General features: G+C 37.9%; 1 protein-coding gene across 3 annotated transcripts; it reads right to left on the bottom strand.

Moving 5' to 3' along the window:
• Positions 1 to 23,154: 23,154 nt before the first annotated feature.
• Positions 23,155 to 66,902, bottom strand: foxo6.S (forkhead box O6 S homeolog). Of its 3 annotated transcripts, none has more exons than XM_018247964.2 (4): positions 66,569 to 66,902; positions 66,293 to 66,409; positions 64,085 to 65,778; positions 23,155 to 26,880 (listed from the first exon to the last, which is right to left on the bottom strand). In XM_018247964.2, the coding sequence occupies exons 3-4, from the start codon at positions 64,394 to 64,396 to the stop codon at positions 25,504 to 25,506; spliced, it is 1,689 nt and encodes a 562-aa protein (XP_018103453.1). In that variant the 5' UTR covers positions 64,397 to 65,778; positions 66,293 to 66,409; positions 66,569 to 66,902; the 3' UTR covers positions 23,155 to 25,503.
• Positions 66,903 to 72,089: the final 5,187 nt, after the last annotated feature.

Here is a 72,089-nt window from a genome sequence, read left to right as displayed (position 1 = left end):
ACACAGCTCGAGAAAAGCTAATGTGCTCCCATCCACTACTTACAAGGGCACTAACAGAAATTACTACCTCAGTGAAAAAAAAAACTCTCAATGCTGAGTTTTATCAAGGAAACACCTTTTTTTGCATTAAAATGTAATATTCCTTTACACATGTTTGTAGGAAGCTACACAGGATTTTATATGGGGTGACATTGATGTGATGAATTTTTGTACAGCTTTATAAATGTGCCACTATGAGTAAATATGATACTGAGTAAATTCTCTGCACCTCCATTTTAAGCTTTCTGTGCTGGTTAATTAGCCCAAGCATTTATACATATAAAAACAGATAAGCATTATCATTGAGTAAACCTACCTAAATAAAATGATACCTATTTATATTTAATTATACACATACAATTGTAGGTTTGTGTATGTGTGTATGTATATACTGTATATATATACATTATGTATATATACATTATATATATATATATCCTGACATACACACACACGTCCATCTGTGTGCTTTTGATGTGTGTGTATGTGTGTGCGCTGGGGGGGTGTACAGAGCGGCCTGTCACTGTTCCACAGACTGCCTCATTAACATGCAAATTAGCTCGCTCCGTCTGACGATCCTTCTTTCAGACAAGCTACACGGATATGCAAATGCTAACGAACCTCTTGAAATGGCAAGTTTGCTTCGTTAGTGAAGGAGCACAGGACAGGCGGGGGCTGAACACGAGGAGTTCAAATTTGACAGAAGAGGCAGCATGGTGTCCCTTATTGGATCACTATAGGTTGCGGAACATTCATTCTGGCCTGGTGACTTTAGATTTAGATTTATGTATTGTTGAGCATGTCGTATAATCTCATTCAATCACCCCTGTTTGTCAGCTAAAAATTACTACTGGCCGCCTGCTATTAATTTAGTTAGGCTTGTGGCTAACAGGTAGATTTCTGTAATATTTAAACTATCACTGAAAATCACCAAATTGTGAGAGATATCCTTGATAGGTAAAGGCACACGGTGAGAAAATGCCAAGGTGCATATTTTATTTAATCACTGTAAAAAAAAACTTATTTTCTCCTGCAGAACAAAATAATTTTCCTATCTATCATCACAATGACATCAGTATTTGTATGACATCAGCATATAAGGTTATTTCATAGGGTGCGCAGCTTCATTCTTCTTCCAATATTTACTCATACTCAGACTACTTTAAGTTTATATACTCTAGAATTAGGACACTTCAGCCTCTCTATATGACACCCTCCAAAAACAAATTTCAATAGACTATAATGTGACAATGAACAGATCATAGACAGATCAGATCAGAGAGAAAATCCAGTCAGCTAATGCTTTCCAATTATATACAGTAAATGTTTCCTATAACTGTTCACTTACTATAACTTTTTATTTCTCTGTATAACCTCTCCTTTAAATTTCTCCTATATCTACATAAAAGCTTCCCCTATAACTACACACATCTCTCCATATAACAATTCCCTATAACTTCCCTTATCACTCACTGTAAACTCTCCCTATAACACCAACGCTCCCTTTAGATCTTCATAACTCTTTCCTACTACCACTCAGTCCAACCTTGCCCCATAACACTACTTATCTCGAAATGATCCCTTCCTTTATACAACTGGATCCTTCCTTACAGCCTCTCCCTATAAGTATAATCCAATATAACTTCCCACTTTTACTTCTTTGCAGCACTGCCTTAAAAATATATGAAACTAAACTATCAGCCTCTTGGACTGTCCCCAGAGAAAGTGATTTCAAGGTTGAGAAGATATCTACACAGAGGAAAGGTGGTCCCATTTTAAGGTAGAATGTCAGCTGGTCAGTGTAAAATGAGATTCTGCAGAGTAGCATTTGAACTGGTAAACAGGGTTCTTCAGATGTGAAGAACTACAAGACATGGTTCCTCCTGAGAACGGGTTAAGACGATGTTATATCTCCTGTTGAATCCTAAACCCTCTGACAGGTTTGCTGTGTTTGAAAAGTTCAGGATCACTGCTCTCACATCTCAGGGAAAAACAAAATGGCATTTTGGGATTGTCTTTTTTTTTATCTGCTGACCCTTCTTTCCCTGGAGTGTGTGTCTCTCTCCGCGGGGAAAAGGTCAATATGTGTCTGACCATCAAACTGCCCTCAGCAAAAAGCCATTAATGCTCCAATCGTTGTAATGAGCAAACTGAGTAGTTTTGAGGTGGTTTCCTTTAATCCTGAATAAAGCTATGCCCCTGCTTTTTATATAATAACCTTATAAAGCATAAAAGACACACCATGTCATTTCCCTTTCTAAACAAATATATTTATGTATGATAACTCTCCCAGGTATATACTCAGCACCCCATTGCTGCAGCTGTTATATCACCCGTACAAAGGGTGATTTTCTTTCACAGAGACGCTCCATCTCCCTTCAGTGACATCTGCTCTCTATAACTTCACTGATCCATGATTCTGTATGTGTCCCTTTTCTTAGTATCTTCTTATATATATTTCTTAGTATATTTGTCAATCAGATCTACCTATATATCTATATGGCCAATTCTCAAATGCATCAAGTATGCTATAATAGTCAGTGTGCATACTGCAGCAGTATATACACTAGGTCCCCAAACTGTATACAGAACATGAACAGATAGTGAAAACTTCATTTGAATTTCTATTAGATCCTCAGCCCTTTGGCTAGAAGTCTTTAATGTTCAAAGAGATGTGGGAGGAGGGGGGGATAGCGAAAGGGAGAAGAACTGAGAATGAGAAGTCAGGAGAGTAATAGGAAAAAACTGAAGAGAAAAAGAAGTAAATGTGGCAAAGAGAGCACAATGAATGAACGGCAAGGAAATATAGCTTACATTGTGAATTAAAGAGTTAGTGCTGGAAGATAAAACAAAATAAGGAATAATAAGGAGGGAGAAGCTGAGTGAGAGGAGAAACTGACTGATATCCCCATCTTTTGCAAATCCACTGTCAGAAGTGGTCGCTAAACAGTTTCCGGGTTCGCAAAAGCTATATTAAATCCGCGCACAATAAAATTTGTACGCGCAAAGGCATAACTTTTCCCATTCTGAATAGTTTTTCCGTTACCGAGTTTTATTATTTATTCCCCTGTATATTTTTATAGAGACCTATATTTTTATAGAGACCTACAGTATGTTGTTTGGGGGGTATAGTTTTCTTTTAAATGTTAGACAACCCTTAGCCTAAGCATGTTATGAGTCTCTTAAAGGAATTGTTCAGTATAAAACAAAAACTGGGTAATATAGTTAGTAAAAATAAAAGCTAGAGTAAGGCTGGAGTGACTGGAGAGTGGCTGGAGTGTGTAACAGAACAGAACACTACTTCCTGCTTTCCAGCTCTCTTGGTTTTCACTGATTGGTTACCAGGCAGTAACCAATCAGTGACTTGAGGGGGGCCATATGGGCCATAACTGTTGCTTTTGAATCTGAGCTGAATGCTGAGGATCAACTGCAAACTCACTGAACAGTTATGTCCCATGTGAACTGAACTGTTCCTTTAAAGGTATATATTGTGTATATATTGAGAGTGTTTCCTTCATCTTGCTGGTCTCCTGATATGTGGTTGCTACCCAGTTCCTGTACAATAAAGCTGGTAGAAAAGTTACTTTTACTCTCTATTATTTATTATTTACAGATAGTAATTCCTAATGTGCATCCACACTTATCCCCATATGTAAAAAGGGCACTAAGTTTGCCCAGGAGCACTAATATTATATATATATAGGCTGTTCGTTTGAATACACTTTCAGCTTTTATTCACAAGAAATCTCATTGTTGCTGGTCTTTATTTTGAAGACCGCTAAAGTATAGTAGCCGAAACGTTGAAATAAATCACAGCCTTTGCTGCTTTTTCACTAAAGTCCTGTAAGTGTGGTTCATGTTTAATATATTGGATTGGGTACCTTTTAACAGGCCCCAGGCAGTTGACTTTATTGATATGTGTGCACCAGCTTGAATTTGTTGTGTGTATATATATATATATATATATATATATATATATATATATATATATATATATATATATATATATATATATATATCTATATGTGGTGCACTCCGGTAAAAATTCAGCCCATGCCTCGGTGCTATCACATATATCATAAATAGTTGTTCCCCATAACTGACGCACTCCAGGATTTCATAATCTAGTCAAACACAGAAAAAATGTATTGCCAACGTGTCTGGGACCATATATATATATATATATATACTGAACTAAACAAATTAACCCAGCACTATCATTATACAACTTTAAGGAACAATTGGATTAAAGAGAACTTATCTGAATTTGGCAAAAAGAGACACTTTTGGTTACATGGTTTGTACAAAGTATGCATAAGCTGATATATATATATATATATCCTCCGATGCCCAGATGATTATATATTTTTTTGTCTACACAATGTACATTTTTCTAGGATTAGTAACCTTTCGCACATCACCAGAATGACTCTATGACTTTGATGTTTTTGATTTTAAACTTTTCATTTTTTATAGATTCTTTTTTTATTATTACTTTTTATATTCAATGTCGGGACTTTTTCTGCACATAAATTGCCTGATTGGGTATACAGTAGTTTAGTTAGATTTTTGGACAGGCTTGATACACTTTATATGTATAATTCACCAATTTATCACCATACGTAACTACAGATAGTAATTGACACTAGCAGGGTGAACACCATGTATTTCAATGATTTGTAAAAAAAAAAAATTTTCCTTAAAAAATGCCTTTTAACTTAGAAATGCACACCATGTATTTATGTTCTTTGGGTAATTTGGGATCCCAATAATGAAGATTCACAGGCTATTTCGGCATAGTGCTGATGGGTTAACAGCAAAGCTAATAGGCATGTTACAGAAGATAATACCTCATTTGTATCTATACAATGAAAATTAGACCTTTGTGAGCACCTGGTCCACTACACCTTTATCTAAGTAAAGATAGATTGTATTTTAGTTATTTAGTTATCGCTATAGAGGGAGTCCTAAGACAGACCTTTGATCTTTACTCAATTGTAGGTATTTGTAACATAAGTAACAATTTAGGTTGTGTATTACAGAGAGTTACAATGAAGACTAATAAGTGTTACAAAATAAATTTTTTTAATTTTATTTTAATCTTGTGGTTCGCCTAATAGGGGGTTTTAACATAAATGTGAATTTTGCTGTATTTATCTGTGCTAAGTAATAATACAATTTTTTATATGTTATTTAACTATTTGACGCATAGTGATGATGATGACGTTAGCCAATTAAGTTCTCTCTTCCACCATCATAGCTATATAATGCATTTTGTGATTGCCTATTGTCACTTTGAGAAAGGCCTCGGAGAGGCCGAAACGTTAGTCGTTTAGTCAATAAAACATTTTGATTTCAATTTAAGTCCTGAGAGTGCGTACCTTCTTTGTGGGATGAATACTTCAATAATTTTGGACACTGCACCCAGGCAATGTTGAACCGTTTGACGAGAGTGCCGGCTCCTCCATTGACTCTCTCTCTCTCTCTCTCTCTCTCTATATATATATATATATCATGGAGGAGAACTCACCAAACAAAAACACAGCATGCCAGAAAAATACTGCACTCAACAGGCTCAATTGATTGTGATCAAAATGTTGGAATTTCTTTTGGTTGACTATTAAAATCAGTTACTCTAACTGATACTGATACTCTAACTGAGCCTGTTGAGTGCGGTATTTTTGTTATTTTATATATATTTGAGTGTGGTATTTTTTGTTATTTTATATATATATATACTTGTATTTATCAGGTTGGATTCATACAGGCCATACCTCATTCAGCAGATTGGTTGTTAGTGACTAGAGTGCAACCAGTACAAAGCTCCTGGCAAGAACAGGATGATGATGATTGCACTTCTATTCACTTTGTGTATTGCCTGTACTAGCATAAGCAACACATTCAGTCTGACAATTAAGCCATTTAAGTGTACAAATGACAGCGCCTTGAACAGTGGAGCTCGTTGCAAGAGCCGCTGCAGTTCTAGGTCATGCAACAGCTTCATTTTCATGTTTAAAACAGGTTATTAATTATTTCTGGTCTTGCAGGGATTCCTTGTAAAGCAAGATCTAATACTGTTAAAAGCAAATGGAAATACACCAAACTACTGTCAATGTTTAATAATTCAGTTTTACACGTAGTCCTTTTTTAAGGTTTTTTTGTTCCCTATTCAATGTGATTATAGATTGATAACGTTTTTTCTTAAATTCTGTTAGAGTACTTTTGGCAATCATTCTACAACCTATGGGCACAATTTATGTAAGTTTTTCATCTGATAATTGCATTTCTTCTACTACGGTTTTACATACATGAATTCTAAGTCATGTGCATGGGATTGCTTGACCCTGAAACACATACAGGTCTGCAAGCATTTGGCTCAAGTGGTACCCACAATCTGATTCTACCCCCTGCCATCATTTCCATTTTCCTCTCTCTTTCCCTCATCCTCAGGTTTCCTCCATCACCCCCTCCCCTCTCTCTCACGCTGCTCTAATTGTGCGTGCAGAATCGGATGTGTATCCGACCAGGCGAAATAACTGTGAGCAGAGACAGCGATTAACATTACCCACTAACCTATCACCTGCCTAGGGACCTAAGGGACTGGCTGATAATCACGGGTGGGGGGGGGCTGACCTTGTTTGACCTCCTTCTCTGAAGATGATGGGCTTGTTAGCTCAGAACTAGTCTGCCTTATTAGCAGTATGACACCATGACACAGACAGGAGAGAGCTATGGGCCATGCAGTCTGTCCATTCCCCTGCTGGGCACCGCAGTCAGGAGGGTTAATGCTGCAGCAGGTGTGCGCAGTCTTTGAAGTGGGACTGTCACTGTGTGTCAGGCTGCACGCTTGGCTGCAGCAGTCTCTGGCTTATTGAAGCCGCTGGCTGTCTATGTGACACAGGGAAGGATGAATCCATGTGATACATGAGGTGTCCCTGCCAGCCTCGCACGGCATGCGACTGGGACAGTCTGTATGTCACAGTGCAGGATGCAGACAGCCAGCTGTGCGGGACACACAGCCAGTGTGCTTAGCACTAAGATTGCACATATTCATGCCAGTATCTTTTTCAGTGTTTGAAAAATGCATATAAAAAAAGGGCTCTGTAAGATACTATATATATATATATATATATATATATAGATACACACACACAGTACACAATTTCACACCCACAGTTAGAGAGCAATGGATAGCAGCTATGCTCAGTCCCCTGGATATGCATTAATATTTCATAGCACTATCAATTATTCCCTCCTCTACCATCATCTGTCTGCAATAAACACTGTCTGAGAGAGAGCACTCACCCATGGCACAATGCCTTTCCCAAACCCCACTGTAAAATGATGCACAGTATCAATAGTCTCACAATGATCACTCTGTTTGCTTGAGGATTTGCTGTAGTTTCTTTACACTATACGGTATGGAGACATGATACCAAGCATATATAAACTGATTTAAAATATTGTCTTGGGCTAGTATTATTATTACAGGTATAAGATGTATTACCTAGAATGCTTGGCTCCTGGAGCTATCTGAATAAAGGGACTTGCTATCATTTGGCATATCATGCCTAAGGCCATGGCCACGCCGGGTGCAGCCACATGGCATGGATTTTGGCACTCGCGTGTTTTATTGTCAAAATCTGCTCTGTGCGCCTGCACCCAGACCAACGCAGGCGAATGCACCGAAAACCACTGTTCTCGGCCTGTCTGTACATCTTTGTTGTGTGGGAGGAAACCCACATAGACATAAGGAAAACATATAGTTAGTTCCATGGCTGAAGCTAATCCAAGTACAGTACCGTAATTTAGCTAGTCAGCCTACCACGGTGCCATTATTCTGGTAATATTAATGGAGAGACAAAAGTTAAACTGCATAATTCATATTGAATCTTCTATTCTGCATTATTCTGAGTATTTGTCAGTAAATCTGATGGATTTATGTATTTAAAGAAAAGGGCCTTTGATAAAAGAGCAAACTCAGCCAGTGCCAGTGTTTAGACTGATAGGGTTAAATCTTCTTATCCCCCCTGAAATAAGTGGAAAAATATCAAAGTTATATCTTAAAAAAGGAAGAAAAAAACCACTTGGAAAAATACAGAGAATTTGGCAGAAAGAGACAGAAGGCAGGAGGGGAGCAGATGCAGAGAGTGGGAGAAAGACGGGAGGGGATTATAAACATCACTTTACATATATATATATATATATATATATGTATTGTATGTAAAATGTATACATCTATCTATTTAACTGTCCTCTGTATTTCTCTGTCCTCAACAGCTATATTATTATTTTTGCTATATGTATTCCTCCTGCCTTTTATATCTGTGGGAAGGTCATGTGAACATCCTTATGCACTTTGCACTTGAGAGATACCACAACAGCCCTTACTGACAGCGAGGACACACGTGCATGCCATTGTTGGCAAACTGAAGGTTGCTTGTGCCCTTCCCAAGGTTATTTCATTTGTTTTTATTTGTTAGCTACTTCCCCTCTATAAGGGCTGTCATACGCAAACTTGAGTGAAGGTGAATGCAGGTTGTGCAGTATAAACCCTACTAGGTATAATTATAGAAATGTATTTCCTAGCATAAAGACAACAATAGGGTTAATACTGTTCTCATATAAAAATAGTGTTACATTTTTTGGCAGATATAAAAGTAGTCATATCAATGTTTTATTTGCCAAAATAAAAGGATTTTCCGGAGCCAGACGGAGACTGTTCTCGCCAATCTGCTGTTCTTTCTCCACAACAAAATTATGGTTTTGTCATATCATAGCCAATTGGCATCTAACCACTTTTCCCCATCTCACTAAACAAATTCACCCCATGCTATTCCCATGGCCTCCTCCCACTACCACCAACTCCACCACCAAATCTCACAGTTTACAACCCCTTAATCGTTTTCTCTTTTTCTTTATCCTGTTTCTTTGCATTTCATTTAATTCACTGGTATTGTAAAAGCCTTATAATTCAAGTGAAGAAATGGGGCAAAGTGCTAAAAATAGACAAAGGAGCCTATTTAAAATATTTTAAAAATGCTACTTATTTTTAAACTTTTTGAATTATAAATGGTTTTTTTTCCAAAACAACACCATTATACTTGCTGTGAATATTGCATCAATTTGGATTTAACAAATGGTCAGAGACTGGTATAAAGTACATGACCCCAGCATTGCATACTACATCATGTGCATCGGTCACTATTTATAGACAGTAATGCATAGGCTTGCTGTTACAATATAAATGCTAAATTTTACAGTGTCATAGCTCGAAAGCCTTCTGAATGGTAGTTTTAAATAAGACCCAGAGTACCTCAGGTCAGTCTACAGGTTTGTCCTTGCTTGACCACCAACACTAAGACCTGATTAGGTACTAGCGTGTAATTTGAGTAGCTGAGTGACTTGAGGTTAGTCAGGGATGGAGGCTTAATTGGATCGATGTAACTAGACATATGAAGACAAATGGCAACTTTTCAAAACATCCATTATCTGCCCCTGTTCCCCAGCTACAAGCAGATGCTTCCTTTGTGATAAGGACTGGTAGTAACATGTTAGAGAAATGAGCTCCCACACTGGATCTCTTCTCTGCACTAAACCACGAGAATCACAGCTGCTGTAGAGTTGCCTGGAATTTTTTTATTTTATTTTGTTAAAAACGAATAAAGTTGCCCCTTTATGTACTGTATATTTAAACAGTATAAGTGTAAGCAGGTTAAGTATAGACAATCTTTTTTATATAGAATGACTGCTTTTTTCCCTTTGGGTAAAAATTGTGGTTTTAACACTATTCTGGAACTTGAAGAGTTACCAATAATTCAGCCATTTTGTCCACCCTGCTGACTCACTAATTGCAGGCCTTTTAACGAGTCAGAAGCTCGTTAGAGGCCAGGAAACAGTGTGAGAGAAATTACCATTCACCTGAGTGCGTGATAATTATTAGGGCTAATGGTTTATCCCTGCCAAACACTGATTAACCCTTTGAGGAATACAAACATGGTTGTATAAGATTTCTATTTGAAAATGGGCTAATCCAATAAATACTTTTCTAATCAGATATTTATTTTCTTTCATATTGACATCTCTTGCCATAGCAGCATAGTTTTTTAGTAATTTCTGCAGTTCACCCTCATACACTATACACAGAAACCTTTTATTTTAATTTTAGGTACCTTGAATTTTCTTTTCTTTTACATTGACTTGTCTTAATATTCTCAGCAATCCATTATATAGCCAAATTTGTTTACTATTCAGTTTTTTTTATCCTTCATTATATCATTACTCTTGCACCTAGAAACTGATTGATCAAAGAAAAAATCCTAGAGGTTTCATGCAATATTCCCAGCCATTCAATCTGTGTAGGAATTTTCGAAAGAATGAACCAACTCCCCTTTCTGATCATTTTGATAAGTCAAACAAAGTTATTCATTTTTTATTATTAAAAACTATGAATTATTATGTTTTGAGAAGATGAGTTTGTCTTTTACAAAAAAAATTCTAAGAGTAGATGTGGCTATGGCAGCAGTTTTTTCATGGATAGTAGTAATGGATGAAAAGTAGTTCATGAAATGGATGGTGCTATCTGGGTGAACTAGGTCCAAGAGAAGTATCTCAGGGGTCATAGTCACTCATAGATCCCAGTAGTAATATCCAAATGTGGATAGGATCTAAGTTACCAATTGTACAGTATTTTCCTAGATGTTGGAGGTGCATAATATATTTAGAGAATGTGGATGGATTAAAAAAATGTTTTTATTCTGCATCAGCTAAGGTTGGATTAAGCCTTTTTCCCCACCTTTGTACAGTGGATAGGTGTTTAATGTCCAGAGTATTTAACTGTGCTTCATATCATAAAATAAATCCCACCATTTAATGGACTCTTCGAGTGGGGAGGGTTTTGACTGGTATTTTTTTAAAAAAGAAATGCAGCCACAATCCAAGCTGTGTCAGTGGTAAAGCAATATTGGTCATTTGTTGTTGCACTATGGTACTGTTACACAAAGCAAAAAGAGGCATTGGTACCACCTGACCCATTTCCTCCTGCACACAAAAAGTTATAGCTTAAGAATTGTAAGCAAAGGCCCACACACAAGTACATAAGATCATGTGAATAATTTCATATAACTCTTATTCCACCCACAGATCTTTTTGCCTTTTTGACCATCATGCAGATCATCACCTCATTTCTCCCACACAACTCATCATTCTTCCAATCTCCACCCTGCTCACTTCTTTCACAGGCCCAATATTTCTTATTCACACATGCTGCAACTATCATTTCTTTCAAACATCATTTCTCCTTCATTTCTCCTACACATCCGGCATCCTGTCACTTCCACTCCTTTTAGCCACTGCACATTCTCTAATAGATCCAAGTGTCTCTCTTTACATTTCCGCTCTCTCTATTCCTCTCTCACATTTCTTCTCCATTATTTATTACACATTTATTTGTGTGTCAAAGGCACTGCTTCTGACATTCTTTCTTCATTCCCTTGCTTTTTATTGTCCCCTCTTTATCTTTCACCTTCTTCATTGTATTAGAAGCCCTGTTTATTTATCCCGTCCAATATCTGAGTGTTCCTTTGTTCTCACATTCTCCCCATCATAATTCTTTCTATCCCAATATCCCTCACAAACACCTTTACAACTTGCAATAACCTTTTTTTACTATCCTGTTATTTCTCATAATATTATTCTTCTTGATTGCATGCATGTCTCTGTTGTGGTCCTTCGGTCTATGTAATCAATAGCCTGTTCATTGTATCTGATCAGTTAATCAATAATTTCATGTTGATGTATGCTAAATAATTAGTTGTCTCTTTAATGGTCCACCAGACCCTCTTTTGTCTTTGCTATGTGTGCTCCTATATTCTCTCTCCATATCTATACAGTGGTTGATTAATAGCATACATTCAGATTCATTACAGACTGCCCTAAGTGAGGTGGGAGGATAACTGATTTAACTAGTTTGTGGCTGTGTGAGTGTTGAAATATACTGGTAAAGCTCAAGGGGTTAACACCTCAGCATCCACAGTCTCACTGATAATGATTTATTCATGAATAAATCCATTAATTCTGAAGAGGCGCAACAGAAAAAAATGGTTTAGGCCAGAGAATAAATAGCATGAAATGTATTTCCAGGACAAAACCAGCTTAATTCTGCTACCACTGTACCCTGGTTTTCCATCTGCTTATCCTGTATCACCTGAGTATTAAACCCTTACCATCTAACAGTGATGTGCCTCATTTCTCATCTATAAAATATACACATGCTATTAAATCGTGACCACACCTTTCCTTTACTTTCCTTAAATTGACACTGCTAATGAAAAACACATTGGGGGTCATTAATCAACACTGGGCAAATTTGCCCATCGGCTGTAACCCATGGCAACCAATAAGATTGCTGCATTCATTGTTCTACTTGCAGCTGGCATTAAAAAGCTAATCACTGATTGGTTGCTATAGGTAACTGCCCATGGGCAAATTTGCCCAGTGTTGATAAATGACCCCCATTCTGCCTTGCAGAATATTTTTTTCAGTGTGTTTTTTTTAACAATTTGAACCAGCTATTGTCATTACTCAAAATATATGTTCTTATGAGTGCATCATAAAACCACCTGCTACCAACTAGACTAACTATGCAAACCTTAGTTTTGTAACTTTGGGTCCCAGATATTATAGGACTATAAGTCCCAGTATTTACAAAAAAAAACCTACCCTCTTGAAAAGGGGACTCCTCAATTGACCCTTCACTTTCAGCCCACCCACTGAATCCCATTGTTACATACAGGGGCGATCCTGGCCCCTCCGCCACCTGAGGCAGCAGCAGTTGCTGCTGCCCCCCCCCCCTCCCCCGGAAATTTGCTCTTAAAAGTACAGGAGCAGCATTTTTGCTGCCCCTGGTACCTAGTGGGGTGCTGCCGCCTGAGACGACAGCCTCAACTTGCCTCATTGCCAAGCACCCCTGGTTACATACCTTAAAGAGGAACTATCGCGAAAATGAAAATTTAATATAAGCTTTAGCACACTGAAATAAGTTTTCTAAATACAATTAATTAAATAACTGCCTACCTGTTTCAGAAATAATCAAGTTACTCTTCACTATTCCTCTCTCAGCACCTGTTTTCTCTTCTTTCTTTCTTCATGCAGGAGTTGGGTGTCAGATATTAATTGACAGTTAGATCCAATATATCTTATAGGGGGGCTCCATTTGCCTAGAAGATGTATTAGAGCTCACTCTAATACAAAATCACCACAAATCATGTCTCTCTACATGCAGAATTTGTGCAAAAGGCAATTATTTGGTTTGTACTGACAGGGTCGGACTGGAGTATTGGGGGCCCACCGGTACTGCCACATGAAGGCCCCTCCAGGCAGTCACCCGGGCCCCCTCCCGGCTTCACTCTAGACGCCTCCCAGCTTCCCTCTGTGCTTCCCACTATGTCATTATATCCACCACTGAGAATTAGGCTGCCTCTACCTACAGAGAAGATGCCCCCCCAAATCTGAATCTCCTACCATGAGAGAAGATCAGCAGCCCTGCTGGGGGTCCTGAATCTGCAGTGTGTCGATGATAGGAAATTCAAATACAAATTTCAATGAGTCAGGTGACAAATTACATCACTGAGCATTGATTGTAATGGATAAAATAACTAAGCACTGTTTATATAGATATAATTTACGGGATATTGATGCCTTTTATTCATATATATATACTATTGCAATGGAGAAGCCGCACTCTCAGGTCTTATGAAAATACAAAATTGTTATTGCAGAATCACTACAATAAAGTAGTTTTTGTAAGACCTAAGAGTGAGCTTTCTCCATTGGAATAGAAGTGAAAGATTTGTGGCTGCAACGTGGAGCATCTAATCGTGAGTGCTGATAATCTCTGGATTGCATATATATATATATATATATATATATATATATATATATATATATATATATATATATATATATATATATGTGTATGGGACCTGTTATCCAGAATGCTCAAGGACCTGGGGCTTTCTGGTTAACGTATCTTTCTGTAATTTGGATCTTCATACCTCAAGTCGACTAGAAAATCATGTAACCATTACATTACAGAGAAAATGGAAATATACAATAACATACAGAAACACACACACATTCAAACCCCCCACATATATTTGTATTATGAGCAATGACACACAAGGACATTATCTATATAACATAATAACGTTCAAGGGACCTCATTGTTCCTTGAATCTGCCTTCTGCTATGGAAGGGCATGTAAGGACAATGACACCAACCAGAAAGGTTTTTTTTTTAAATGAAAGTGTCAGTGGGAAACAACTATTTCTCAAAGCACTTATCACCTCCCATAACCACATATTGCTGTCTATTAGCCATCTCTTCATTGGCTGTTTCACTTGGAAATTTTAAAGGGAAAGTTTCTCTGGGAATTGTTTTTTTCATTGCACTTATCACCTACAAAGGTTCACTGAGGAATAATTGCTGATTGCCACAGACATCAGGAGACAAAAAGGTAAGTAGCAGCAGCCTGCAAAAAAGTGGAGATTATTCAGCACTGCTAGCCCATGCATAGTTCTACCTTTCTTTCTAAAATGATACAATAGAATTCCATTTCTATCTAAAATGTTAAATTATTTCAATGAATTAGCATTGCATTTATTCACATTCAACACTTGTTCATACACCTTAAGCAGGTGTAAGTAAGTTGTTAAGTATAAGGCTCCCGTGTAGATTACAACTCCAGATACTTGTCACTTAACCTACTGCGCAGCACGCAAGGGAGGGATGTAGTGTCCTTACCAGGCGCGTTTCAGGGGCTGCTGCCGCCCCTCCCTCCCGCTCCGCTCTTCTAACTCGTAGTGTCGGATTGGGTCGAGGAGGGACCGCATCGCTAGTGCAGTTAGCACTATTAAGGAAAAACGTCTTCACGGGTCAAAAAACACCCTCAATCCTCAAGGTCCTATTGAGGATAATGCAAAGTCAAAGTAATACATTAAAGGTGTATTTTAAGACCAGTGTATTCAAAAAAGTATATAATTTATTTATCAAACAGAATACTGGCCGGCCAGGAAACACAATGAATAGACAATCAGTAAAATTACATAAAAACAATTATCAAGTTACTCCAGGTGATTAGTCGCTTGTTTAAATTTTAATAATACAATATATATACTACTTGGTTATGATAGGTACTTGCCCCAATTATGAAATAGCAAGGAAGGCTGTGAGTTAAAGTTCTCCAACTTAGAAAAGTTTTTTTGTGTTTAGGGTGTGAGTTATAGTTCTCAAATTTGGTAAATCGATAGAAGATACTTCTTCAGTGCGAGCATTTCATAGTGAAGATTTTCTAGCGTTCGTTTATGCCTAGCGAAAAGTCGCTAGTGATCTTCCGCTTAGGTCAATTTGAATAGGGGAGGTACATTAAAGTTGTATGTAAGCTGATGTTGGTGCAAATGCTTGAAGTGGCCACTTTTTATTACAAATGTCCAAGGAACCGTAATAAAGACAAAAGATATCATATAATGCCCTAGACATAAGCCCACTGTAAAATGTATGTTCCATGGCCCTCAAATGTCTGGGGGAAAATGTTAACCCAAAAAAGTTTACCTTAGGACTTTTGCAGGCAAACTCGCTTAAAAAAAGGAAAAGCTTTTTTTTTACAACAGACAGACAGGATCTGATGTAAGTGACTGATTGAGGAATTGCTAGCTTCATTTTAGCACTTCGCCTGGTCTAAGGTGGTGAAGTCCACTCTGGCGAAAGAGGTAACATTCAGTAAAATCTGCACTTTAGTGAATTTGCGGAGCAACGGCCATTTGCCTGAGCGAAAAGTCACCTGGCAATAGACTGCAATCGAACTATAGCGACGGTGTCTTTCGGTAGCGAATTGTCATCTGCGCCTGTTGTGAATTGGTGATGTCTCTGCTGATTGGATTACTGGGCCCTTTAGTAAATCTGCCCCATAGACTGCTGCTGTGCTTATATATAAATTGCCCAACCTAAAGGATAAACATACATTGCAGTCATTGTGACTACACAGGATTCCAAAGGTAAATGTGGCAGAAACTCAGACAATACAAGAATTAATAGTCTGGGGCTTCCTTACACACAGAAACAGAAACCTGAAGGAGGCAGAGAGAGAAACATAAACAAGAACAAGAATACATATGTCTGCATGTGTCTCTAGATAGAGACAGGAGACAAAAGACTTTAGGGGAACAGTTAAAAAGTGGCATTTGTATAAGCATTTTGAGGCTGGATACATTGCAGGAGGATTCACCTGAGACTACATTTTAAGTTTTTCTATAGTTTCCATACTAAAGAAATTAGATTTCAGATAAGTTGTTAACTATTCTCCTTACATAGCATTATAGTATACATGAGATATACTACATATAATAAAATTAGCCTGGGGTGTCATTGAGTCTGTCTGCTTCTGGGTGAAGAATTTATTGCTGTCTCCCCCTCTCATTACTTTATCACTCATATGCACCCTGATAATGTGTTGCCCCAATTCCTGGAGCATGAATCCTCAGAGCATATGGGCTTCTGTGGAGGAAGAATCTGCACATTACCAGATGGAGCTGTGTGATTAAACGGGAATCAGACCCTGCAAGCTGATCACAGATGGGGGCTATTTTCACTTAATTAATAAACAAAGAAATAATATGCCTTAAAGGACCACATTACTCTCTAAGATCTGAAACACAGTAATTATGAGAAGACAGTCTGTAGTTCTTATTCATAATGTTTCAACAAAGAAAATACAGTTAAGGCTTTAAAAAAAAAAAGGTTTGAAGGGTCCTTAACTTTTTCAATAACAGTGTGAACCATATAGCAATAAGATAATATACGTCCAATTTGGAATTTGCACGTTGGTACATGTTTTCCCTTAATGTGCTGTGAGAATTTGGCAGTACAGGCATTGGACCTGTTATCCAGAATCCTCAGCACCTGAGATTTTCTGGATAATGGATCTTTCTGTAATTTCGTATTAATGAAGCTTCCTGTTCCCCCAGCCGCTCCAATTCAGTCTTGGCTTGTGTTGGTTGGAGGGTCGGCACCTCTCCCAAAGTAATGCAATAAAGATTTACCAAACACTTTCGGCAAGTGTAGCGTGGAGATCCCCTGCAATTTTATTAAAGTCACATGATGTAACGTTTCGGGGGCGTGCCCCTTCGTCTTCTGACGCTACACCTGCCGAAAGTGTTTGGTAAATCTTTCCATAATTTCGCCATGTTATACCTTAAATCTACTAGAAAATCATGTAAACATTAAAATAAATAGGCTGGTTTTGCTTCCAATAAGAATTAATTACATCTTAGTTTGGATCAAGTAGAAGGTAATGTTTTATAATTACAGAGGAAAAACCAAAAAATTTTTTAAAAATCTGGATAAAATGGAGTTTATAGGAGACAAACTTTCCATAATTTGGAGCTTTCTGGATAACGGATTTCAGGATAACGGATCCCATACTTCCCATTTAGTCTTAAGTCTCTTGGCCCTGGAAGATAATACAAACACCTGCTTGTATTTATTCAGTTTTTCCTAATGGCCATAGCCAGAAAAACCATGAATCATAGTTTATCTCAAAAGCCCATTTAGGACATCAGGCTAAATGCTAAGTGAGTTCAGCATTCCTTTTAATTTTTAGCATTATTATATGTGTTTTAAGCTGAAAGTAATATTTATATTTAACTATACTGCTATAGGTATGTAAGGGAAATCTTTCGAGATCAAAAAGTAATTATTTGCTTTTTGTTTTAGTTCTACAAAAATATATAAAAATATAAGCATTTAATCTTGCTTGTAACCTTGCCTGAGCAGCCATTGTCCCTCTAAAAACCATTCTTATCATCACCCACAGACTCCAATTGTGATATAAACCTATAACAATCTGGATGGCAAATTATGACAGCATTAGGAGTGTGGCCAGCAAACTGGAAGCATGAATGGATCTCTCTATAATGTTGGTAGTTCCCTAGTTACATTGGTGAAATTGAAGATGGATATACCATGGTTGGTGTTCCACTGTTAATAACTAACCTACTTGGAGCATAGGCCAAAAGATCAGGTTGTCACCGGCACAGGTTAGAGTGGGTGCAGTTAATTGTCATATATTACCATAGCAATCAGAAGCATAGAAAACGTTCAGAAATACCTGAATCTCATGCAGAATTACTTCCAGTGTTTCATATTATATATATAAATATATATATATATATATATATATATATATATATATATACATATATATATATATATATATATATGTTATATAATTATTTCATTCTCTGTGATTCTGTATTAGTATCAAGGCTAATAGAATGGTGATTGGCCAATGTGTAACAGTCTTTAAATACACTGTGATCACACGGTAAAGAACACATTTCAACTTACAACGCAGAGCATTTACGTGAATAGTTAGCCATCAGGGATCCAGTGCCATCTTAGGGGCAAATTCACTAACCTCTGAAAATCCGCCAGCGACGGCTTCGTTCACAGCAAAACACTTCACAGGCATAGATTCGCCAGGACAACGCTAATTCGCGAAAATCCGAAGTTGCGTCCAGGGTGCTGAACGCTGGCGAAGTTGCACTAGTGTTACTGCGCCAATCGAATCAAAGTTGCGCTAGCGTTGCCTAATTTGCATACGGCGGGAAGTTAAAGTTCAATGGACGTATATGTTGCAGAAAATACATTACACTACACAAGTCCGGGAAACCTTAATAAAATAAAATAAAGTTGTTATATTGCCAGTGTATAGTTGATGTGCCATATGTTAGGAAATGTAAGGTGGAAGCTTATCTCAAAAAACAATTCCGCTATTTTTCAGCCTATCATCCTGTAAAAAGGAAAAGACAGTAGCGTTTTTTGGGACTTAGAAAAATATTCAACTATTTTTTGAGGAAGTCCTATCTACTCTATTGCACTTCGCCTGGTCTGAGGTGGTGATGACAAGTCTGGTGCAAGAGATAACGTTCAGTAAAATCCGCATCTTAGTGAATTTGCGTAGTTACATCCATTCTCTTTTCTTGCTAAGCAAAAAAATAATTGTGCTTTCATATTTGACTTATAGTTTTAGTTCAAAATTTACTTCTCTGTACTACCTAGGGTTGCCACCTTTTCTGGAAAAAAATACCGGCCTTCCTATATATTTATCTTTTTTCTCTATTAATAACATTGGGATCAACAATCATTTTTACCGGCCAGGCTGGTAAAATACCGGCCAGGTGGCAACCCTAGTACTACCTGAGAAACATGGTGATGATACGCCCACTGGACAGTTTGTTGGAGTAACATATTTCTACAGTGCAAGTGTTGTAGATCCCACTCAAAGGAATAAACCGAGTCTTTCATTGCCAAATAAGTTAGTTTTTATTGGCCACCAGTGAGATCACCTGACTATAGCAGTATAGTGTGGGAGCTAAAACATGGAGCTGGCCACAGCTCCTGTATAAACTATGACAAACAAGGGAAAGCTGTGAGCACCACTTTCCCTTGTCTGTTAGAAATTATATTTCTACATGGAAATAATTTACTAGTAGGTGAAGGAAAAGACAGGTATCAATTACAGCCCTTATTAAAGGAAGGAAGGCAGCAAACGTTGTGCATGCTGGTTATAGTGCATTTGTCTATCTGAGTAAAATGGGTCATTCCAAACATGGTTCAGAACAGCATACTTAATTGGAGAGGGGACAAGAAGTGCACAAGAAGTTCAGAAAATTATAGACTACTGAGTTAAAATGATCTCAACTGCTTTAAAATGGCAACCAAAACAAAGAAGGTCAAAAGTTACCTGTCAGTACTGTTACAATTAGAAGACACCTATGTGAAGAGGTTGCAATTTGCAAAGAACACTTTGACTGGCCTAAAGTGAAATGGAGCAACATTTTGTGGACTGATGAAAGCAAGATTGTTGTTTTGGGGTCTAGGGGCTGCAGACAGTTTGTCAGACGACCCCCAAACAAGGCGCAGTACACTGTGAAGACAGTGAGGCATGGTGGCACAAGCATCATGATATGCGGATGTTTCTCACACTATGGTGTTGGGCCTATTTATCTCATACCAGGGATCATGGATCAGTTTCAATACATCAAAATACTTGAATATGTCATGTTCCTTATGCCGAAGAGGAAATGCCCTTGAAATGGGGGTGTCAACAAGAAAAAGACCCCAAACACACCAGTAAATGAGCAACATCTTGGTTCCAGACCAACAAGATTGACGTTATGGAGTGGTCAACCCAATCCCAGGACCTTAATCCAATAGAAAACTTGTGGGGTGACATCAGAAATGCTGTTTTTGAGGCAAAACCAAGAAATGCAGAAGAATTGTGGAATGTAACAGGTGCCAGAAGTTGGTTGACTCCATGTAACACAGATGTGCAGCAGGTCTCAGAAACACTGGTTATACAACTAAATATTAGTTCAGTGATTCAAAGGAAAGCGAAACCTTGAAACATTTTTTAGTTTATACAGTGAATGTGTGAGTTTATAAAGAAGAATTCAGACACTGCTATTTTTGGAACAGCCTAATATTCCCCTTTCTTCACTTTCTGTAAATAAATAACACACATTTCATACATTTTTCTTCATATATTGATTTGGAATAGAATGTGCAGTGTTCCCAATGCATTTGTGTGTTCTTTGGAAATAAAAGCTATTATAAGGATTTTGAGCTTTATTCACTTTTTTAAACACATGGAGCTAATTTGCTGTATAAACAATGGGCACATTTGCACCTGGGCAGTAACCCAAGGCAACCAATCAAATGATTGCTTTCAGTGCTCAACCTGCAGCTGCCTGAACAATGCTAATCACTGGTTGCTATGGGTTACTGCCCATGTGCCAATTTGCCCTCTGTTTATAAATGAGCCCCAATGTTATTATTCTGAACGCAACTGTATAACATTACATTACTAAACATGCATTAAAAAAGAAAATGACTATACAGACATCATATTCATCATAAAGTTAATTCTTGCTTAAAGGCACATTTTTCTCCCCCAAACAGGTAAGAGAATGGGCAGCACCTGCACTTCTTTATCTTCATGAATTTAGCTGTTGCAGAAGCTCAGTGCTCCAGGAGGCTTTCCCTTTCAGTAGTAACACTGCTTTCAAATCAAGGTAGAGCCTCATGCGATAGAGCAAGGAAAGCACAATTTTCCACTTTCAATTCCACACCTTTGATGTAATATTACTGAGGGTGTACGTTGTACAGTTAAACATTATAGCTGGAATTTAACACGAGGTACAGCTGAGAGAAAGCATTAAATGGTTTTTAAAAGGGTGAAATATAAGCTTGAATATAACTGGTCCCTTGCAAAGCTCAAAACATACAAGGATGGGTATACTCCAGATGAGTTATCTAAGTGAATAAAGTGTGATTGTTCTAGTTTTAAAAACATGTTAGAATCCATGTGTACATTGTTTAGATCATATTATGCAGAACCAAATGGTTTGTACTTCTGAAACCTATTAAAGCTGTAGCACAATAAGATATATATATATATATATATATATATATATATATATATATATATATATATATATATTGTATATATCCATTCTCATTACCTGAGTATTCCTCTTTTATATTTTCATGTGCTTTTCTCTTCCTTAGCTTCTTGTCTTTTATGTCCTAGCTAATTATTACTCTCTTAATTTTACAATTCCCTTTGTAGGCATATATAATGTGCACATGCATATTGTGGATATATTACACCCACAGGTAGGCTAGTAGAAATGGAATATTTATGTTTATTCTCAAGTCTGAAGACAACAAACAAAGGAAGGCTTGGAATGAAGAACAATTTAGGTTCAATCATGACTCGGATGGATAAAAGGGAAAGGAATCATATCACTGACTTACCTGCCTTTTGGAGAGTAGTAAATGCACAGCTAATCTTGCTGACTGGATTTAAATCATCAATGTAAAACACTAAAATTGATGGACTTCCCTAGCCTCTATGAGCTGAACCAAAGAAAGGGCAGTCAAAATGGACAGTCTGTGATTCTGAGGTTCTGGGAGTGTTTTATAAATGTTGAGATGATCTGCAGATGGCAAAAACCTAATAACATTTTCAGTGATTTTAATGTGCATATGTTAGGTGGACACCATACATAGCTGTAACTATGGCAGAAGTGTTTAGGGGTTTGTTCCTATACTGTACTAATACAACATTTTTAGCAATGACTGCATTGTGTCACCACAAGGCTTCTCCTCCCAATGCTTCAATGATCCATAAAAGTCTTGGGGAGTATAATGCTGATAACATTACACTTGTGTGCTAGCTAGAGATGATGTGATTTGATGCCTTGCTCAGAACTCGAGGAACCACTGCAGACTGCTGTGCCCTTATAAGCCTTTTCAAAACCTTAACATAAATTAGGTAATGGAGTTCAAAATGTATGTTACATGTATAAAATACTAGAGTTTAGAAGAAGCTGTACCAGTGTGGTCCCTTTTATATGGACTTGTTCCTGAGTAGGTGAAAGTGATCTCCAAAGCTGCAAATAATATCCAAATCCCCAGAAACGTAACTAGAGGGGGGTGGGCCCTGGCGCAGGACGCGCAGCCGGGCCCCCCACCCCCCTCCGTACGCTCGACACTGCAAATCCCTTCTTTGTTCTGCTTGTCTGCTCAGTGTTCTGAAGGTTGATACACGCACTGACTGCCATCATATATTTTTCTGACTCCCATCTATATTCCAGCTCTCACATGCTATATAAAACTTTCTTTATCTTCTCCTGATTTTAATAACTGCAGGGCATATGTCTCTAAACCCTGATCCCTGCCACATACCGACTTGCTTTTGTCCCTTTATTATAGATCCCCTTCCCCTGTTTTTTGTGCCCAAAGTTAAAAAGACAACTTTTTATCAAGTTCAACTTTTCCCTATTGGTTTACTGTGTATTTCTTGAATGTACAGCACTGCATAAACAAGCAGTGCTATATAAATATATATACGATATATACACAGACATTTTATATAAGATATATACAAACATATTAGGGAGCAGAATGCAGTCACCGTATACTGTCTCACTGCCTGGATTCCCCTCTTATAGTTGTGGAGTAGTTTAATATTAATATCAAATGCCACAGTTATAATATTTAAAACAGTTTAATTCCTGAAAATATTCTGTACAGTCAGTATACACAGCTTTATGTTACATCTGAAAATCCACGCACTATGACAACACTTTCAAAAACATTACAATCGCTTTACACCGCAGTGAGGAGGATAACAGGTACAAGAACGTTCTGTGTAGCGACCCTGAGCATCATCACACATTATAGTTATTTTATTAGCAGTGTTTTGATGCTCAGCTTCATTATACAGAGTCAAGAGTTTGTTGTCAATGTATAGATACAGAGCGCATGTTCAGTTACAGAAGGCATTTTTGAAACTTGTTACATACTACATGGCCTTTCCAGGTGCAATAAGGCACAATAGGAGTTAGCCTTGTAGTTTCCAACTCAATAACCATCATCCCCAAAACTGCAATTCCTCCATATTACATCCACAACAAGAAATTATTAAATTGTGTAAAAAAATAACATTTCAAGTCTATTTATTTCATGGATTAGTCATATTTGTTGACTGCACAATGCTGGAGGGTATATGTAATTGTTCTCCCTTCCCCTACACTGCCATAACAGCACAGCCTTCATCATTTTCTATGGAGGTCATTAATAAAAACGAACAGTCCTTTAAAACATGAGGATAAAATGTCATGAGTGCGTAGAACATAAAAGAAAATATACAAATAAAATAAATTCACAATATATCTTCTGTATGTACACAGTTCTGTATATATTAAATTCTGCATATGAAATAAAATCACACACACATGTAAACAGCAACATTTGAAATTTGCAGGGAAAGGGTAACCCACAGAATGATGTAGGTGTAGTGATTAGCGCAGTCTGCCTATGTTATCCAACTGCAGCTTGGTGCAGACACAAAGGGGCCATGGGATACTGAATCACTGTTTACTACATTAGATTGTCAGCTGCACTTATGACTGCAACTTTTAAAAGATTTATCCCAATGGAGAGAAAAGTGACCTAAGAACAGTGTTACATTTAACAGGGTTTGCATTAAACAATAATGCCATAAACAATGTGCCCCCCCACCAAAGTTAATTGATGTTTTAAAATCGTAGGTTTATGTTCACCAATTTTGTTTGAACAAGCTGCATGTTAATTTTCGAATCATATTATAGAAAGTTGTTTGTATATACTCAGTTCAGGTATATAGTACTAGGTGGAACTTTAAAAAAGGTAGGTGCTTACTGGAAATGTTGTGCTTACGTTTTATGATATTCAATTTATTTTTTTGTTAAAAATATTATTTTGCTAAATGAAAGATTTGTATTAAGCCATATAAATCTTACTTTTACTTACCAATATTCTAGATTAAAATTAGCTTATAGTCATCAACTGATGATTTTGGTAAATGCCCTGCAACGTTGACTAGTACATTGTTTCATAGTGAGTGAGGCCACATCTAAAATAACTCTAAATATTACATATGGGAAAATGCATCTATTCTCTTTGTCTGCTCCATTCAATAAGTTGTTTTGCAAATACATAAAAATTGCAGAATACATGGTAAGAAAATATAGAGGCTTTCTTACCAGAGAGAATTAGCTTACATGGACTCATAGTTTACAGACTGTGGATAGGTCTGTACATTTTAGGACTTACTAAGCACTAAGTCTTCTGGGATAACAGGGTATTATTGTTTCTTTAGTTAAGTAATTGATTAATATAAAACTGAAAAATGATTGGGTCTTGTAAAAAAAAGAGAATGATAATGTGTAGGCGTAAGATTCTACATAATGTATTCAAAAAAAGGGTGGTTAAAATTAAGGAGTCTCAGAAAACACAAAATCTAAACAAGAATGGCTGAAAAGTCACTTCAAAAAGCTTCCAACGTTTTTTTTAGAATTTAGAATTTAAATTTCAACCTAAAGGAAGACCTACCATATTTATACTCTATAAAAAAAAGACAATATTTAAAGTGTGGCCTGTTTTACAATATCAAATGATTATCTACTTATGGAGTAAGACAGTAACCTCTTTTTACAATGAAGACTTTTTGATTAGAGCTTCCCTTTTGTGAGACACCATACCAGTTAATGAACATTTGATCCTTTGTGGCAAATGCATTTACATGATTGAATGAGAACTGGGCACTGCCTGATCAAATTAATTGTCAAAAGCAGGCAGCACCAAACCTCTTTATCCCAAAAGAGATAGGTCTAGCATTTGTTCTTATAAAACACTTTTAGAATAAGGACAGGTGTTTGAAAAAAGTAGATATATACAGTAACCTAACAGCTTAGTATGCAGGCTTATCATTGTCCAGGTATCTTACGGAGTTTAGGGAGATATCTCAAAACCAATTACCAGTGCAAAAACGCCCTACACATATATACTGGTTCAAGTTTATCCTTGTACCCAACTCTGATTGGCTGGCTGCGAATTAACCGCCATGTTATACCCACCTTGAGGTGGCAGTGATGAGTCAAAATTAAAATCCATCTCATCATTGTCCATGAAGTCATTAAGAATGATGGATTCTACATCACACTCCAAAGTCCCATTAAACATGTCTAAATCTAGGTCTGTAGGGAATCTGTCTTGGTTGTATAACTGGGGATGGTGGTGATGATGATGATGATGATGGTAAGTTGCTTGGTAGGGCCCTTCCATCAGACTTCCATTTCCAGACTGGCTGCTGAAATAGGTGTGATGCTGGGCAGAAACCAAGCTACAGGATTCAGAGTTGTTCACCATTCCACTTCCACTGATTAAGGCACTGTTGTTAACAGAGCAGTGGTGGTTTAGTGTTGATTGGTGATATAAGATTTGACTCTTCAGTAGGCCAGTAGAATATGGCATTAGTCCAGAGTCACAATTTCCTAACATACCAATGTTCTGTCTGTGACTGCGCTGTGTGCCAAGCACATTTGTCAACCCAGGATCACTTTGCCCTAAACTCTCTTTGTGAACATAGGACATAGCGGAGAGAAAATCCTGGACTGAGGAATTCCTGTAGGTGTTTCCTGGAGGATAAGCAGCTTGCTTGTTTTCCTGGATTGTCTGCATTGGCAACCTTCTCATCATAGCCATGGCTGGCTGACTGTAGATGGAGCCACAATAAGCCCCAGAAGGGGGGCTCAGTGTTGGGCACTTTGTGGAAAAAGAGAATCCAGTACTCCTATGACGAAGAGCAGCACCAGAGCCTACAGGGTAGCTATCCTGAAGCTCATCCAAAAGATGGTCAGCTAAACCATCACCTAGTCCAATTGTGCCAGTCAGCTCTGCCAACCTTGGCATTTCCACTGAGCAGCGATTGCTGGGTGATAGGGCACTGGAGGGGCTTGGGTACATAAGAGGTGAAGAGGGGGTCACATCATCATCTTCCAAGTCATCAGGCTCATCATTAGCTATTATGGGTGAAAGTCCCCCACTCATGTTACCTGTCGCAGGATTGCTCCTGCTGTGGAATTCAGCCCAGACTTCAAAATCATCACTGGTATGGGAAGATGGACTCTCAGACCACTTGGCATGCTGAGACGAGGGACTGCCCTCCACTGTCCGTTCAGGGGCTGACTGCACCTGCTGCTTCTTCTTCCCAGCCTTGCCTTTCATTCTAATGAATTTTCCATTGGCATTGTCCATGGAAGCTGCCCTCCGCCTGGGTGTTTTACCAGTCTTACCACCTTCTGGATTAAGCATCCACCAGGAACTCTTTCCTGTTCCCTCATTTTGCACCCGAATAAAGCGTGTGTGGAGAGAAAGGTTATGTCGAATGGAGTTCTGAAAATAAAAAGAATTAAGCGGGTTAGAAGAATAAACATACAAAGCAAGCATACCCCCCTCTACGTTATAATGCTATTTTCTATACAATGTCTACATCAGTAGTTTAACTTCTCCTAGAAGGTCAAAGACAAAGGAAAATATTATATTATTATATAATAATACTAATATATATTAGTCATCCAACCATGGTTCCAAGAATATATTCCAGCAAATATATTCACCCCAAAGTTATATTTATGAATGCAAATTGTCATTCAGCCTTTAGGCTCAGCCCCCCTGCACTGCTCCAAATTCCCTCAGGAGAGCAAGCCCCACAGTGCAGGAACCACTGGTCTATTTTGATACTTTAAAGACATAGATCAGCTACACAGCAAATGGTTATACCCGTTTGAGCAGCCCGTTGGAACCGTTTCCCTCACTGCCACATAGGGGGGAAAAAATCCTGTCTAATGCTTAAGGAGTAGTTACAGATGGGCCTCCTTACAAATAAATGCTCAAGAATGCCATTGGCCGAAAATGGTGAGCAACTAAAGCTCATGAGAAATAATGGTTGTGTCCCTTACCATGGCTGGGAGCCCCATGGAACATACAGCTGCCCATAAGCAGTGCACAGAATATTAAGGGGCAAATACTGATTTCAGTATCAATTACAAATATCTTTTTAATATATATATATATATTTTTAATATTTAATAAATGCATTTTTGAATACAAAAATATGTATTTTGGAAATTTGCTTAGAATTACATTTCATTTCATTTCTTGCATTATGAGTTCCACTTAATTGATAGAGAGCAACTGTTGTGAAAATTTGCACAACAGCCCTTTGACACAAGAGGAATTACAATAATTTTTGTTACATACAGATGCCCCATAACCATTTTCATACTAACTTCATGAAAAAAAAGTATTATCACGTGAACACCAAAGATCCTTTGTTTCTGGGTTGTCTTTTACTCTATCCTGCAGTGCATGTTTACTGGCAACATACGATGCGGTTAGATCAAAAGGGACCAGCACTGAAAGATAAAATATTACACACAGTTTCATCTTGAGATTAAAAATATAGCCACTTAGTGGCAGAAGAAAGTGACATTGCCACCTGCACATACCTCATATTCATTTTACTAGTCAGACAAAGAGTGCACAGCCTCCATTTGTATCTGTCGGCATATGTATCTCGTTTTCTGTATTAAAGGTCATCATTGTTAAAGTTTTATTTCTATCTGAACATGTGGTGTGATGTTGAATGCAGCAGTATAATTAGAAAAATCACGGTCATATATTATGGTTTCATAGACAATATTATGGCTGTACGAAAGAGTGAAATAAAAATTCTCTACAAATTATCTCCAACAACTAGAACCCCACCAAAACAAATTCTAGCATTTCTGAAGAATTAGAACTAAACAGCCTTATTTTTTTCTATGAGATAGTGTTTCATTCTGTTGGGATTGCTGGGTTGCTACCTTTTTTCTCTGCCTATGGCAAAAACCAAACAAGAGACAGGGCTTGACATCTAAAGGGCAACACAGTGGCATAAAGGGCCAGATTTGTGATGTTCAGGGTTGACAAATGAAGCTAAAAATCACTGGGTGGGTCTAATTTTGTTATGTGCCCCCAGTGACTAACATATGGTTATGCTTATGTTCTATGTTCTACCCAGTGTCAACACTCTCTAAAAAGGTTGGGTTCCCTTCATCAGAGTCCTTTGCTGACATCTTCTTTCATTATTCTAGAAAACCCTGTGGTACAGCTAAAGTCAAATATATTATTAAACTGTCTCTGTGGGCAGGTGTGTTTTTTCAGAGGAAAGAAGTGTCAGCCCAGTGTAGAACATAAGAAATTTAAAGGGAAACTATCATGAAAATTCAATATTCAAAATCTGGCTCCCAACTCCTGCATGAAGAGAAAATAAAGAGTGGGAGAGGAAAGTGTAATTTGATTATTTCAGAACAGTTGAGAATTTTAATTGATTATATTTAGAAAATGTCTTATTTCAATATGGTGAAACGTACACAAGTATGGAACCTGTTATCCAGAATGCTAGGGATGTGGGGTTTTCCGGATAATGGATCTTTCCATAATTTGGATCTTCATATCTTAAGTCTACTAGAAAAACATTTAACCATTAAATAAACCCAGTATGCTGCTTTTGCCACCATAAAGGATTAATTATATCTTAGGGGCAGATTTATCAAGGGTCGAATTCCGAAGTTGAAAATACTTCGAAATTCGACCATCGAATTGAATTACTTCGACTTCGAATATCGAAGGTTTTTTTCATTGAATTTGGCCATTTGCAGTCGAACGATTCAAAGGATTTCAGAGATGGATCGAATGATTTTTCTTCAACTTCAAAAAACTTAGAAAACTGCTCTAGAAGGTCCCCATAGGCTAACATAGCACTTCGGCAAGTTTAATTTGGCAAAGTATTGAAGTCGAAGTTTTTTTAAAGAGACAGTACTTTGATTATCGAATGGTCGAATATTCAAACTATTTTACTTTGAATTGAATTCGAAGTCGTAGTATCCTATGCGATGGTCGAAGTATCCAAAAAATTACTTTGGCTTTCGAACTTTTTAACTTCAAAAATTCCCTCGAATTCACTTCGACCCATGATAAATCTGCCCCTTAGTTTAGATCAAGTATAAGGTACTGTTTTATTATTACAGAAAAATAGGAATTTCCACAAATCAAAGTGTTTTCTACCTATGCTAGGAATCATGCTTGTGACACATTCAACTACAATGATGGGACCTGTATTATAAACACATTATTGACATATAGCTCAGTAGATAATTGGTCCTTTGAGATATCAGTAGAAAACCCCACTTCTATGAGTAATGTTAGGAAGTTGTTTGTAGCAAGGTGTATGGAGACTTGCAATAACAATGCCTCCAGCAAGTGCCTCTTGTTTTTTAGATTCAGAGAACATATCTGATAAAAAAGAAGAAAGAGAACCAACTACTATGCTTATAAGGTGTCAAATCTTAAGCCACTGGTGGCCTTGTGGCCAGTCAGTAGGCTACATAACTCTTTGTAAAACAATTTTAGCTTAAGACTCTTCCACAAAGCAAGTTAGGACTGATGTTTTACAAAGAGGAGGAGAGACAGTCACATGTCTACAGCAACTATAATTTGACGATAGTGTTTTTCTGAGCCTAATAACTTGGGGCAGCTAACCTTAAAATTTACTTTCAGTGGGCTGTTAAAATTAACTTTAGTTTCACGCTGAAGCATTGTAGTATGAGATGGCTAATAATTCAACAACAAAAAATAAAAGTTTATCATAATAAAAATTAATTTTAAGGAAACCTACTACACAATTACACCTAAAAATTGCAGGGTACAAAGAATTTGAAGACACGCAGCAGAAAGTCATTTAATCATACCATTAAAAAATACCTCTAAATAGAAAGATGTTCCATCTTATAATAATGTAAGAAATTAAAATGCAGGACAGGTAGAGCTTGCTATAGCTTTAGCTTTACGTGCATATTATATATATGTATTAATATAGATACACATCTATAGATCTTGACATTTCTATATTCCTGAATATTTTTCTAGTCCAAGAAGTTATTGAAGGAATTAATGAAGTCTTCCATTACAACATCACCTTGCAGGGTATTCCACAGATTCCCTGTGAAGAACTATTTGCATTGCTTTAATTGGAAATTCAATTTCTCATAAGGATGGATTTTTGTTATATTTCTATGTCTATGGAATTTTCTTATGTGCAGAGGCTTAAGCTCCCTCACAGTGGCTGCTAGTTGTTTTTCTAAGAACTAAACAAGCTACACGCAATATCTTGGATCTTGTCCAAACTTCTGAATTAAATATGTATATTATATTTATTCCACCACATAAGGGTACTGAATGCATGTGAACCCTTGGAAGCCAATAAAAATATTTGCAGTGGTGGCAAATACAAATGTCTTAGGTTTAAAGAAAACAACTCTTCTGGTTTTATTCATTTTTATTAAATGCTATAGAAATTTATAGAAAATGTGAGAAATATATTTGGCTATAGTTATAGGCTGGTTCTAATCTTACTTACATTAACATTGGCTACATATAGATGAACGAGAAAAACTCTGGCACTCGAGGCAAGTGAAATGCAGGGTTTCCCCTTGCTTTTATTTCTTGTGCAGACGTGCAACGTTTCGGGGTGACACCCTTTATCAAGCATCTACATATAGATGAGCATACACACACACACACGAAAAACAAAAATATCCAGTGTTTCCTCTTTTTGCACAAAACATCACCTATGCTTGCTTTGGAAGCAGAGGTTATACTGGCAGAGCACTATTTTTTAAGAAACTGTAACGGTTCTTACAGACCAGCATTTTTAGCTGCGCTCCCCTACAGCTGAACACATGAAACCGTAATGCAGGGAAGTGCAGCTAAAAACGCTCGTAAGAGCCCTAAATATCAAAATTGTTTGTCTTAACTGACAAATAATTTTTAATTATAATGTTATTAAGCACAGCAAAGCTTAAATGTACTCTAAAAATAGTTCACCCTGCACAGGTAGTTTTTGTTTTATTTTTTTGCCTGTTGAATTCGCTTGAAGTAGGGAAACCATTCAAAACACATTTAAAAAATGTTTGGCCAAGGTCAACAGTAATGATCGGCATGAGTAGAATGGTTATATGTAAATGCTAAGGAAATGACAGCATAGTACTGTAAATTAGAATAAATATTCCAACATCCCTGGTAAAAAGAATAAAATATATATTAATAACAGATCAGATATCAATATGAAATATACTTTTTTTATTATTTTATGTGAAAAGCATATGCACATTAAACAACCAAGTAGAGTTCACTAGAGACATCACCACCTATTTTAGAATTAAACCTTTCAGAATCTGTTTGTGGAACAGATAAAATGGATGTGGGGTGTTTTTTCCAGCAGCTGGAGAGCCAACGCTTGTCTGTCTATGTTATAAGTTATAAGTTTATGTGGGAGAAAGTTGGGAATCAAGCAATACTATTTATTAGTTCTATTAATTAGCAAAATAATGCAAGTTTTTGTGCAGAATTAAAAGTTCAAATGAGGCTATTGGTGCAGAGATGGTTGGATAGAATAGGCTTAATTAGAAGTTCACCATAAAATAAGTATAATTTAGAATAGATAGTTCCATACAAGTTGCAGCTGTTGCTCATGTAACTTCTGCAAAATAGACAAAGGGGCATGTTTACTAACATTGGAGGTAAATGTCTCCAGAGATCATAGGATATGTTGCCCATATCAAGCAATCAGCTTTTGTTATCTAACAAGTAGGTGACTGTTTAAATCTAATTGCTGATTGGTTACCATGCCCCATAAAATGTACATTAACCAACATTGCATTTTATCTGGAGATATAACATCACTTTCTGGCATTCCTGGTGCTATAACAATCATTATGTTGAAGATGCTTCAAATGGATAAAGCTTTGACTGATTGGAATTTTCATTATAAAAGGTTTAGAATGAACATAATAAATGGATTAAATGTGGAAGATTAAATGAAAAAAGTCATCCACTGCAAAACGTATGAATCGACAAAGATCCTGTATAGGAACAAGACAGATTTATTTTAACAATTGTACATTTAAATACATGGGATAGCAAAGGATGCTGATGATTCCGGCAGCTCAGCATTATAGTATTCACCTGATAAGCAACATGTTAGGAAGAAACAGCGGAAGCATTGTAAATAAGATTATAAAAAAAATTGTGTGGAAAACAAGTAGAAAGTTCAGTATATATTACAACAGCTGTATGTACACTTTTATATGCAATCAAGGTGAAATGCATTTGAACAAGCAGTAGCAGAGTTACTACCTCATCCCTTTTAAAACCATCATGGAATGCTACATGACTGCAGGTTACCTGATTATTGGTCCAACATAAAGTATGTAAATGCTGTTTGCTACTGCTGTCATGATGTGGTTACCTTATGCAGCAGTCTCAGAGGCCATATTAGATCTGACAGAAAGGAATATAAGTGAACGGTAATAAATAAGCCAGGCATGGATTTGTGCTGGATTTCTGTGTTTCGTCGCCCGCAAATAAATTTGCGAAACTGCAGCATTTTCCGGCACAAAATCTGCTGCAACAAAAAAATAATGCATCAAAATTGCCGTGCATCAAAATTATTTTGAAGCCCATTGACTTCAATGCGTTTCTAATTTTTCACCATTTTGCTAATTTTTCTGCGAATTGAAACGCCACAGATTCGCCAATCACTAGTGACCACAGGTATCAGCAATACAATCTCTACAGAGAATGCAGATATTAAGCAGTTTGCATGTATCTGGTTTTCGAATTGAGCAACACATATAAAATATTTATATGCAAAAGTCCCTTCAACACATATAAAATATATATGCAAAAAAGTCCCTGGCAAACATTTTTGACCAAGGCATATTCAAGGCTTTTGCTGATAACCCTAAACTGTAGCCACTTTTTTTACCTACACTGAAAAGTTGCACATGCAAAAAATGAAAATAAATTAAATGAGTTTAAAGGAAAAGCAAACCCAAAAGTTAAAAAAACCCTACCCCCCTACCCTACATAGACCACCCTTCCTCCTCCCCCAGCCTAAGTGTTACCCTGGGCAAATGCCCCTAACTATTTACTTACCCCTTGGTGCAGATTCAGGCATCGGAGTTCAGCCGCTTCCATAATCTTTAGAATGAGAGTGTCGCTTCGGCAATTGTCGTGAGTTTCGCCGCATGCACAGTTATTGTGAAATAAAAAATTGCTCCAGCTGTGCATGCGCCGCTCTGCTGGTCTCATTCCGAAGATTACAAAAGAAAAGAAGATGGCGTCTGTGAACTCCGCTGGACAGAATCTGCATGGAGGGGTACCTAAAGACAGAGCCATTTCCCCTTGGTAACTTTTAGTTTGGGGGGAGGAGGAAGGGGGGGGTCTGTGTAGGGTTTTTTTGTCTGGGTAGGGGTTTTTTAACTTTTGGGTTTGCTTCTCCTTTAAAGGGTAGTTACAAATCAAACTGGGCAGAAATACTATACGCTAGATCAGGGATCCCAAACCTTTTGAACCCGTGAGCAACATTCAGAAGTAAAAGGAGTTGGGGAGCAACACAAGCATGAAAAATGTTCTTGGGGTGCCAAATAGGGGCTGTGATTGGCCATTTAGTAGCCCCTATGTGGATTGTCAACCTACATTGAGGCTCTGTTTGGCAGTACAACTGTTTTTTGTGCAACTAAAACTTGCCTCCAAGCCTGGAATTCAAAAATAAGCACCTGCTTTGAGGCCAACATCCAAGGGGTTGGAGAGCAACATGTTGCTCAAGAGCTACTGGTTGGGGATCACTGCGCTAGATGATCTGCAGGCTAGACATTCCGGATGTGAATCATGCAATGGAATAAAGTTAGGAGGAAGCATAATACAATGCCTGCAATGTCTGTGGTAGAATGAGCCATATTATCCAAAATACCTGCATTTTTCAGCTATGAGTTATTAGCTAAAGGTAGCTATACACAACTTATTTTCTATATTGTAATCTGATCACAGGCCAAATTAGTATTGTCTAATCTGATCTCCCTCATGGCCCAAAGAAGCGTATATCTGAAGAGAAGTAAATGAGTTTGGACCTTTTCCCTTCCGCATGTGGTAATACCAAATGCCTGCATGGAAAAGCATCCATAAACTAAATTTTCTGTAGTTGTGCTGAGCTCTGTATCGCCATTACAGCGTTAGGTTATTTGTTACTAGTCCGACAGGCCGCGCTGGAAGCGGAGGAGTGTTACAGCATGTGGAGGCAACGCGGGGCGAAGCCGAAACCCCAATACCAACCTATGCAGTAACACAGAGACTAGAGGGAAAGAGGGGATTTGATGTGCCTTTTTAAAACTTCTCAAATGTGAGTGAAATTGATGTTTCTTATATACACGTAATAAAAGGTTTTTTTTAACTATTCTCTGCACTCTACATCTCTTAACAGCATGGAGGAAGCACTGAAAATTCCATCCTGACTTTTCTGATGAATGTGATTTAAAGTATAAAACGTTTGTAAGTACCCAACCTTAAACACACGCCATAGTAAGTTTGGGAAGTTGTGAAACTACAGCAACCAACACACTACTACACTTAGATTCCCTTTATGCTGCATTCATACATACTTTGATACTGCAACATTTTCTGTCCAGACAGCCATTCAGTGAGAGTAGAAAATAGCCTCTGTGGACGGCCCATTAAGGCACACATATAACAATGTTTAGGGCTATGTTGAAATATATCTAGCCCTACATTACATGCATTCCCTAAAATGTAGGAGGACAAATCCCTTGATGTAAGGCTGTCATTTTAAAGAGTTACCTCCAATATAATAATTTTTACATGGTTGTATTGAGTCATTTTTCGGTAACATTAGTGCAGATTTCATATAATGATTTATTTTAAATGGTTATTTCCTCTTTTATAACACTTCCATTCGATTTGATTTCAGCGAAATCAGATAAAAGCCAACCACAATAAGATGCTGTCTTGATCATTGACCTTACCCTAAGGGGGTTATTTACTAAACTCTGAATGCAAAAATCATGAAAAATCAGACTTTTTAAAAATCACAAATTTTTCGGGAATTTATTAAACCCTGGGGATGGAAAAGTCAGAATCTGAAAATCCAGCATCTGTGACCTGTCGAGGTTGCATATACAGTAAGTCAATGGGAGAAGTCCCAATTATTTTTTTAATTTATTATGGCAATTTGATCGGAATTTGTAGCAGAAAATATTGAGATAAATTCTAGAACTAACAGTCACAGGATACCAGAAAAGAAAGCCTCTTAGTAGACTAGTGTATACCTATGGCCTTTTTAAAATATCTAGTTACCACTTACAACATGGTTATGTAGAGGGCATGAGTGGATAGTTTTACCAGTAAACACTGTTAAGTGTATAGAATGGAACTTCTACATGCAAGCTTTTATGAGCATTCAAAACTGTTCAAATAAGCTTGCATTAATTTGGCCAGTAAATACTGTAACCACTGAATATTCTTGACTTCTCCTTTCCCACAGATTATCACTCCAGAAATCATCAACAAGGATTCTGCCTAGAATATGATACAATTCCTAGACTGGGTATTTCTACATTATAGAATACTCCAGAAATCCCTACAGCATGAGTTCTGATCAGTACATGGTACAATTACTAGACGTTTGGTATTTAAAAAACCATGTCAAAGCATTTGGAACCTTCATCAAAATAAATAAGCTATAATGTAAACAAAGAAATCCAGACTTTTTATGAGCGACAATTCCGACAGCCTTTCAATTTAAAAAGCAGCCAATTCTACTGTCCACTTTTTACTGTATCAAAGGGGATTGGGTTAACCCTTGCTGCACAGTATGGTAACCAATTTTTGGGTACCTACTAATAGAAGGAGCTAAAGTAAAATGTATCCAGCTGTCATTACAGTTCTTAAATGCACAGGGAAGCAGCTGGCGACATGAAAAGCTTTGTCATGTTGGAGGTACTTTTTCAATCATATTACAGCATGTGCCTGGGTGCTCCATACACAGACTAATATTTTTTATGTTTCTTCCACTGTCATGCTTACACTAGTAGTTAATAAAACTAAGCACTGAGTTTGCCCAGGCTCAGTAACACATAGCAACCAATAAGATGTTTGTTTTTAAACTGGGGTGACTTTGTATTACATAACCCTATTAGTGCACTATAAATACTCTATTTTTAATTCTTTGCACAAGCAGTATCACAAATCTTACCTGTAGAGGTCACTGCATTTGATCCCCCACTAACTCAAAGAAATAATAATGGAGAAGAGATTGAAGAAAAATATGAAGTGCGTTTTATTTTTATTAAGATGTATAAATCATAATACGTGTAGAACATATCAACCTTTAGTACTAGTAACAGCACAAAACAGAAAGTATTTTAATATAACACACTACCCTGCACTGGTGAAAAATGTTAGTAGCCATGGGGTCAGCCATTTAAACTAAAATTGGTTTTTCAGTCACAATTTCACATATCAGATAATAGATAAACTGTGTAGAATATAATGGTTTTTAGTTGTTAGTTAAAACAGGAGGCAAATACCATCCGTGGGTCTCTAACAGACTACTTTAAATAGGACATACAGTATGTTGCTAAGAAATGGTTTATTTGTACATGCAGAATGAACAGAAGCAATCTTGTAAAAAATTAAAAATTCACTTACTGGTTACTGGTTTAACACCTTCCTATCTATATAGGAGAAACACTGTCCTACTTCCAAGCACATTGGTATATCTTTTTCCTGTTGAGCATGGTATGGTTGTGCACACCGCCTTCAAGCTAATTCTGCAACTTGATAATTATCAGTAAATTACACATTTTTAACATTGGGGCAGATTTAAGTAAATGTCAAATGATTTTTCCCTGCATGGCAATGGTTCTTACAAGTCATGTTAACAAATTTGCCCAAGATCAATTACAGTATTTCTACTTGCTCCATTGGTTTTTTGTTTCTTTTTATTTTACCATACATGCTTGCCACATTTGAGCAGGCTTAAACCTAATGACCAAACATTTGTAAGTCCACTCCAGGTTCTCAGTCAAATGAGGTGAAAATAATATGGAACATGTCAGCTCACTAACATTATCACGAGCCATGTCCCCATGATTGTGTATCAAAGCTATTTTTGAATTGAATATGACTGAATAAAAAGGTTTTAATACATGGAAGTTGAGGAAAGAATTCCATCTACAAAATGCAAAGCATGGAAATGCTGAGAGTAATAAATGAAACTAGTTAATTCAGTTGTAGTCAGCAATACTGTAGGTTGAGAATTCTGTTCCACCTCCCAGTCCAAAGTTTTATTTTTATTTTATCATTGGAAAAAATTATAGAACAGAATGGAGAGGAACATTTATTACATGGCACTATTACAAGCACATAAATGTGGCATTAAAAAAAATATATATATTTATATATTTTTTTTAATAATCAGTATTTGCCACTTGATTCCCTGTTGCTCCTGCTCAACCATAAATTGCCCATCAGGATTACAATCTCATAACTGAGAACTCCCTGTTCTGTGAAAGCCACATGCTGCAGGATAATTCAGTGCCGCCCACTCCAAAGATAACCAGCTCTCTGTGCCAATGTCCCAGCGGAAAGAGGTGTCGAGAAGGGTATAAACTTGCCCTAAGAGGACAAGCTACAGCTTGCAGTACAGTAGGCGTTCCAAGCACGCCCCTTATTGGCCAGTCTCCTGAGGTCTTTCTAGAGTGCAAGTTTGAGAGAGAGATAAACAGCTGTCCTATTCCACCCCCAACCTGTTGCTGAACAATTATATGAATGAAAGTATATCTTAGATTTGTTTTCTATTTACTGCAGGTCAGTTGATCCCCAGCACCCACTATAATGTCAAAGATGGCCACGACAAGAAAGAGATGGCTGTAGACATAAATGCTACTTTATGAAAACTGTACTGTAGTCATAAGTTTTGATAATACAGATTATAATTATAGAAAGATAGAGACACAGATCATAATGTCACACCAAAAAAAATGTAAAGAGTGTCTCCATAATTCCTAGACTGCACTGTATAACAATATCTTTCTCCCTCTGAGGCAGATTTGTTTCAACTACCTCCTGATCAACTAGCAGTTACCCAGGTTTAATTGACACCAAAAATATGAACTCAATCGACTTGTGGGTTTTTTTTTTCCATTCTAAATTACTATGTTACTTTGGCTAGATATTTGTAGATCTTATACAGTATGTAGCTGCCATATTTAATTGTTTCCAGTCTGAAAGGCCTTCTTAAATAGCATAGTTTGTAAACATATAAATGATATGTTAAGTGGCAGCTACAAATCTATTTTACATTGATATTAGATTGGTAGGTTACACATAATACAAGTGGAGATTCAGAAAAATATGGCTCTCCATTTCAGAAAAAATATACAGCTGGCATGAAAAACAGAATTTCTGCTAAAGATCCAGGTATTGTCAATGCAGACTTTCTTTACAAGTAAAATTAGAAACTGGTCAAGCACAAATTTTAGTTGCTTAATATTATAGCTACCATAGTTAGAATAAAGGACCTCAGGGCAAGCTGGCATGACCTGTAGTGAAAATGACTGTTCGTCTTGCTGATCAACAGTAGCTAAGACGATCATGTCAGAAGGAAAGACCATTTATGGGTGAAAGTATATACTCACTGGACAAGTTTTGTGGTAACTTACTATAACTCGATTTTTTTCTCACTTTATCATAAGAAAAACTCCCAAACCCGAACCCCCTCTATTAATAATTTGAGACAAAGTCAAGCATCAATTCCAATCATGCAACTTTTTTAAACTGACACTCCAAAAACTCGCCTTTTTCAAGTTGTTGCCCAGAAAACTCAAATAATTTGGATTATTGAACGAAAACCAGTGCATACAGCCCAAAACTTTAGAGAACCATGAAGGCATAGAACTTGTTCCAAAGGTAAAAGGACTGTCTGCCATTGACTTTTACATGCTTTCAACAGGTTTTAGGTTTAAGTTTCTGAGTATAATAAATCTCAAACAGTTTTTCCCCAAACAGTTTACTCCAAATTAATCATCAGTATTATAATTCTTTCTTTGCCTTTACTAGTTATATGAATATCTTATTGTATGCACAGTGTATTCATTTTCTGAATATTAGAATAGTCAGTACTATTATATTCCTTACATTAGCTGAAACATTTTAACTAGGCACTAACACACTAACCTCTAATAGTAACAATATAAATGGTGCTGATGTACTACCTAACTACTGATATCCTAAGCAGAGGACAGAATTTTGGTAGTCACCACAACAATCAGGGCCAGTATGAGAAAAGGGCATAAAGTGGATACAAGTGCAAAGGACACTTTAAACTGTTTTCTATTTGTTAAATAGTATCCCTGTAGTTTTTGAAGATGCTCAGCCTACAGTCATCCAGCTTTAGTTGCACTGGCACAGTTTTGATAAATATACATTTAATAAGCAGCGTGATATTGCTAGAAAACAAACTAACCATGATGAGAGAGAAGCTAATTCTGTGCTGGCAGAGAGAAAAAGTGGGGCCAGCTGGAGATGAGACAAAGCAGAGGGGAGAAATAAAAGAGGGGACACATACAATAACTGAAAGAGAATACCAGTTTAACATAAACCACTAAATAATAATTACATAAAAAGGTATATAAAAAAAGCATTTGCCTTTTCATTGGGAACTGAGACAATCTCTGCAGATGGCATCAAGCAGGCAATTGGAAATACCATAGCAAACGAGAGTACTGCTTCTTTAAAATAAGTGGAAGCAGGGAATTCCCTTTGTAAGAGTTAGTGTGTGTGGAAATGTGTGGGGGGAGTGCACGCGTCGCCGTGGTTACAGGTATCCCAGACGGTTGCTATGACACCCGGCGAAAGGAGGGTTCCCATGGAAACTTGAAGGGTGTTTGTAGGGACAGAGCGAGTAAAGCCATAACACGTACTGGTACGGAGTACAACCAAATAATGCTTCTGCAAACTTATAGGCTCTGCAGCTCTGTATAATAATGATGGGCACTATTAATAAATATGCTAAATTTTTAAATAAGAATAAGGATAAGCATGTATTTTTTATACACACATACACTATACCACTATTTTAATGCCATTGCAAAACATGCTTTAATGAACAAAAAATATTGAAATCAGCTTCCCATTAAAAAAAATAATTAGGGTTTACTTTCTTACATTCCTTTGGTGCATTCCCTATGTATCTGCATGTAACAAATGCAGCTTTGTAACTGTTTCTACCCAATGATATTTTTGCATTATAAAAGACATACTTGCATTGGCATGTGATATACCAATATCATAGATGCCCAACTGTCTGTCTCCTCAGAAGCAAATCAAAATAAATTTGGGTATGTTTCTGTTATTAAAAATATTTTATATTCTACTATACAGGTATGGGACCTGTTATCCAGAATGCTTATGACCTGGGGTTTTCTGGATAACGGATGTTTCCATATTTAGTATCTTCATACCTTGCGTCTATCAGAAAATTAAAGAAACCCAATAGGCTGGTTTTACTTCCAATAAGTGTTAATTATTTCGTATTTTGGATCAAGTACAAAGTTCTGTTTTATTATTACATCGAAAAAGGAAATTTGTAAAAATCTGGATTATTTGGATAAAATGGAGTCTCTGGGAGACGATCTTTCCATAATTCAGAGCTGCTGGATAAAGGGTTTCCGGATAACGGATCCCATATATCTAATGTGCAGCCCTTTGCAGCTCCTAACATTTCATAAGTTGGATAGCAATGATTCATACAATACAATTATGGGATCCAGTATCCGGAAACCTGTTCTGCAGAAAGCTCTGCATTTTACAGGATGACCATCTTCCATAATGTCAATTATCTCTGTAATAAGACAGTACTTTGTACTTGATCCATACTAAGCTATACTGTAATTAATCCTTATTGGAAGCAGAACCAGCCTATTGGGTTTATTTAATTTACATGATTTTCTAATAGATTTAATGTATGAAGATCCAAATTACTGAAACATCCGTTATTCGGAATACCACAGGTCCCAAGCATTTTGGATAACAGGTCACACATCTGTATAAGAATTAAAATAATATAAGAGCAATGTATGACTTACTATAAACTATATAGTGAATAATTAGGGTTGCCACCTTTTTAGTTCCTGAAAACTGGGTGGGGGCAGGGCGAATTACATCTGGGGGCGGCCAATAATGTTGGGGGGTGGGGTTGATGATGTGGCCATGATATCAGCCATTAGCTGATTGCCATGTCATTAACATCAATGTCCTGTCTGGATTTCCTAATTTGGATATCCAGACCGGCACTTTTCACCCAAACAGACCTTCCAAAAACCTGGCTGTCCGGGTAAAATCCAGACAGGTGCAACCCTATGAAAAATGCATCCCCTACTGTAAAACATATATTATAAGTCACATTGGAATTCCACATACTTTATAATCCAATGGAACACCTCTGTGACTTATGATATCCTTATAATTTACAATAGGGGGTACTTTATTCACTATATGAAACTATGCAAATTTTTTGCACCAAAATTATTACTGCCTGCATGTTTCCTAAAGTGGATTAAATCTGGCAGATTCTTTTGGCACCACTGCAAATGACATGACTAATGAATAGTTTATATAAAATACTATTTATTATCATGTCATGAATGCATTATGCATAATGCAAATGTAATTATCGCCAATAAAGTAATATTAGTAATCAATTATATTCAAATTATTTTAATTATTTTCATGTCAATAGCATGTACTGTAAGTAGAGGAGCAGGCACAGAAAACAGGCTGTGACATGGAAGTTGCTTGCAGGGAGGCTGGTCAGACATTGAAATTTCATGGTAAATTGGAAGATTTGGGGAGGAGAGGGACAAATGCTGCTGGGAGCTGTGCATTTAAGTGAAGTAGAGAGAAGGAAGCTGGTTGCACCTTGGTGAAGGTAGGGGAAGGGCAGGAGCACAGGTATTTAATTCTGGGATAAAGCAGAAAATAGGGAGCCTGGTGTGAGGACTTGTGCAGCTTTACCCCAGTAATATTATTTAAAAAAAGCAACATATTATAAAGATATTGTACAATAATGATGGCATTTCTGCATTTATATTGCACAACTTCTCTGCAATATATAATATCTTCCATAAACGGAGGGGAGGGGCATTTTTCTTTCTATAAAGTGATCCTTCTGTGAGACTGGTTGTTAGGGTCTGGCCACACGAGCAGATTTGGGGAGATTAGTCACCCCAGCGACAAATCTCTTCTTCGGGGCGACAATCTCCCCGAACTGCCTTCCCCCTGCCCTCCGCCGGCTAAAATGAAAATCGCCAGCCGGCGGAGGGCAGGTTAAGGCTGTTCGGGGAGATTGTCGCCAGTGCCGGGCCAACCCGGCCAGGCGCCCTAGGCAGCCTGGCCGGGCAAAGCGCCCAATACGTGAAAAGCCACCAGTGCGCATGCGCGAAATGGGCAAAACAAAGATTACACACGTCAGCCAGAACGGGGACTGGACTAGGGGGTAGGGGAGGCACAGAAGGTGCGTGCCTGGCACCCCTCCAGCTTTGCGCCCTAGGCACGTGCCTACTCTGCCTACCCCTAGTTCCGGCCCCGATTGTCCCCACGAAGAAGAGGAGATTTGTTGCTGGGGCGACTAATCTCCCCAAATCTGCTTGTGTGGCCAGACCCTTAATCTAAGTTATCTAAGCAAACATTGATGAAATGTAGCAAAAAAACGAAATGCCTCAGTGCCAGCGTCACTTCTTCTAAATTCTGCTTTCCTCAAGGAGTGAAAAACTCTTCACAGAACATTATGGAATTTGCACTCTTTCTACAAATGATAATCTGTGACACTCTGGGGGATGTTATAGTGACAGTAACTATCACTGGCTGGTGGTGGCTGTTTTACTGCTTATATGAACAAACAATGCACACAGTCCTATTTGCAAAAAAATCTCAGATCTTTGCTTTCATTTTTCAACTACCATTAGACTGTTAAAAATGAATTGCTGGTTGGTTTCTATTGCAACTGCACTTGTGCAATGTAGCACCTGTGTCAATGCATAGGCACTACAATGCAGTGTAGGCTTTATTGTAGGGATGCACTCAATCCACCATTTTGAGATTCGGACAACCGGACCACTGGAAGGGTTACAGAGAAAAAAAATGTTACTTCCTTGTTTTGTGTGGATTTTGTGGATTCGAATTTGGTTAGGCCAGGCCGAATCTGAATCCTGCTGAAAAAAGTTGAATCCTGACCAAACCCTGAACTGAATCCTGGGTAAACCCTGGACTGAATCCTGATTTTGGTGCATCCATACTTTGTTTTTCATATTCGTCAGAAAACTAGCCCCTGATGAAGTATCATTGGATACGAAACGCGTTGGGCCTGTAACTGTTTTATGTGAATAAATTGAATTTCTAACAAGGCAAATACGTGCCCAGAATTTCCTTTCCCAAGTATTGTTTTTGGGTTAAAAAATCCTATAGAGATATTTGAGGACATCGCCAAATCACACCGAAACCGGATTGCCAACCACGTGGGAGAGAACGCCGACATTGATATTTGGAAGAAAAGCCTGACCGCTACCTGAAAGAAAAAACCGCATTCCTGTCAGCGCAAGTATACCAGCTTTGAAGCGGCCGGCCCGAAAGGAACCGCTACCAGCCACAGTCACACTGACACTGAATTGTGAGGTTACTACACTATTCTGAACTCTTACATAACAGGCGCACGAACGACCGGTAATAGATCCGACGAGCCCACCTTTTCTGCGATACGATCCCTTCCTTAAGTGTGAGTAGATCTGATGTACAACAGTAGCCTTGTATACAAAGGATATTACACCATAGAGGCTTTGTCTATTTTGTTCCTATAGGATTTTTCCGTTGTATCTCCAGCGCACCTTCATCACCCTTTTGTTTTTCATATATTATAATTCAAAAACGCTATAAAAATAATGGCAAAAGGCGGATGCCATTATAAGAAATTACAACCAATGGCAATAGTATCTGACTGGCATGCAACAGCCAGACAATATTCAATATATGTACTATGGAAAAACACCACTTATCATCCAATTCCCATACGGTATATAATAATTACAGCTGGGGGGCATTAGTCACCATAACTAGAGACACTATTTATATAAAGTGCAGTCTTTTAGTTTATAGTATGAGTTACTCCATTACAATACAAAACTAAGCAATGATGCAAAAGTACAGAATACCTACACAATGCAGTGAACACACAATACACTATACAATAGTGAGTATCTCAGCAATCATCACAATTTGAATAAGGCAACCTGCTGCCAAAATTATACACTTGTCAAAATAGGCTTGTAATTTGAAACATTAGCCATAGATAGGTGATTGTACAGGGAGACACGGGAGTGAAAGTGGGATGTGGCCCTGTTACACTGTTAATTGCTTGTGACAGCTAATCATAAGAATCGCACAAAATAGCTGTGGGACAGACGTCTGGAGCCAGCTCTACAAAAAACAGGGTGACAAAACACAAGAGACAGATGTGGCTTGGATATTATACAAAATATTATGTTTTAACAGATACTCTTTGTCATTTTACCACACCACCTGCTTATTTTCAGAACCTGAAGTGCACAAGTACAAAATATTCATTAGCTGTGCAATATCATGCAGAATGAGCAAATTTTTCATTGATATGATCCCCTTATCCTAAGTCTCTCAAGCCTTTTATGGTTTCGGTTTGGCCATAAAAATAAAGTCAGCAGTTAAGACAAATATGCACTGGGAGCGTCTGCTCTCCTCATGTGACCTCGAGTTTTTGAAGCCACTGGAAAGAGAAAGGGGATCAATAAAGAGCAGAAAGGAGGGAGGGGGTATTGAGGGAGGCAGGGATGCCCCTTTCTCCTCTCTCACACCTCAAGTATTTTACTTACTATCCTTGACCCCGTATATCCACTCTGTATACCTGTATGTTCCCCCTGTAACTATTATTTGTCTACTTCACTCCTTTTACAGTAGCTATACAGGTACGTTACAAGCATAGGAATCTGCTTCTGTCAAGACACATTTCCACTGATGCATAAGTACATATAGTGGCCCAATGTACTGCTCCTATATGCCACAATATCCGCACACTGACAAGCGCGGCATTGGCTCGTCAGCAGGCATGTGGGCGGATTTCGGCACTAAAACTATATGGGTTTACTTGGTTTCTTTTTCTCTGCTGTTATTTCTCCATCCAGTGTGCTCTGGCCTTTAAATGGATTCTGTCATGATTTTTATGCTGTTGTTTTTATTTCTAAATTACACTGCAAATAATTCACTCTACAATATAAAATGTAATACCTGAACCAACAAGTTCAGATCATTTTGCCTGGACATATGCCTTCAGAAAAAGCCAATGCTGCACTATGGAACAGCTTTCTGGCAGCCTGTTGTTTCTCCTACTCAATGTAATTGAAGGTGTCACAGTGGGACCTGGATTTTACTATTGAGATCTACCAGGCACCTTCCCATTGCTCTGTTGATAGGCTGCGGGGGGGGGGGGGGGGTTTGATATCACTCCAACTTGCAGTAAAAAGTGACTGAAGTTTATCAGACCACAAGTCACATGACTGGGGTGCAGCTGGGAAAATGAAAATATGTCAGATTTCAAATTTAAAAATAAAACAATTTGTTTGCTCTGAGAAATAGATTTCAGTGCAGAATTCTGCTGGAGCAGCACTATTAACTGATGCGTTTTGAAAAAAAAATTCCCATGACGCTATCCCTTTAAGGAGTTGTAAACCTATAAGATTTCTTAAAAAAATAATCTTAAAATTAGACGTTTCAATGATTTTACATTTAGTTGTAAATATAATTGCTACTGAAAGCAGTAGCTCTCTGTCCTGGGCTAGTTTTTTTGCACTGCTGGTTACAGCTATTGAAACAAAGTAGCAAAAGCCAGCATATTACATTGTAAAGAAGAATGAAAGGCATTGTGGCAGGAGACCCAGCTTTTGCTATATTGTTTCAACAGCCACCACCAACAGTGAGTGCAGAGTAAGCAAGGGACAGATACTTTCAAAAGCAATTACTTTTACAAACAACTATACAAGCATTGAACATTTTAAATTACTGTAATTTGGAAGTTGCCTAGAGATGTATATTTCTTCTGTAGCCAACTTTTATTTTTTGGGTTTATAATCCCTTTAAATAAAAAAATATTCGGCATATTTCAATAATCATTTGGTGTTATCTGGCATAAATGCATGGCTGCATATGTAACACCTCCCATAAACTGCACCTATATCTCAGTATAATAATTGCTAAGACCAATGTGTATACATAAACCCTATAGCTTGGTCAGTGATCAAACTGTTAACACCTGATCAGTCTCCATATAGATACTGAACATTTACATAATGTCTCTAGCAGGCAGCCAGTGAGAATGAAAGTGGATAGAATTGAAGTTTTATGGGGTTCATTTGAGGATAGGACCTGACTTCCTGGTGCGGGTAGAGTGAAGCAAGGGAGGGGCTGAGAGAGGGAAAGCAAAAGCTCTGCAATTCTTTTACAACTATGGAGGAAGTAAAGGGTCAGACAGGGACTTGCAGGAGACAGGGAGAGAGAGAATGTGTGTCTATTGTAAAAGCAAAAATGAGAGAAATGATGATAAGTGAAGAGGGCAGAGATATAGCTAGAAATTAATGTGCTTCACAGCAAGAGCTCTTTTAGGAACCCTCATGCCACAAACCGTGGGCGAGGTAATTCATTTTACACACATATAATAAAGCTGTGCATGAGGCAGGGTCTGTCTCATCCCATGAACCCCCAGCAGTGGTCCGCTGGTTTGAGCGTTACAGTAATGAAGATGGGAATAGGGGAAAATGGTTGGTGGTAGTTAAGTATGTAAGAGAGATTAAAGGGGAACTATCACAAAAATTAAAATGTAATATAAGCTTCAGCATACTGAAATAAGAAACTGTAAATACAATCAATTCAATATTCTGCATCGTTTCTGAAATAATCAAGTTTATGTTCACTATCCCTCTCTCAGCATCTCCATTCTGTCTCCATGCAGGAGTTGGGTGTTAGACAGTAATTGACAGATCCAATATATCTTATAAGGGGGCTCCCTTTCATAACAGATGTATTAAAGCTCATCAAATAACTGATTACATTACAAACAAAATCTAACAAAAATAACTTTTGCACAAATTCTGCGTGTAGGATTTCTGGATTTATAGAGTGAGCTCTAATACTTCTTTTAGGCAAAAGGAGCCCCCTATAAGATATATTGGATCTGTCAATGAATATCTGACACCCAACTGCTGCATGAAGAGAAAAAGATGCTGAGAGAGGAATAATGAAGATGAACTTGATTATTTCAGAAACAGTACAACATTTGTAATTGATTGTATTTAGAAAGTTTCTTATTTCAGTATGCTGAAGCTTATATAAAATTTTCATTTTCACTATAGTTCCCCTTTAAACTAAACAAACTGAAGAGCAGAAGAGTTCAGAAGTTTGAGAGACAGTGAGATAGAAAAGATTGTTAGGCACAGGTGGAGAAAGAACCAGAATGCAAAGAGACTGAGCTGGCTGGATGTGCTCACATGTCTTTGTATTTACAGTGTGTAACTCTGCATGTGTATTACAGCATTCACACTAAGGGACCAATTACAGCAATTCCACTTCTCGAGTCTTGCTGACCTCTCTTGTTCTCACCTCCTTCGCATCCTCCGTTCTCATGCTCACTCTCTCTTTAGCTTAAATATTGGCTGAATATTATAGAAGGATACCAACTCTGCAAAAATGCATACACAAATATAAAGAAAGGGGTACAAGGAAAGGAATGGGACCTGTTATCCAAAATGCTTGGGACCTGGGGTTGTCTGGACAATGGATCTCTGTAATTTGGATTTTCATACGTAAGTCTACTAGAAAATCATGTAAACATTAAATAAACCCAACAGGCTGGTTTTGCTTTCAATAAGGATAAATGATATCTTAGTTTGGATCAAGTACAAGGTTCTGTTTTATTAGTACAGAGAAAAAGAAAGTCAATTTTAAAAATCTGGATTATATGATTATAATGGATTCTATGGGAGACAGCCTTTCCATAATTCGGAGCTTTCAGGATAACGGGTTTCTGGATAACAGATCCCATACCAAAGCAGGCCTTGATAAAAGTACATTAATTCTTCATGACGTTGTATGTGTTAACCCTTGAGTGAATCATTTGTTTTAAATGAATCCAACATATGGGAAATCTGACCTCATGATATATAGATATATATATATATATATATATATATATATATATAGATAGATAGATAGATAGATATATATATATATATAGATAGATAGATATATATATATATATTACTAATTAATTTTTTCCTGTAAATGAACTTGCTATTTATGTTTTAGAGCATGCTTGTATTTTTAATATGCGGCACCGCTTCCCCTTACTAGAGAAGGACTCACAAAGGCTGAAGGCAGAGCTATGCTGACAGAGGATATTCGGGGTTAATCAGCAGTGCTACCCAGAGACCTGTCTCCTTGGACACCCCCCTCCTTTGCTAATGATGCAACGTTACAGCATTACTTGCCCAAGGGATCCAAGCATCCACACTGTCACTCTCAGCGGGGGATTGTGTCTCAGTGGGAATCTATAAAGGATTTTCTGTTCACTATCGTACAGTGTGTAGCTCATCCTACTAAAAAAGACTGGATAACTGTGGTCTGATACATGGTTTCTTAAGAACCGCAGCAAAGTACAACCCAGTGCAAATGTTGGGGTTAACCCTTTGTAAGTAAAATAAAACAAATGTGTCCTGTTGGAGGAAAACATACCCATGTACTAGCTGAAATTCCTTTTATTTGCCCTCAGATAAAAGACACTACAGAGCAATTTTTCTTGACATGTTTGCATTTAAACATATGAACGAGAGCTGTTATATTGCTAGCAGCAAAACTAGATTCTGTGCTGGGGCAGAGGGTCTTGTGGGCACAAAGAAATCGTTCTCTGTTACAACAGAAATACAAACTACATTTACTGTAAATGGGCCAATGCAAAATCCTTCATGAAGGGGCTGAGAGAAATGGATGTGTAGAGAAGTTGAGACTGAAAATTGTTCTTGGGGGAGTGGTTTCAAACCATGGTGCAAGGGAGGTCCCCAAAGTTTGCTTTTATGCCTCTAGTCTAGACTATACCCCTGCATATTAGTTATCTCTGCATCAATGTGATCATCAATATCATCAAAATGCAAAGTTCAATCTGCATAGAGGTACAGTTCTATGGCTACCTGTGGAGAAATGTTCAGCTGAGGCAAGCAAGGTATCTGCCACTTGTATGAACAATGCACATGCACAGTGAAGAAATGTTCAAAGTACACCCAATATCTCTGCCCACAAAGAGAGAAGAAAATCAGTATTACTAAATAAAAACTATTTTCTGCTCAAAGCATGTACTTTTTATGCTATAAGAACTGACATAAAAAACACTATGCTTTGATATAAGCATTAACGGTGCATAACAGATTCAGTAACCAGTCCTTTCTTCCAGCGTGGAGACCAAGCAATATATGTATTAGTCCAACAGTTTTGAAAATGAAAGCAGAAAGATCACATAGCCCAAGGAATGCTACAAAAATAACTCCAGCACACATAAGTATGACCACAACAATCTAATGCATGGGCAAGATATCTCATGTGTGCTTATAGAGGATCACTCTCTTAGACTCACCTCTATCTCCTAGACATGCTTGCTGCTGCTATACTCAAGACTTATGTAATGCACCACAAAACCTAACGTACAATATTCCCATGTATTTACAGTATAAAATGCCATATTAAGAACGATGGAATTCAAACCATTTTGATAAGCAATCATATAAAGCTATAAAGGGTAATTTACCCTTAGTGTGATTACAAGCACAATTGCCATGTTTTGTTCCCATAATGCAACCTTTTTTCCCATTCATTGTGCTTGCTAGGGGGAGTTGCATCTAATGAAACTGCATCCGATGTGTCAAACTAAAGCAGTTGCACTGAAAGTTTTCCAAGTCTGCTTACGTCATTTCTAGTGTTTGTTGCGCAAGTGGGGTGTGTGACTGATACTTTACACACAAGTGCAAGGCAGTGGCTGCAAGCACATATGGCAGCGCAAGGAGATCATTTTGATGCAAGTACCTTGCAGTCATAAAACCCCTATAGTCTTTATAGCCTAACTGTGCACATGGGAGATATTTTTCAGCAAGTAAAGTGGAAGAATGTTAACATTTTCTTATAAGAGCTGTAGAAACCACTGTTCCTACAGGTGATAAGGTAGCAGTTTAGAGTGAATCAAGCTCTTAGCCCCAAGAAGGCAATGAAAATGCTCTGTATCCCAGGTTCAAAAGGATACATTATTCTGTACAACTCGGGTTATTTAAGGAATTAAAGTCTGAAAAATACTTAGGTCAATATTATTAGAAGATAAAACCATGCATTTTACATTAATACACTGGCAGAGAATGCAATATGGAGACTTAACACATTAATAGGCAGGAAAGTACTCTGCACCTATGTTGTTTCACTGAACATACTGTACATATTGAAATGAAAATTACCATACAATTACATCACAGTAGGATTATTGAACCCTTTCATACTTTTAGGGCTTTTTTAATATGCCGCAATTTTTTTCAATATAATAAAAACACACTTCTAAATTAAAATATAAAATAGGATCTAATCATACCCAACTGCTACACATTTCTATACAAGATTTTACTCTTACACAATTCAGATTCCATTGCAAACATCAAGATTACTTGTTTAACCTGCTCCACTGTGCAAGAGAACCCTTTCTTACACACCCTCTGCATTTCCATTAATATGTGTGCAGGTCATACCTTTGCTAGTGTGTGGGGGGGATAATATAGCCAGATGGTTTTGGGATTTCTTAGAGAGGAATTTAAGGAATGTGATACTGGTGCTGTACAATGTCTGATGTTCAGTTCCAAAGCAAAAAAAATTCTAAATCATGGTTATTTGCCCATTTTATTATTGTAGCCTAATCTTCAAATACCATACAGGTAGCAAAAAAAAAGTCATATGAAACCATGGATAATTGTTGGTATAAGAATCTGGCATTTTAGAAAGTATCACGTGCCAATGCACTAAGGCTGCCACTGCATTATGTATCACTAGATGAGAGTGAATAAAGAGCAAACGTAGCCCCTCTACACTTCCTGCTCTTCCAATAATCTAGACTATCAATCCAGGCAAGAACAACAACATAAAGGTGGCCCATACTGTGAATGGTCCCTCATATGTAGTAAAATGGGCCAACTAGTTGTATACCTTATTGGTATCCTTTTGTCCAAGACATTTCTTGCTTATAACAATCAACACCAAACTTGTCCTATTTCAATAATCACTACTAAAATTACAGTTACATTTTATTTTCACAGAGCCTTCACATAAAAAGTTGTAAAAAAATACAAATTAAACAACTGGAATTCAAAGTTTTAGCAATTCTACTGCAGTAGAAGAAGAAACATAAAGATAGTCTGTGTAATAATTGCCCCATAAATGTGGAACTCATGGGGGCCACAACAGATCTGGATTTTATGATAGGCTACCCAAAGGAGATTTTCGATTGGTCAACCATATAATGAATGGACTGTGTTTTCAGATATTTCACCATTTGATGACATAAAAAGCATTTCCATTCGAAAAATGGAAAGAGGGATAAAAAGATCTTCTGCGTGTATCGCTGCAAATTTTGACCACTCCCATTTTGTGGCCACACCCCCTAATAACAATGTCCAGTTTACAAAATTTGGCAGTTTATGAACACATTTCTAGGAGTTTTAGGGCCATGTTTTATGTGTTATAAAAGTTTTGCCAATGAAGCTGAAATTTCCTTTTAAGCTCCTAGGCTTCTCCCAAGAGACTTGCTTATCTTATGAAATAGCTACAATGGTATCTTTGCTAATCTTAAATTGTTACAAATTTATTGAAGTGCACCTGTTCTGGGCTCTTTGTCAAAAAACCTTAAGTAAATTTCAGAAACTTTGTATTTTTTCTCAATGCAGGAGATCAAAGAGAAACCCTGGACTGCGGGCTGAGCTGTCAAAATCAGGACTGTCCAGCAGAAAACAGGACAGTTGGGAGGTACGACAAAGGTGGCAAAATTCCACTCATCCACGTTTTGCTGATGTCAAATTAGTACATCTCAGCAGATGTAGAAGGAAGCAAAACTTCAGCAGAATACATTTTTGGTTCAATCATTTTAGATTAAACTGAAGAAGTCAAAATATCCTTTTGTTCATGGATGCATTAGTGGTCAAACTGATATAAAACGCAGCACTGTTCAGTCATATTGCTCAATGTTTCCTCACCTAAACATTTACCTACATAGAGATCAAGACGTCCTGTCTGGTGAAATACCCTGACAACACTGCAAATACTAGAGGGCAATATCACAGGAACATCTACATGTATATGACTGAATTCTTGGTATCTATCAATGTTCTAGTTCAGGGCTGTCCAACTGGAGGCCCAAGCCCCCCCCTTGTGTGCCCCCCACCTACCTGCTGTGTTTGCTTACCATGTGTAAGATTTAAATGGTATCACTACAGAGATAAACTGGCCCCTGCATTGTTAAAACCTCAAATTCAGACTAATCCCCTGTATTGTTCACACCTGTGATTCCCCTGTACTGTTCACACTTGTGACATCTCTATTGCTCACACCTGAAACCCAGACTGAAACTGCCCACATTGTTCACCTGTTCACACTTTATACAAAATGGGGCACCAGCAATGTGTCACTGTATGAAGTACATCTTAGAGTGGTTCTGATGGGTTTCCCTGTCTCTTGCTCTGTTCTGCTTGCCCAATGCTCCCTGTGTGTGACATACTCTGCCTGTTTGTGCCCTGCTCTGCCTGTGTGTTACATACTCTGCCTGTGTGTGCCCTGCTCTGCCTGTGCCCCGCTCTGCCTGTGTGTGCCCTGTTCTGCCTGTGGAAAATACGCCTGGTATTTGTTCTGGGGGTTTGTTAGCATTTGAAAATAAATTATTGTTAGGGGCCCCTAAGGTGTTTAATCATGTGCTGGGAGTGATGTGTTATCCAAGGGAAGAGGAGGCATATGGATTTAATGGTATGTCTTAATATGACAACTTTTTTCACATATGAGTGCTCACTGTCCCTGCAGTGAGCACCAACCATTTGGTTTTTTGGTGTGCTACCACAATTAATGTGCACATGATCTTGTGGTAACATGGGTGTGGTTCAAAGTGGGTGTCATTTAAAAACAGGGAGTGGTCAACACTGGTTTCCATTGTCGGCCCTCCTCCACTGTGTAGGCCAGACAAATTTCGGCCCTCAGTACAACAGAAATTGGACAGCACTGTTCTAGTTTCTACAGTAGGACCTATAGATATTTCTGTTTGGGTTTCCTCCCACCTGCAAAGAAAACTTACATACAGATCCAAGGAAAAGAATAATGCACCATATTCCACAGCGCAGTAAAATAGAAGGGTGCATATATCTGACATACCATGTATATAGGAAATCGAACTAAAGTATACCAAAAATCAATACATTCGTTAAAGAGGTCCCCACTTAAATCTTTTTTAGCTAGTTATTACTTTATGTCCCTCCTAGATTTTATCTAGTTATAACTTTATGTCCCTCCTATAAATTATATGCATTGATATGCATGGGAGCTTGTCCTTTTTTTAAGTTAAAAGCATGACTTTTAAGAAAAAAAATCTGGGCATGGGGGAAACATTTAAAAAAAAAATAGAGTTATAAATACCCAAAGTATAAATTAGCAAATAAAAACGAAATGTTTCTCTTTGAATTCTAGAATATATACATTACTGTATTTGAAGTAAACATGCCAGTAGACAGAAGACACCCGAAGAACCAAATTACTATGCAATTGGTGAGATACCCCAGTATTTCAAAACACTGACATAAAAAATGAAAAATGTACTGTTTCCATGTTTGTCTCTCTTTATGCAGAATGATTGTGCATTGTGCACCCACTACTGTGATTTTCTGTTCCTAAAAGAGTTTCTTTACGGGCTTCGTGTGAAAGTAAAAATTGGCCCACCCCCTAAAAATGTTCTTCATTGGTGGCCAGGGTTCAGGAGAGCAAATACAACTGTAGTTACAGTCCAAGAGACTGGACTATCTACAGGTTCTACAGCACTTGGGCAGTTAAAGCACGGCAAATTGATAAATGTCAGGGTAACTAATAAAGAAGTTACTACATTTTATCTGAACACAAGGGTTCCATAAAAAGCAACAAAAAGCCAGCACAATATCGTTCTTATTCGGTAAAGCATACCTGAGTCTGAAATAACCAGAGGTACTATACACAAATCTATTAGCTAACATGGGAAAAATACTCTTTTAGAGGCACTAAAATAACAAATACATTTTTAATAATTGTTGTCTTATTCAGAGTCCCATATGTCTCAGAGTAAGACGGTCTAACCTGCCTGTTTTACAGGTGAAACCAGAGAAGCTGGATCTGTGTTAACAATTCCACAGCCAAAAGCCAAACCCTGTGACTACTCCATCAGAAGGAGAAAGAGGCGGGGAGCAGAGAGAGCAAATAGAGAAGAGGGACACATGATGGAGCAAAAAATAGGGAGGTGAGCTTTAAGAGGAAAGGATAAAAAAGGGTAGGGAAAGTTTCTCAGAAACCAAAACAGGAAGGTATATATTAGTCAGAGTCATGGGGAGCAAGACCAAGTGCTAGAAGATAAAGCTGTACACACGCACATATATGTAGCACTGACCAGCTGTTACAAAACCAAGAAAAAAACACACAATAAACAATGTTAGACATGTGTAACTGTATTCCTTTTTGGTACTTCTTAAAATTATGATTTAAAATAAAAGGTATAGTGTCTGCTATATTCAGGTGACATGAGAAACATCGGTATACCTGTATATGTTCATCTATACATTGGTTCTTATAAGCTGGACCCATGCACACATAACTGAAATGCTTGTATACTTACTAGCCATAACTAGACAGAAATAGATATGTGGAATGTACCCGGATTCCCCACACCCACTAGTTCATTGCTGCAACAATTATTTCCATCCAATTTTCAATGTGATTTGTTAAAGGGACAATTTGCATTTACATTTCATGCTTTGTCCACTTGATTAAACAGAGATAATGACCTCTGAGGACCATAGGAAATCCGTTGCTATTTTTGCATGTCTTTCATTACAAAGTATTATTACAAAGTCTTGTGGAGGATTATTAGAAGTGAAAAACTTTTCACAATAAAACTCCTACTTCAGCACAAGCCATCAAAGCTGAAACGCCTTAGCACCAAATACTGTTTCTTGTCATTTGGAAAAGCCAAAATGCTATACATATTTACATTAAAATGTCTCTGACACTTTTTAAGAAAACATAATTGCCTTTCTTGCCCTTAATTGTCTGCATTTTCTTTATTAATTTACACTACCTTGTAATTTTAGAACCTGTTGGGTAGACAGTACAGTACTGTACAGTACTGACAGTGGGCAACACATAGAAAAGGGATTGTCCACTTCCCTTGGCAATAAAGCAATGCTGGTGCAGAGAAAATATAGAAGGTTTAGGAAACCACGTACAAATCAGACCAAAAGTAATACAGTTAAAAAGTAGAAAAAATCTTTATTTAAGCAATGATCACAAGCCTTACATGTTTCGTGTCCCTAAGACACTTAGTCATAGGCTAATACAGCAATGCCTTCCATTCATCACACAAAGCTGCCAAGAACCAGTACAATGAGTAGGAAAGGACAGGAAAAGAACTGAAAAAAAGGTTTGAATTAAAATCTTCCTTCGGTGGGAAGAAGAGACCCACAGAAATATGTAGACAATGAGCAAGTTCTTAACCCATAACCATGGATGCACCTGTTTCACATTTCCTCATTCCTTCCTCTCTTTTAAGGACAATTATTATCATTCACACATATTTCGATAATTCACCTAGCTTTCTAGATGCCTCAAATATAACATTTGGGGCCTGCTGTGACCAAGCATACGTCACTTAACAGCAGTTTTCACAGCTCCTGAAATGACAAGAACAAGCATGCCTGTTACCCGCCTGCACATACCTGTTGCTGTCTTGCACATTCACTTATCTTTTTTCAGTTAATTACTACACTTTCTATTTTCTCTCACTTTAAGTATTCGCGCAAAGTATTCTCTGTCTACTCTTCATGCACCAGTTTTCCATGAAAAAACAAAAATCTCCTTGCTGACTCTAGTGGCTAATTACTATGTCATACATCATATGTCATACATCAACAAGGGATTTCCTTTTTATTAATTACTATGGCATGTCATAAAGAAAGTGTATAAGGGAAACTAAATATTTAAAAACGATAAATGCAGATGGACAGATGAAATGTCCAACAATATCTCAGGCAATTGTGATGATTCAAAGAACACAATACTGTACACCTTTGAACTGTCCCTCCTTGAGCAGTATGCCAAAATAAATAGAAGCACATTGCTAATTAAAATATATTTTTCCTTTAAACTATGCCAAAATACAATATGCTCCTGTGAATACAGGGTGATATCCTGACGACATAATGGGTGCTTTGGTAGACAAACCCCCTCTTGCATCATTCTAATATAAAATACAAAAATTGTATTTGTTTCCTAAGCATTATGTTTAAGAATATGGCATCTTTGTACTTGAAAAAATTAGTTAGCAAGAAACTAGAGCCTATATCTGTGTCCCAAAGTCCCACATAACAGTAAACAAAAAAAGAAAGCCGAGCTCTTGCAAACTCATTACTGCATTGTAATCCTCCTAAAGTCTGGAGTCATGGGACAGGACGTCTGATCTTCTAGAGCATAATGCTAGGCAGGCCAGAGCTTACAGGCGGACAGCAGCATATAAAAGGCAGAGCTGTCCCAGTGTAAACCCCAAATTACCTCACACTGTCCTCCTGTGACTCTGACAATGACCATGTTTTTCTGCATTATCAAAATGAATACCCAAGGACTTGTTATCATTACAATGTCTTACATTAATTAACTATATGGAAAATATGAGAATATTACAAATCACCTCAAAGTTCCATGAGCTGTATATGGTTATGAACCTCCTTGGTGAGTTCCAAATCCTTATACTGTATTCACAATAGGGGGGAACATTATTCACTATATATATCAATAAACAAAAAAATAATGACAAAAGAACGCTACAAAAGGACTAGATCAAGGTTTCCAACATTTTCAAACCCAACACATGTCTGAGAGTGAACTTTCATTCAGATTTTTTTAAAAAAAAACTTGCCTATGAGTGAGCTTTCAATCAGAATTATTGAGGGAGACACTCTTTTCAGCACAGTGATGCATTTTTGTATTCCTGGCCCACAGATGAAGGACCACTGACCAGCTATACATAACCTCTGTAACTGCTTTACTAAACTACATTAAATGCATTGATGTGAATTCACAAAAAAAAGTTACTTCCAAACTAGAATCCACGATTTACCCTTATGTATCATTAAAAAAAAAAACACAAACAAATCAGATCAACAAAAACCTAGACTTTTTTGATTGTTGCATGAAAACCGTGACTATTTTGGACTGTCACACAAAAATTAAGATTTTTTTTATTTAAATTTTTTCGTGAAAAGCCAGAAATGTTTGGATTATTGTACGAAATCTAGCACAGACAATACTATCTTTAAATTGCAAATATGACCTCTGCCATTGACTTCTTCTACAGGACATTGACAGGTTGAAGATCGAGTATTTTTTGCAGCCTCGGGGTATAATAAAAATTCGGATTTTATAGTACAAAAACTAGAATTTTTCGAGTCTTTAGGATTCAGACTTTAGTATATAACCCCCTGAATAAGCAATGAACCTAGTGCACCCTGTGGGGCAAATTTACTTACCTCCGAAGTTGCGCCAGCGTTGTCTTCGCCGCACTTCGCCAGGCGAAGATTCACCAGGGCTGTGCAGATTCACAAAGATCCGAAGCTGTGCACAAGTTACCGATCGTTTGCGAAGTTGCGTTAGCGATGTTACGATCATCGGTTCAAAGTTGCGCTAGCAAAGGCTAATTTGCATACAGCACGAAATAGAAGTTTAAATGGACGTGTATGCTGCAGCAAATAAATAACACTACACAAGCCCAGGGAAATTTAATAAAATTATATAGAGGTGTTCTAATGCCCTACACATGTGCCCACAGTATAGTTTAGGTGCCATATGTTAACAAAAGTAGGGGGGAAGGAGGGTACCCTAAAAAAAAATTCGATCTTTTTCAGCCTATCACTCTATGAAAAGTAAAAAACGCCAGTGTTTTTTGGGACTTAGAAAAATTTTCAACTTTTTTTTTTAAAACTCCTATCTACTCAATTGCACTTCGTCTGGTCTGACCTGGCGAAGTTAACTCTTGCGAAAGAGGTAACGCTCACGCTCAGAAAAAAAAAAACTTAGTAAATTTGCATAGTTTCGCCCCTTCACCTTGCTTTAGGCTGTGAAGTTGCGCTAGTCTATCTACTTCACTAGCGAATATTCGCCAGGGACACTTTTAGTAAATTGGCGAAGTGGCAAAATGATGTAACGATGGCGAATTTTCCGCCGGTAATTAACATCACTTACGTATCATGTATAACAAAGTTGGGAGCAATTAGATGCCAAGGGGTTTGAAAGCATCTTGGCCAAAGGCGATAGGGTGACAAAAACTGCTCTTCTTGTTAATTGTTCATAAGTAAGGTCTATGAAACAGAGAGTGCTTGTACTTCTGCTGTAATCTGGTAGAAATGCTTCTATATGTCACTTTCTAGGTTAAGGTCCCCCTGCCAAAAGCGCATGTGCCATGGGCAGAGCGTTTTCAATATATCTCAGTGGACAGCAGGGACAGGCAAATAGAGAGTTATGACTGTCACTGTTTTCCACCTAATTACAGAAGCGGTCAAAATGCCCCAAATGCCATATCCCTAACAGTTGGCTATACAGATGCTAAAAAAAAAAAAAACAGGGACAAAATATGAGGAGACTGTAAAGCACACAGTGCTATACAAGGAACTTGGTTTCAGAATCAAGGCAATGCAGTCAAACACCTCTAAAGCATCTGACTGAAAATATCAATATACAATAAGAATTCACTGTCATCTTGTACTTCCCAAAGAGGCAAGCTCTTGAATTGCACTTTACTTACTGGTTTCTTTCCTTAAGTAACCACCTAAATCTCAAAACTAGCAAGCTCTGTTGTACGATAATGAATATATTACCTGAGCTCAGGGCCGGAACTAGGGGTAGACAGAAGAGGCACGTGCCTAGGGTGCAGCAAACTGGAGGCACCAAGCAGGCCCGGACTGGCAATCTGTGGGTTCTGGCAAATGCCAGAGGGGCTGCTATAAGGTGCCATAGAAAGTCAGTATTTAGTGGGCTGGTAGGGGCTGTTTGGGCCTCTGTGTGGGTTGATTGGGCCTCAGTGTACCTGAAATGCCAGGGCCTATTTTAATTCTCATTCCGGACCTGGCACCAAGCACATATCTCTTTTTTTGCCTACCCTGGTCCAAACCCTATTCCTCTGCCTTTGGTGTGCTTCTGAGCTCACTCCTCCGCCCCACCCATGCACTGTCACAGCACATGTGTCCTGGCATGCGCAGAGAAGGGGGCGAGATGGTGGGCCAAGCTGCCTAGGGCTCTTTAACATCTTCCTTGTATAACAATACTGAAGGCATACTACCTTGTTAGTTCTAGGCAACCAGGCTTGCAGCTTCACTATTTGTATTAGTCACGATAAGGTTGCGGAATTCCTTGCCAGTTGTGATAGCAGATAAATGCGAATGGCATTTTTGGCTTGGATGGTTATCAACAATTATAGTATCCAAGGCTATTGTGATTTTAAGATCTTGTTAGACTAGATATTAGTATTTATAGTGAAATATGTGAGTGCATAAACAGATCTGTATAATGTGTATATTATGTGCACTAGAGTTCATTTGGAGGGGTTGAACATGTCATTCCTACATGTCACTATCTAAGTTGAGGTCCTTCTATCAACAGCATGTGCCACAGGCAGAGTGTTTTCCAATATATCTCAGTGGGCAGCAGGACAGGCAAGAAGGGTGTTATGACTGCCACTGCTTTCCACCTGATTACAATGCCAGAAATGCCAGGCTACAGGGATGCTGAAAAATATCAGGAACAAATTTTGAAACAGCATATACTCCCATAAAAGGATCTTGGTTTCAGAATCAAGGCATTGCAGTCAAACAACTCTAAAACATCTGACTGATTTTTCAATATACAATAAAAACGGACACTGTCAACTTGTACAGACTTTCAATAACTTCCCAAAGAGGGAAGTATTTACTGGTTTCTTTAGTAGCCACCTAAATCTCAAAAACAGCAAGCTTTGTTGTATGATAATGAATATATTACACTGAGGTCATACTACTTTATTAGTTCCAGGGAACCGAGCTTGCTGGTTTACTATTTGTATTACTCACAGTGAGGTTGTAAAATGTCCTGACGGTTGTCATGGATGATTCAGTAAATGCCTTTAAGAGTGGGTTGGACAATTAACAAACATAATATCCAAGGCTATTGAGATCTTTGGATCTACAGTTCTTGGTATATTGGAATAAAGAATGGTATTTAAATATTGATATATCTGTGTGTGTATAGACAGATCAGTATGTAACTGTGTGTGCTATTTAACTATGTATTTCGATATATTTTGAAAAGTCCTACCCCAAAATGTATTATTTCAAAATAATTGCATAATTTGTGCACTATGAAATTCAATCATTTGGATTGATATCAATATCCACTTATAAACATATTGTATATTTCAGTTTCATCTAACACATGGAAACAATGCTGTTTTTTTTTTTCCTTTATAAAATTACTACAGGTATGGGTTCCGTTATCTGGAAACTCATTATCCAGAAAGCTCCAAATTTTGGGAAGGCTGTTTCCACAGACTCCATTTTATCCAAACAATCCTCATTTAAAAAAATGACTCCCTTTTTCTATGTAATAATAAAACAGTACTTGATCCAAACTAAGATATTATTAATCCTTATTGACGGCAAAACAAACCTATTTGGTTTATTTAATGTTTAATTGATTTTCTAGCTGGCTTAAGGTATGAAGATTTAAATTATTTAAATATGCGTTAAGCATTCTGGATAACAGGTCCCATACCTGTATAAGTATATAACATGGGATACTGCACTGTACATTCATGAGAATACAAACGTATACATATTTATACATATAGGGATACTGAGTATATAAAAATATACTATGAATGTTATTTAGAGACATGAGCAAATATAGTTCCTATTCTGTAAGCCACAGCAATCAATCAGCAATTTGCTTTTACTGGTTTGCTGCAGTTAGAATAATAAAAGCAAGCCTCACTGGTTGCTATGGGTTACTGGAAAGGGTCATACTTTGCCCACGTTACTACATAACCCTTTAGACTTTTAGTGATCGTGATTATGTTAAATATCATTATACTAGTAACCATATATATATATCTCTATATAATGTATATTATAATCTCTGTAGACCAGGTTCCTCTACCAAAGGAAGCTTTAGTTAAAGGTCACTGTGCTTTCCTCCAAAAGTGTATATTTATACAGTTCATTCTTACTTAAAAAGCCAATGCCTTATATAATGCATATATTTAGGGATGTTTGTGCACTCTAACATAATGGCAGATCATGACACTCAGCAATCGTATTGCAAAAAGAGAATACTAATTTCAATACACCTGTTTGGCAGATAAGGGTTGTTCCTATTACATATTTCTGTTATTAACATGTTAACAACATGTAAATATTAACAAATAAATCTAAGAATTGATGTTTTGGGGAGCACTGAGGTTTCACACGATAACACAAAAGGTAAATTCCAAGTCACATATTTCCCCTCTGTCTGTCACCCTACAGGGGGGGTGAACAGACTATGTTATTGGCTGGGTGTGAGGGGGGAGGAACAGACAACTTGGGTTAGTGCCTTGCTGAGTCTTCTACACATTAAAATGCCAGCGCTGAACACCCTTTACTAGTCTGTATAGTGTTAAAACTAATGGGAATGGAGAGGGGGCTGGAAAGAGAGATCAGCAAAAAAAGATGAAGACAGAATTGAAAATAAGGCGGATAGAGGAGGAAAGCCAAGGAGACTTATAATTAACTTTAATAAGTGTGAACAAGATTGAAATAAAAGTGTGAGAATTGGGGGGTTCAGGAACCCAATTTTTTATGTACACATTAAGATGCAAATAGCAGGGACCTAAAACTAAAAAATGTGGCAGATCAGTTCCCACAAGCAGAAACAGACTCAATAGCTACGATCACACCCATCAAAATAGTAATCCCAGGGCAGTTATTTACTGTATATTTTTATATTATATATAAGAATTGAATTGTTTAGGGGCTGCCGGTGAATTCCAATATGGCTTCGGAACAGTTTTGGAATAGTTAATGGAAAAACTACACTAGTGATAGGACTGCCACAGGATATCTAGTTAGAAGACTTCTCTAAGTAAGATTCGGAAACAAACATGCCAGCATTAAGATGACTATGCAAATTTTCAGCAATCTATAAATTTATACAAACACACATTCTTTTTAATATTAAGTCAATCAGTTGACCCCTGGGGTGTGCAAATGTCCAATGCATCCTTGCTCCCCCCAACTTGCAAAATGCCTAAAGCACCAAATTATATCAGGCACCTAAGAACGATGTGCATTCCCTACTCCATGCACATCTGGGCCCCAGTAAGGGTCTTAAAGTGTACCTTCCACGACACAAGGAATTTCCCCTTCCTTTGTAAAAACTGTTCAATGGTAGCTGTATGAAAAGATCCCTTTATAATAGTATTTACTATCAGCTTTAATGCATTTATTCACAACAAATGAACGTATCTAATTGCCCCAGAGGAAAGCAGATTAAAACATCTCATCATTTAGTCATGCTGCATTGCCCCCTATCTCGAGTATTTGCCCTCTACACACCACCTGCTCCACAGTCATGTAACATAATAACCACTATGGGAGACATTTAATATGAATTTGCAAATTATTATTTTTAACATAATAATGATTTGCCTATATGATATGATAATGACGTATTATTACAATTTAGGGACTTTGCAAACAGACTAAATAAGTTACAACAAAGGTGCATTTTGCATAGATTATGCTGCATTTTAACTCACTGTTATAGAGTTTTCTGCCTACACCCTAAAGTGTAAAAACATATCTGACTCCACCACAAACTGGATCACAGCTTTTAAAAGTTGCATGTTTAGGTTCTACAGAAAAAAAAGTCATATTTATCTAAAAATAACTCACTATTCCTCTCCAAAGGGGGGGAGGATATATATATATATATATATATATATATATATATATATATATATATATATATATATATATATATATACATACACATACTGTCCATCCTCTAATGCCCAAGAGAGCCACATGAAGCACATTATTTTAAATAAATAGAAATGAGCATTAAATACATTTGGTTTGGTCAACATATGCCTTAAACCCCAGTTGTACACCTTTCTAAGACTGTCTTGCTATCATTTACCTAAAGCATCCACACTTTCCACATGCCACCAATATTGGTTACCCACATTCAAACAGGTCCCTTTTAAGAGCCTCACCTTCCACCCTGCAGAGCTGTTGCTGTCTCCTTTATCTTTAAAGTAGGGGACAAATCGAACCATCCAATCATAAATTTGGGATAAGGTCAGTCGCCTCTCAGGAGAGCTTTCAATGGCCTTGGTGATGAGATCAGCGTAAGACATGTTACCCCAGGCATTTCTACGTGAACTCTTGGCTTTCCGTATCTGCCCTGGGTCCAGGCCAGGAGGTGGCAACGGCATATCTGAAGGAGGATCCGGTAGAGGGGGCCATGTGCAAGAACGAGGGCGAACTTGTGGCTCCACATCTGATTCAGCTTCCAGCTTCTCCATTACTTGTACTACCAAAATGAATCCTCTGTCGTCTCATACAATGAAATATGGCAACCAATTTAATTCCGCATTTGCAAAGCTAGTTCTATGATAAATCACCAAGAAGTTCAAAAAGCTAAATTTTACATGAAAAAAATAAAATGAGTAGAAAAATGAATTAGGAGTGTAGGTGAAAAGGATTTTTTTTCCATTAGGAGCGCATGAAGATAAGGTAAAAGCTGAGTTTATCAAATTGACCAAGAGTGCATCTTATTTGGAAAGCCTACTTAGAATGTAAAATATCTACACTCAATAATAAAAAATTTGTGTGAGATGTAAGTTGTTTGAAACAGACAATCAAATAGGAGTAGAAACTTAAAAGAATAATCTTAACTGTCTGCCAAACGCTTTCCTAATTGCAATAATTATTGCTAACTAATTTGCATTGAACAGCCAGACTCTGCATGCAGGTAGGAACCCATCAAATCTGCATTTCAATAAATGAAATGAACAAAAATAAAAAGCAATTCTTTCAGCAATTGTAATTTGCAATAAAATCCTGATAGTTTGTCCTTAAATGTAATCTTCTGCTACAGCAACATTCAGAAATGATCTTTCACTGCAGATTTTTGAATTCAAGATAAGATCTACTTTGAGATTTCTATGCATTTAAAGGAGGTGTGCTTGAAATATGTCCAAAAAGATTTAATCTCAGTCTTTTGCAGCAACAGTTGTTATATGTGGAAAACTAAACACAGAGAATCTAAATATGATTAAATGACAAGTCATTCTTCCAAGATATAAATTTGTACGATAAATTTCACATAGAAGCCAAAAAATGGAATCTCCCCTTCTTAAATTATAGATGACCATTTAATGAGAAGTAAAAGCATGATTCTCTTCTCTTCTTCTCAGGAATGCTTGATGCCGGGATTATTCCAGATTACTCTTCTTAATAGGTATCATTTGCTCTGGCCAGATGAGAATATTGAACCCCTTTTTTCCCCAAGAGACTCATGCGTGCCCCCCTACTACAACCTGAAGACACACGTGGGGAGATACTGCAGTTTCGTAGAGAGGTACAAAAATTTTCATAGTCATGGTGCTGGTGGCCAGTTGGGGATCAGTGAAGTTCATCCATTCTGCCTGTTTAAGAGGAAAGGTCTGCATCCACAGAGGAGGGATCTGCTGGGGATCCCTGGCTGGAAGAGAAGGGAGAGTGAAATGCTGGGTGTGAGAGGGGGGGCGTCACACCTGCTTGGTAGAAATGAGAGAGAAGATGCTCCTTGCTTCTCCCTCTCAGGGAGTCTCTCTCTTGCTCCCTTGCTCTTCGAGTCTTTCTCCTCCTGGGACAGAGCAGGGTTGGACCATGTGTCGGGCTCGGCAAGCTCTGCACTCTTCACCTTAAGCATTTAGAGAGAGGGAGCGAGACAGAGAGAGAAATAAATAAATAAGATGCAGCCTTTTGCTCCTCCTCTCCCGTCTCCTCCTCCCTCCTGCTTTTACATGAGACTGGGAGAGATTCCTACAACACTGAGCACTGTGATCACTGCAAATCTACACACTTGCTACCACCATAAATACCACGTCCAAATATATATATATATATATATATGGGGGACACATATCCTTAACCATACCTAGAAATATATATTATTTCCAAGTGATTCAAATATATAAACATGGGCAGCATCTGTGCATCTAAGTTGTACGCACTAGTATGGGAAATTTGCAGTTAATGTGCACTATAAACTAATAATGTGTTAAATATGTTAATATATCAGTAAGAATTTGCTAACTTTTTTTCCTAACATTATTCTGATGATTTTTATAGATACTAAAGTTTGGGAAATTGCCTATTTTAACTGTAACACATAGGAAAGGCTATTTAATAAATATAGAGTCTCAGATTATCACCTGAAATTCATACTTCATAAGCAGGTGGGGGAAACAGTTCACTGGTGGTGAAGCACATGTTGATCACATCAGTACAGCTCCTTATGGCACCTGACAGGCACAATGTCATTCCTGTGGCTACAAATCACATGTAAGCGATATCCTAACACAATTATGCTTTATTCAATAAGCCCATTATACAATCCAAAGCCGTATTTTTTTTATCTATAAATCACTGAAACTGATAATACGTTCTGCAAATCTGACTAAGCAATTAGAAACAGAATTAAGGCTCACGGGCAAAATCAAGAACGATTGCCAAATATCCTCGGCTAATTCATACAACGTAGTTTAATAATCAACACAACACCCAAGTGTAACCTCCACAGACGTAACATGCCCTAATCACAAAGGTCTAAAATGACGCTGCTAACCCCGATCTCTCGGAGGATTAGTGCAGGGCGAGCTATGGTCGAGAACGGGTTTATGGGCGGAGCCGTCTCAATAGACACAGGCACTAGGCGCGCACCTCAGCTGACAGACCCCCGACCACGTGGTTGTGAAGGCATTGCGATCAGACTTTTACCGCTTCAGCGGATTGGCCAATGCTTCTGGTAGGCAGCAGCTATTGGATGAAAAGCAGGCAGCCGCTTTTGGCTCCTACCTGATTGGCTGTGATGTTGTAGCACTGCGCCTGTCTGGATTGGTAGAATGACCGGGAACCGGTCTAGAGTGGGACGGGTTGAGGAAAATCCCTTTGCTTGGCGTCACCAGACTGTTGTAAATGGTTGCCAGGGGCAACTGAATGAGACGAAGGCTCCTTGAGGCATGACTAGCAGTGGCACGGGAGAAATTGAGTCCCTCTAAAGGCAAAGATAGATAGATGGATAGCGTAGAGTGGCGTGAAGTACTACGTGCGTGCCATTTAACATACGATGGAATTTGTAAGACACAGCTCAGAGAAAGCAATGTTTAAATATTAGTAATGCTAGCATGTACACAAACTCTCCATACAGCTAAATGCCAAACATAATGGGTGCGTTAGTAGTTGGGCAGTGGTTAATAATTATGTTACATTATTTAATTATGTTATAGGTGATCTCTAACAAGCAAACGTGTGTTATTGTTATTGTTACACCACCTAAATCTTAGATAATCTATTCAAATTAAGGTTACAGTGTCACCAGAAAAATCAAGGACAGTTTTATTAAATGAGAGGCATTGCATGGGATTGCCACCTGGCTGGTATTTCCCCAGCCTGACAGATATAACTCATTTATTTATAATGTACCACCTCTGATTCATCCCACCCCCGCACCTCAATAACTGTGCATTGCTCACTAAATCCGTGCCCCGTCCACCACTTTATGCCATTATTTTTTCCCACCAACTCGAATTGTGGGTTAGAACAAGTGGCAACTCCACCATGTTCCTTGCTCAGACATAATTGGTGGGTTACACCTGAAAAAATCAAAGAATTTATAGATTTGCCTAAATTTCTGGTAAACCCCACCAGGCCCGGACTGGCCATCTGTGAATACTGGCACATGCCAGCCAGGCTACTGTAAAATGCCATTAGTAGGCAGGTGGGGGCTGTTTGGGCCTCTATGTACTTGAAATGCCAGGACCTATTTTAATCCTAGACCTGAACCCTTCCAATTTGGAAGTCAGGACTGTTCTGCAGAAAATGAGAACATTGCAAGTTGTATAAATCATGTATGGTTTATTTTCCAGGAAAGGTGGTAACCCTGGCATTTGAAAACATACTAGCCTATCTGCTTTATCTTCCTTTCATTTAATGGTTGCCATCTAGGACACTTTGTTTTCATTGTCTCTTAGAGATCGGAAAAGCTGCTTATTTTTACAAAAGATGGCAACCTGAAATATTAGAATCAAGTACCATTTTTATTTCCCAGGTGAAATACTTGCAGTTAATTTACATGTTTAGCAAATAGCCTACATTAGTAACATCAGGTGGGGGCCGGACTGGGAGTAAAAAGCAGCCCTGGCAAAAAAAAAAATCAAAGCAGCTGTAGGGACTTATAGGATCTACATTCCATATAGAGTTAATCCTCTACCTGTGTTATAGTTTCCTATAGACTTTGCTATTGGGTATAAGTATTTGTAACATTTCTAATGTGACAACTATATCCATTGGACAGAGTGCAATGACACTCCCCTGCCACACTGCTATATAGTGCTGTGTAGGGAGTGGCCTCTTCCTCTTTGGCGCCTGATCCTGTTGCATCTAGGTGATGCCCATTGAGCCTGGGATCACCTTAGGCCCAGTAAAGCCATTTACCCCAAAGGGACCTTGTACCTTTGGAGATCTAAGTCGGGACCAGGCAAACCGTGAATGAGGAACAGCTAGCATAGTAAGCTCCTGTAATAGACTCTCTAGGAGAGTGAGACAGAGAGGTTTAGCAGAAAGAGCAGTTGTTGCTCCAACAAGGATTTGTAGAAGGGAGTAGCTTCTCACAAGGCCAGTTTGCCTTTAGAGTAGGGAACTCAGTTGATAGGCATCTAGGTTAGCAAAGGACTGCCTGTACCCTACTTGATTGATCCCGATCCCCTCACTGGCAACGTCGGTTAAGGGAGAAGCTATTACCCCTGTCTGCTGATACTTTATGCTCTGATCTGACTGTGTGGGCCACTCTGTCCACTGTGGTTCCGTCTGCTGTATCCTACAAGTATTTGTGAGTAAACCTGATGTAATTTGCCTCTGGCATAATAAATCTGTTCACCCGTTTTACTGGCGTCCACTCTATCTTTTAATATCACTTAACCTGCCTGTGTTGTGTAGTTTTACTACATCTTAAAGAGTGAGCTTCCACTTAGCGAAGGGCCTGCCCTGAAGTGCAAGTCGCATGTAACCCATGCTCATACCTTAGCCTGGACCTCTTTAACTATTTGCGTGCTATACAGCCAAATAGGTGTTACACAGCCAACATATAAATGTGTGACAGGTGGCCAGGCCCCCCATCCACAAGTTGAAAAATGACCCATTGGGAGTCAGGGCCCCCGATAAAATGAAAAAAAAAAAAAGACATTGGTGGCCAGGGTCCCTCATTAAAGTAAAAAAAAATCATTGGTGGCCAGCCCGCCAAGTTAAGAAAACATTGGTGGCAAGGGTCCCCCATTTAAGTTAAAAAAAAACATTGGTGGTCAGGGCTCTCCCCTATAAAAGTTAAAAAAAACAATGGCAAGGAATTAAAAAAAAAAAGGTGGTCAGTGGAAACTTACCTTTAAAATTTGGCAGGTGGTTTTCTTCTTCCTACGTGACAGCAACGTCTTTGTTCTTGGCGGCTTTGGTTCTTTATGCTCCGATTAACCACTAAAAAAATCATTTAGAAATTTGTATAAGGTGCCTTTAAAGGGAAATTGCACACATCGTGATGTAAAGCATTTTGTCATGGCTAGCGTTGGACTGGGGCAGCAGTGGCCCACCTGAGCTCTGACTTTAAGGATCTCCCCTAACGATAATCCCCGCACAAGTGAGTGAGTGGATCTGGTTGGCAGGGGCCCATCAGGGCCGGGTCCACCGGGTTTTCTCCATGTGTCCCGCCGGCCTAGTCCGACCCTGGTCATGGCAGTTTCTTCATGGCAATTATTTAAAGGCAACTGATATAAAAACAAACTGTGCAGTTATCCATATATCCTTAGACAATTAATAAAAATTATCAGTAGTGGTACCCCCCGTAAAAAGTTTTTGTGCATTCCCTACAGGTCTTATGAGTGCTCGCACATTAGGCTAGTGGTAAATGACAAATAAAAGGAAGGAGCAAATGAATCAAAGCTGGGAGTTGAACTTTGTACAGTTGATTAAAATTAGTGCTGAAAAAAGCAAAACAGATAAGTATCTTGTGAAAAAATATAGCAGAACTAAACTAGTGTTCCACCTTTTTAAGATAAAAAAAAAAATCTGGATTTTGGATGTAAGGTACAGGGACATAAGGGGGTGGGTGGAGCCATAGGGACAGGTACAGTGATGTAAGGGGGCAGATCAGGTGGGTATTTGGTAGGTAGGGGCTGGGTCTAGGGGAGTGAGGGGAATCGGTTATTGGGGCATAAATGGATGGGCTAGGCCTCAATCATGGGTACTGTATTCACCTTTAAAGGAATTATTCAGTGTAAAAATAAAAACTGGGTAAATACATTAGCTGTGCAAAATTAAAATTTTTTATAATATAGTTAGTTAGGCAAAAATGTAATGTATAAAGGCTGGAGTGACTGGATGTGTAAGATAAGAGCCAGAACACTACTTTCTGCTTTTCAGCTCTCTTGGTTTACACTGACTGGTTACCAGGCAGTAACCAATCAGAGACTTGGGGGGCCACATGGGTCATATCTGTTGCTTTTTAATCTGTGCTGCACACTGAGGATTAATTGCAAACTCACTGAACAGATATGTAACATGTGCCCCCCCCCTTAAAGTCACTGACTAGCTCAGAGTTATAGAGCTAAAAAGCAGGAAGTAGTGTTCTGGCTATTATGTTCATCCAGTCACTCCAGTCTTTATACATTATATTTTTGGCTAACTATATTAGAATTTTTTGTTATTTTGCACAGCCTCTCTATTTACATAGTTTTTATTTTCACACTGAACTGTTTCTTTATGTGAACTTTAAGTATGTAACTTTTCAATTGGTCTTCATTATTTTTGTTAGTTTTTTTTAACTATTTACCTTTTTCTTTTGAATTCCTTCAAATGGGTTTCACTTACCCCATCTGAAAATCAAATGCTCTGTAAGGCTACAAATGTATTGTTATTGCTACTTTTAATTGCTTTAGCACTTACTAAATTGCAGGAGAGCTGCTGAATAAAAAGCTTAAATAACACAAACTACAAATACAATAAAAAATATATGGTTTTGCAGGTCAATGTATATTTTTGTGTTTTTACCTTGCACAAAATGCAGCAGAAGTGTAAATTATTCAGTAGATAAAGTGACTTCCAGGACAATTTGTATGCGCTAACTCATTTGTGGGTCTCTTAAAGCCAGATACTTTGGTAATCCTATGCACAATGGGCATCAAGCTGTTCAGTGGACCCTCTGTTTTCATATTTAGGATGTTTTGTCTTGGCACTTATTGCTATGTGGCAGATATGCTATAAAGTGGAAAGGTGATTTTCAAGTATTTCATAAAAACCGACAATTTTGGGAAAGCATTGCAAATCAGTAGTTTGGAATAGAAATACCTGGTTGCCCAATTTAGATTCATCTGAATGTGTACTTTCCAAAAATATATGGTTTTGGGGTCACTTTAATTTTTGCGCATAAAATGAAATATTTTTCTGGTATATATCCCTACATTGTGAAAAATAGCAATTACATTTTTTTTTTTGGTATTTAGAACCCTAAATCTTGTCCCAGAAGTGGCGATACACAAAAACTCAGATTTAGAAAGCTCAGGTTCTCCTGAAAAAAACAATGTATAGTTTCCCTAGGTGAACTGAAAATCCCCCCCCCCCCCGGGAAATGCACCTGAAATGAAAGAGCACAAAATGTTTAAAAACATCTGTCACTGAGTTCAAATTAAATGCGAAATTCTGTTGGCACTTGTAGGGTTAAGATAAACTTTTCTACCAGGAAGGCAACATGACCATATAGGTATTTATTCTCTTTATGAATGAATACTTACAGACGTAAATGTATTAATTATTTAAATTAGGTGATTTTGCCCCATGTCACCCTGTGAAAGGTTTCTTAGAGGGGCAGTATAAGGGCTCTTACTGATGAGCGGTTGTAGCTGCGCTCCCCTGCGCTCCGTTTTTCAGCGTTCAGCCACGGGAGCGCAGGAATAGACGCATTACGTT

The sequence above is a fragment of the Xenopus laevis genome, chromosome 2S, assembly GCF_017654675.1.
Source record: "Xenopus laevis strain J_2021 chromosome 2S, Xenopus_laevis_v10.1, whole genome shotgun sequence".
Lineage (NCBI taxonomy): Eukaryota > Metazoa > Chordata > Amphibia > Anura > Pipidae > Xenopus > Xenopus laevis.
This window is presented reverse-complemented; position numbering and strand designations above follow the sequence as displayed.

Coding starts and splice junctions, on each gene's coding strand:
- foxo6.S (XM_018247964.2), bottom strand. CDS start 64,396: ATGGAGAAGCTGGAAGCTGAATCAGATGTGGAGCCACAAGTTCGCCCT. Junction 26,881..64,084: donor ACAGCTCTGCAGGGTGGAAG/GTGAGGCTCTTA, acceptor TTTTATTTTCAG/AACTCCATTCGACATAACCT.